Genomic DNA, 72089 nt, shown 5'->3' with positions numbered 1-72089 from the left:
GATGAATTTATCTTTGTTTCAAATAAAGAAATACTTGGCATGAGTAAAGTTCAATCCTGTCCAGTACCATAGATAAAATTTCACATAACATTTCATTGCATATAAGAAAATAACAATCACTGGAAATTAGCCAATCATATTTTACATGTGTACAAGCTTTATGTAACCTCTACTTTCAAAAATAATCAATAGAAACACCAAATAAAACAAATAATGGTGCTTTGAAACACACAAGATATATGTTTATGACTCAGAAATTTTTTACTGCAATGAAAATTAAGATTAATTTCCTACAACTGTCAAATCCAAGGTAATAATTATTGTTAACCCTTTTTAAGATGCAACCGGATGTGACGTAGTATGATTTGGTGGTATTTCACATAAAGAAGACTTTTTTATTGAATAAACTGAATGTGATTGTTTCCCTTTGAAATACTGGTTATTTTATGTCAAGTTTTATCATAATCAGTTCATTAGTTTGAGAAAAATCTAGTATAATGTAAGACGACATCGACAGTGATCAAGCAAAATTTCTTCGAAAAATTCAAATCAAGCCTCATCATGGTAGATGTAGTGTTATCTCATCTGCCTACACACAGTTGAATATGATACACTAGATGACTTTAGGATGATAAATACCACTGAAACCCCTTTATATTCATTATAAGGTCTCTTTTGTTTCATTTATACCTCTCATTTTCTCAAAATTTTAGTATTTGTTGATGTTACTTTCACTCATTTATGAAAGAAATGTGATTGAGTATTTGAAGTATTCAAGCCGAATGAACTATCCATATAAATGTTTACTGACTCCATGGAGGTTTCAATAAGTCCTTCCGAAAAATTCAAATTTACGCCGCGTTCCAGAGAGGGACATACAAAGCTTCCCTTTCGTAAATAATTTGTTGTTACTGCTTAAAAAAAAATCATTTACTAATATCTATATATTTATTAAAGTGTTTCTTAGGAAAAAGTTTTCTATTATAGCAAAATATCAGAAATAAGGAAAAAAAGTGAGAACAAGCTCCCCAAAAGACTGAGTATGGCTGCTCTGTCTACTAACATTCAAGGTAGAGTCCTATTTCAAGGCAGTTTTCTCATAAAATGAGTTTTTGAGACTCAATCCACTCAGAATATTTCATTTTTGTAATATTTCACTTAAATAGCATGACATTTTAACAAATGTGAGTACTCACAAGTTAAAGGTGCATGTGCAGCTTCCCATAATAGGTGTTATACCACCATTGACATTCCCTCATAAGTCTTTGTTAAATTTGCACTTTTTAAAAAATGTGCAGAATTTATCTTTGTTTCAAATAAAGTTTTATCCTGTCCAGTTCTATAGACAAAATTTCACATACATTTCATTGCATATAAGAAACTGAACAACACTGGAAATTAACCAACAAATTATCATCCCTTTTTTTCCCTGTGTATAAGCTTTGCTTTCCAAAATATTCTATAGAAACACCAAATAAAAAAAAATAATGGGCGTTGAAACACCCAAGATATATGTTTATGACTCAGTAAATTTTTACTGCAATGAAATGTAAGATTAATTTCCTACAACTGTCAAATTCAAGGGAATATTTCTTCGACCCTTTTACGTATGCAACCTGATGATTTGTGGCATTACACCTTCACCAATAAAAACTAACCACCACAAGATATCACAAAAGTGTCGAAAGTGGCGTTAAACACAAATCAATCAATCAATAAAAGGAGGAAAATGTGGTTTTCTTGCAAATTAGACAACTCTTTGTATAGAACAAAATAACATGAAAGTGATATTCAATATTAACATTCCCTTATTCGTTATTTCTCCCGAAATCTTTGTGTAATGTCACCCCCAAGGGTGACTGGGGTATAGAAATATGGTCAATTGGTCTTATCCCGACCGGCAGTAAAACGCTCGCCGAAGTGGGGCGTCCGTTTGACTGTGCGGGATGTATCAAGTTCGCAGTCACGTCCGGTCAGAAGGGGGACGTTAAATCCGATGTCTCGTGTAAAGAGAGTGCCACGCTCTTTGAACGTTAAGAACCCTTGCAACAACTCTTTGAGGGGTCCGTAGGTGGCCTGTTGCAAGGCAAAAATTCTGTCCCTATCCAATATACCCTCCTTTTCCGGTGGCAGTCCAAATTTCTCCGACCATCATCCATATGGCCTCTATTGTATCAACCTACCTATAGTATTTATTGTGAACTTGTTCTCGTCCTGAATATGCATGAAATATTTGCCACTGGACGTTAAGCAAACAACAATCAATCAATCAATCTTTGTGTAATGTCGAGTTATTTTGAATAGAAAAAAACGTGTTCACACATGCCTTTAATTTGATATGCAATAGACATGATAGACAAATAATAAATGAAATTGATTTTCTTAAGCTATGGAAAAAAATAATCGATTGTTAGTACTGCATTACTGGAGTACACTTTATTATTTTTTTAGTACCAGGAATTGTATTATTCAACAATTTTTTTGTATAGAATTCAGCATTATTTCAAAAAAATACTTAGATGTCTTTTAATCAAAAAACACTTTGCGAAAAACTGGTTGAAAATATTGTCCGAAGGATCATATTTGTGATGTTCATAAATCAAGAAGAAAAGCAAAGACCGTTATAAATTATACACATGATGTTTTTTTCTGTTCTAAAGAATTTTATTATGTTATTCATTCATTCATTCTGGTAAAGAAGGTTTTTTTAAAATTAAATAAAGTGAGAAGATCATAAGAGATCAATAAAAAAAACAATGTACATCAAAGAGATAAACACCAACATTTGTCACGCAAAGCGAAAAATCAAAATACTACAAAGAACATAAAACCAATGAGACAACTCATCATCCAAGTCACAATGTATACAAAGTTAACAATTATAGTCAAGGTACGGCCTTTCATGTGTAGCATTGGCTCACACCGACTGACTTCTGACTTAGGAAGGGGTGCATAAAAATGATGCGGGTTTAAACCTTTAAACATGAGCCAATTTTCAACCTAACCTGAGACAGTAGTGTAGAATTACAAAATAAAAGACACACTATAAAATATCAATTGAAATGGCTTAACTCGCTCAAAAAGACATTTAAACAAAAACAGGTAAACACAATATTAGAACGTAAGTTCACTTTCATTCTCTTTACTTTGGTGCATTAAAAAGCTTTCAAATAATAACAATATGTTAATTTCATGACTGTGGCTGGATTTTTAATGTGACTATATTTAAAAAAAATCAACTTTATAAAAAATAAAAATTTGACGACACAAAAAAGTCTTTTAACTACAAATCAAAACTCAAGGGTTGTATAGAAATGTAAACAGTAATTGCTTATGATAGGCAAAGTTTTGAAAGATAGATCGAAATGACCAATCATTTAATGTGCCAACTAAAGTGTAGGATCGTGCCATTTTATCTTCTGTTTACTGAAAGTATCTGATTGTAAGAGCTTTGTCTTTTGCTATTATTTTGTGTAATATTATTGTATATGTCTATGCTTTACTATTAATAAGATTAAGGTTTCAATTGTCATGATAATTTTCACATTGTTTTTTTATTTATTCAGGATATTCATAGTATGAGAGTTCTTGGTCAATCATCAGTATTCACAAATATAGCTACACACATTGTCATTTTTAGGGACTGCCCATCCGTTGTGTGCAAACCGAAACATCATGATGACGTTCGATAATCCTTTTGGTTCATCTTGAATCCATCTGTTAAACCTTATTGGAGAACCATCATTGTACATCCACCCTGCTCCTGTGTTTTGCCTTGTATGCAAATTGCAGCATCATACACTAACCCTATGTGAGCTGCAATGAATGTATTTCTATAATAATTATAAAAGGTAAACAGACAATTTTGCAACAACGTTTAAATGTGAATTCCTTAAAATGAAATGAACTATATTTGACATAAATACAAATTCTATCTTTTATTCACAACTCCCATTAAACCTTTTAGTCAAGTAGAAGTAGTTTGTCTTTTATCCTGCTTACTTTTTTTATTTAGTTATCTGAAAGATCCAATACAAATATTTAAAACATTGAAATATGTCAAAAACACTTTATCTTTTTTAACTCATGAAGAAATTGAAGGCACAAATGTATGGTTAAAGCCTATATTTTGCAGGTTTTTAATATATAACCAAGAAAAGTGTCATTTTTTTTATTTTGTGGCCAATCAATCGGGATAAATATGTTTAAAAATGTGCCTTCAGCTTTTCAAGATTATGATTCTTCATTACCTGTTACAAGTCGAATGTACTGGTGTCTTTCTATTGTGTCAATACGAATTAGATTACTTTTTAGGCACATTGTATCATTCTGTTGAACTATAGGACCAAACTGATAACAAAGGTCAAGCTCTCTGAAGTAAACAAAATCAACCAAACAGCGACCACTACCTGCAAAATATGATTTACAATTTGTCAAAAATATGGAGAACAAACGTTGTATTTTTAGATCAAAAGGTCCATTTAGGGAGATAACTCTTATAAAAGAAATGCGTATGTAAAAACAGAGCATCATGGCTTGTCATGCACTATGTAAAAATCGAGTTGCAAAAACCTCTACATGTGTTTCTTAGAAGATACTGATAATGGCTGACATAAACGTGCTTGTAGAAAGTGAAGCGTATTTTAACCCAAGAACCGCCTCCACATATTTTAGTTCTGCCAAAAATTTATCATAAAAGCGCAGATTCTTTATTTCCTACTTTTGACTGACCGTTTCAACATCATATTTCTAAACCCCTTCATAGTTTCTATGAGAATACTTAAAACATTGAAAAGAGATATGGTACTTGAATTCCTTTGTTAGTTAAAATTTGAATTCATATTTCCGTGTTAGGTAAAATTTGAACTTAAATTCCCGTGTTGGGTAAAATTTGAACTTTAACTCAAGTGTTAGGTAAAATTCAAACTTCAATTCCCGTTTTAGGTAAAATATGAACTTACGATCCCGTGTAAGGTAAAACTTAAACTTACGATCCCGTGTTAGGTAAAACTTAAACTTACGATCCCGTGTTAGGTAAAACTTAAACTTACGATCCCTTGTGAGGTAAAACTTCCATCCATTCTCTCTCAATGACATGACAGTATAAGTAAATGGATCTTGGTGAAGGATGCATACTCTTGTCAGATTATTGTGAAAAAACGACAAACAACGCTCATCTGAAGAACATTTCATAGCGCATTCCAAGAAGGAACTTTCTTGGTATATTCCAACGGAATTCATTTCTTCATAGTTGTTATCATGCTCAGGTATATAGTCTGCAGAGATCGGCTTGATTCTAGATTCTCCAATCGCCGGTGTGGATGTCGTTTGGATGTAGAGAATACAAAATAGTAAATACTTTTTCATCATGTAATGCTGAATGTGTACATTATCTGTTATTTTATCTCTATCGTTCTTTGGGCGTGAAGTGAGGCATGGACTTATCACGTGTTTTTGTCAATACTGATAGGTCAGAAGTGAGACATTCACTTACAGAATCACGTGCTTGAGTCAATACTGATTGGTCAGTCGTGACACATGGACTTGTCACGTGTTTGTGTCAATACTGATTGGTCAGTCGTGTGACATTGATCAATTAATGTTGAATTTGTTTTCAAGCGTTATGTGTTGCTTTACTCGTTCGATCATTGTCTCGTCCTTTTTTTCTCATCAAACATTAAAACTTATAGAATAATATTTCAAATATAGTAACAATAGGACACTTTTAAGAAGAAAAACATATTTACTGTGCAAATTTTAAAAGTTTTCTATTGTAATTCGATACTTAAATTGTGACTTTTTTAGTTATTTTCTTGACAATAATACACCTCAAATTATCCATTCCTTGATATGTTAGCTTTCTAGCTCATATCGTTTTACATTTGTCCTGTCGGTGTTTTTTTCATAGCCTATAATATTGTATGAGTTTTTGTTTAAAATTGAAGGACGAACGTTGGTATATCGTTGCTAACGTACACTTTCTGTTATCAAAATGGCTATCATGTCGCATTTCTTTATCTTATGGCGTTGGCATAATGTATGCCGAAATCTAATACGTGTATTATCAGGGAAAACACGAAAGAAAATTACACGTTTTGATGGGGTCTACAAAGTTTTGTCAAGAGGGATGAAGGGGATAGTTATATTTTATTACTTGAAAGAAAGTTAAACAATAGACAACTCCTTTTTGTTCAACAGTTTGAGTTTAGTGAAAATGCTACATGTTTTTTGTGGGTTTTGCCTATGGATACCCCATATTCTTTGTTTGTTCTATCATACAAGTTTTTATTGGTACCACTCTATATATGAGATTGTCATACAAGTAAAAGGTTTAGCTAGCTATAAAACCATTTTTAATCCACCATTTTTTGCATCAGAAAATGTCTGTACCGAGTCAGAAATATGACAGTTGTTAACCATTAGTTTGATGTGTTTTATGTTTTGATTTTGCCATTTGATAACAGATTTTCTGTTTTGAAATTTCCTCGGGGTTCGGTATTTTTTTTATCTTTTTTTCTACTTTTTAGACGATAAAGCAAATGACACAAAGGTATGTACCTATAGAAGTTATCAAAGGTACCAAGATTATAATTTAGTGCGCCAGACGCACGTTTCGTCTAAATAAGACTCACCAGTGACGCTCATATCAAAGGAGTTATAAAGCCAAATATTAAAGTACAAAGTTGAAGAGCATTGAATAGCCAAAATTCATGAAGTTGTGTCAAATACGGCTTAGGTAATCTATGCCTGGGATAAGAAAATCCTTAGTTTTTCGAAAAATTCATATCCTCAAATATCAGTATCATACATAAGAATTACATTTTCAGTTTGATATCTAATATAAAGACTGGCATTTTCTTCTGTTTCAAATGAGCTAGTTTTATACCTACACGACGAGAGTCAACTTTTGGTTACAACTATTCGTTCTTGGTCATTAACATCTACAGGTACACAGTCAACACATTTTAGTTAAAGACAAACGGTAGTCTCTAGTTGATAATTGTCTAATTTTGCAGTAATGCTACATTTCATAATTTTATAAAGACCCTCGTAGTTATATAGAATATTCAAGTATAGTTCATTAAAGGCAGGTGAGTGAAAGACATTTGTGTATAAAGTGTTATATTTCTAATTGTTCTATCATCTTTGTTAAGGAATGTTTTCTTAATAAATGGTTTGGCATGCTACAAAACCAGGTTCAACCCACCATTTTTTTCTTAAAATGTCCTGTACCAAGTCAGGAAAATGGCAATTCTTATATTATAGTTCGTTTCTGTGTGTGTTTCATTTTAATGTTGTGTTTCTGTTGTGTCGTAGTTCTCCTCTTATTTTTGATTCGTTTCCCTCAGTTTTAGTTTGTAACCCGGATTTGGGTTTTTTCTCAATCGATTTATGAATTTCGAACAGCGGTATACTACTGTTGCCTTTATTCTTCATCTTGTCATTTCTCATCAGCCTTAGATGTACAACGTGATGGATATTGGACAAAGCATAACTAACTGTATGATTTTTACGTGACTTGGTTATTTTGATTTTCAAGTATGATTCATTCCATGCATGTGAGTCAAGACTCTTTGTACCAATATTCGTAAACTATGTGTTTAATTTCTAATTGTGCTATCCTGTTTCCTAAGATAAGCATTATTCATTGTGTTCATTTTGCCCCAATGCGAATTGTTATTTCTCATTAGCCTTAGATGTACATAGTGATGGCTATTGGACAAAGAGGCATAACTAACTGTATGAGTTTTACGTGCCTTGATTATTTTGATTTTTCTTACCACACAAAAAAAAATGGATATGCTGAAAAAGATGGGGTTTTTTTTAAATATTGAAAGCAATGGAAAAGTTTGGTTGCTTTCATATGTCAGATAACTGCTCTTAAAATTACTCAGATTTAGATTGTGTATATACCATACACAAATATGCCACTTTTTGGCTTCAATTACAAGAAAAAGTATCTTATCTAAGAAAACATTCATCAGACCATATGGGAATTAAGCTGGCTATTTAACCTTATTAAACCCACCCTTAACTTTAGAAGATATCTGTACCTAGTCAATAGTATAGCAGTCTTGTTTCGCTTGTTCCTTTGTTGAGGGGGGTTCGGAGGGTCCTGGTCCCGAAATCTCGGGATTAAAAACCCCGATGTCCCGAATTTTAAAACATTCAATACCGACATCCCGAAGTTCAAAAAAAAAGAATTACCGGATCCCGAAAGGATCAATCCCGAAATCCCGAGCTTAAAAATACCCGATCCCGAAGTCCCGATAAAGGCCCTATCCCCCCTCTTTGATAGATAACGAAAAAAATATATATGAACTAATCCTTTTTGAATTTGCCTTTGAGTTCAGTATATTGTTATACGTTTATGCGATTTAACGTTTTAGATAGTCCGTTAACAACGAAGCTGGAAAATTTTGGTTAATCATAAGATGATTTTGAAAAATATTTTACACATCATCTTATATCATGTATCTATTAATACGCTACTAAATAGTTTATTTTTTAACAGTGTTTTTGGACTTCATACAGGAGCTTCTTATGAAGAAAGATAAAAAGTTAGCAATCTATTTTAAATATACCTTCCTCTATATAGATGATGTTCTTTCACTAAATAATTCAAAATTAGGTGATTATGTTGAACGCATCTATCCCATCGAACTAGAGGTAAAGGATAAAACAGATACAGTTAAGTCGGCCTCATATCTTGACTTACATCTAGAAATTGACAATGAGGGTCGGTTGAAACCAAAACTTTACGACAAAAGAGATTTCAGCTTTCCAATTGTGAACTTTCCATTTCTAAGTAGCAACATTCCAGCAGCACCTGCATACGGTGTATATTTCTCCCAATTGATACGATATTCCCATGCTTGCATTTCCTATCATGATTTTCTTGAGAGTTGTTGCTCACAAGGAAACTATTAAATCAAGAGTTCCAAATGGAAAAGTTGAAATCATCACTTCGTTAATTTTACGGACGCCATCACGCGCTGGTTGACCGTTATGGAATAACCGTTTCACAAATGATATTGGATATGTTCCTTACGTCGTAACTACAATCCGCTTCCCTTTCATGAATTTGACCTATACCGAATTTGTTATCACATAAGCAACACGACGGGTGCCACATGTGGAGCAGGATCTGCTTACCCTTTCGGAGCACCTTAGATCACCCCGATTTGTTGGTGCTGTTCGTGTTGTTTATTCTTTAGTTTTCTATGTTGTGTCATGTGTACTATTATTTGTCTGTTTGTCTTTTTCCTTTTTAGCCATGGTGTTGTCAGTTTATTTTCGATTTATGAGTTTGACTGTCCATTGGTATCTTTCGTCCCTCTTTTGAATCGACCATACTTTTTTTAAATTTCTTTTATCTTCGTATAGGGTGTTGTTTTTAAATAGTATGCGCTTGGAACCAGACCACGACCTAGTTGAGGCCTCAGCCCTATTGCATATGTTTATCTGACTACCGTTCTGTTACTCTTTTATCTTCATTGTGTTTACTATTACTCACTGTTCTAATTGATAACAATAAAAGTGTAATAACCTGAACTAAACTGCCCGTATTTGTATGAACTTCTCGGGAAGTTATCAATGCAGAGGGAAACACCTAAAATCTAAATGTTACATCTAGTAGAGTTCAAATAATTTATTATTGTCTGGTTTCTTTTTCTTTCTCTTATTTGCAGTAGTTGACCCTACAAATGCATAATAGTCTTTATGGCTTTAAATATAACGCTTTGAAATGTAAGAAACCTGACAAATCTAAACTCTTTAACGGCAAAAATCGGTTTAATAGAATTATCCGATTACGTGGAAAGAAAAACCTCTTTATGTGTTCAAATCATCGAAATGCATTACGTTTTAAGGATTCTATTCAATCATCATCAAAAATGTTCTCTAAGTTGCAAAGCGTTGTCTTAACATTTTCCATATACACCGCCTAACTTTAAATTCAGAAATGTGTGTATGTACTAATTTTTTCCCGATTATTGAACAGAGCACAAAAATGTGGTTTACAGGAAAAGTTACATAAATAAATTTATAAAAATGCGAGTTCTATTTCATGATGATCCTTCCAGTCACACATTTCGCAATAATAAAAGCTTTGCAAAAATTCTGATCAAGTTATTAGATGTTATGCGAACCCCCATAATAACTGAGTGAGTCGTTTTTTCAAAAAGAATTTATGTGTCACATTTGGGGACTTTTTTATTTTTTATTTATTCTGCTAAAATTATACTTTTGTCTTCGTTTTTTTAATGGTTTTACATGCATTTGGTAATGCTGGGGAACTGGTATAGCTCACAAAAAATTGAAACAACACGTTAAATAATTATATGCGTCCGAAGCGCTTTTCTGGATTACCTTCATAAAGAACGCTCAAAGACAAACATTTGAAATCCAAAGATGTATAAGAACCGAAACCGTTGAAGAGCTATATGACAAAAATATCTAAAATAAATAGCCAAATTCATCTAAAGTCAACTTTGCCTGAGGGAGTTGAAACCTTAGCTTCTTAATAATTTCACAATTTATAAACGGACAATTTTAGAAAAGTTTGTTAAATCATGCATGTCAGTACCGAAGTACTTACTACTGAGCTGATGATACCCTCGGGGACTGATAGGCCACCAGCAGAGGTTTCGACCCAGTGATGTAAAAAATTTCAAAACAACACAGTGTTTCGATATATGAGTTTGACTGTCCCTCTGGTATATTTCGCCCGCCCCTCTTTTATTAATAAACAGTACATTTAAACCAAAACACCTTATTTAGTTTATGTTCTTCTTTTCTGGTTTTAATATCCTTGTGTCTTTCCCTCTTCAAAATATGATTTATTCCCCAATTTAAATAAAAAGAAACAGTTAAATCAAAAAGTACTTATAGAAAGGTTAATAACACATTTTTTTAAACAGCTTTTTATTTTTATGATATATTGTATACATGTTACAATTATTTCATAGTGTTTTAAGTCAGTATGGAAGATGAAAATCAGTTCAAGAAATTTTCGTCAAACATTAATAATGTCACAGCAGTAAGGTTATTCAATTCGCAGTTTCAGAATCTAATACATTCTGGGTGATATTTACAAAAATGTACACCGAAACGTCGTGATTGGTTGAAAACGTCCAAAACAATGGAAATTCAACCAATGTCGTGATGTTATTTTCATTTTGGGGTACGAACAATGAAATTACCCATCGTCCTTTAGATTCTGAAACGGCTAATTGTGCTCACAAATATAGCTACACACGCTATCATGACTAGGTACTGCCCATTGGTAGTTTGCATACCGATGCACTATGATGACGTTAGATAGTCCAGTAGGTTGATGTCTCAACCAATCAAAATACTCCATTTGAGAACCATCGTTGTACACCCATCCTGCTCATGTGTTTTTGCCTTGTATGCAAATTCCAGTAGGATACACTAATCCAATATCAGCTGTAATTAATGTAATTGCTATTAAGAACGTCTTGCAATTCGTCGTTTCAAAATCTAATGCATCCTGGGTAATATTTTTAAAAGCATACACCAAAGCGTTTTGATTGGTTTAAAACGTTATAAGCAATGACAATTCATCCAATGACGTAATGTTATTTTCACTTTGGGGTACGAACAATGAAATTACCCATGATGCTTTAGATTCTGAAACGGCTAATTGGTTGAACATCATTTATTCTTTTAATAAATTACAGACTGCATTATATTTCAACATGGGTATTTCAATAATAATGGGAATTACGCATCACGTTTACAAAGACAGCTTCTCACATGATAGGTTTGAACAGCAGTTCCACGTGGTTTTCATAAGGTATCAGTTTATTTGAAAATTAATATGGAACAATTTCAAGAAATCTATATGTATCTAACGATAAAATAAACGTTTTCTGACAAATAAAATTAAAAACTTCGAAAGTTTATTTGATTGTGTTATCTGTGGTGGACGTAGTTAAATCTTTCTAACCGGATCAATGAGCCCAACATTAAACTTCTAGATGGAAAAAAATGGAGTAATGTCAACTTTACTTTTGTTAATTTTCGATTGCTTTGTAGCAAAGTTCAAGAAGCTTTTGTTGAAATATTATTGTGCATAAAATGTTATTCTTTGGTTGATTTGTGGTTTCGTCCCAAACTAACTATAGAATTATCAAGATTGAATTGTCCTTTTTTCATTATGATGTAATGGTCAATGTAAAGAATATTTATGTTCATTTAATAAGTTGCTAGTTTACATAAAATGTTTAAAGATCGATATTTACTTGTCCTTCTGTTAAATTATGAATATCATTTTCAATTTTTAAATCATTTTATGTTAATATATGTGTATGACCCTGCTTGCGTTTTATTTATTTTATATTTTTTAACTTTCAATTGCCGATCTGCGAATTTAATAGAAATATACATTCTGTATGAGTCTGTCCGAAGTCTAGAGGCTGTATTTACGTGGTTGTCGTTTTTCACCAGCCCAGTAGTCAACACTTCGGTGGTTGACATGAATATCAATAATGTGGTCGTTTTTAATAAATTTCCTGTTTATAAAACTTTGTATTTTTCGAAAAACTCAGGATTTTCTTATCGCAGGCATAGATTACCTTAGACGTATTTGGCACAATTTTTGAATTTTGGATTTTAAATGCTCTTCAACTTTGTTCTTGTTTGGCTTTATAAATAGTTCGATATGAGCGTCACCGATGAGTCTTATGTAGACGAAACGCGCGTCTGGCGTACAAAATTATAATCATGGTACCATTGATAGCTATTCGAGGTATGTCAGAATAGAATGAGTTCATTGTTTTATACATACATAGGAATGTCATTAGTTTTCCCATATGAATTATTTTACATTTTCCATTTCGTTGCATTTTATAGCTGACTATGCGTTATGAATTTTGCTCAGTGTTGAAAGTCGTATGGGGATCTTTATTTATTTACTTCAATGTCATTTGGTCTCTGGTAGAGATCTCTGATTGATGAAAAATTAGTCTAGTGTTGATTGATATTAATCAAATTGATCTGACCTCCAATATTTTCTGTATTAGTACAAGGTGGAGATTAATTGCTTTTTCTCTACATATTCTTTTTTTATAATATATTTTGCGTATTACTATCTAGGTCCATGCTGTACTTTTGGTTCATCCATTATTTGGTTCCAAAATCTGATTACTCTTTAAATTACTATGTTAACATAAATTTTATTTGTTTTTACTCCTATACGCCTTATTTTAAACAACTCCTTGTATTACCTGTGACAAGCTTAATGTAATTTTTCTTTTCTTCTGAATCTATGCGCATGAAGTCATTTCCTGGACAAACTGATGCATTGTGGACATCAATGGCTTGCATCGTTGGTCCAAACTGATAACAAATGTCCAATTCTCTACAGTAGTAGAAGTCGATCGGACAGCGACCCCGACCTAGTAAAAAAAATGGATTTGTACTAGTTAATCTGATACTGATAGTGAAATATGTTGGAGTTTGTTCCGATTTAAAATATTAAGTTGACATACTTTTGGATATACGCCTTCAAAGCTATTGTCATGACATTTAGTAATACACCTTATCGCTATTAAGTCCATTACTGGAAAAACCGTCATTTATACAACTTCCTGTTTGGGTCACGCGGCCGAAAATGGAGGTCATCAGAAGTGAGCTGAGGGATGGAAAACTTTAAAAAGTGATCATCAAGAAACTTTGATATAGTATGATCCACTTCTTTCGAAATTAAAATTGAAGAAGTAAAAAAATAATTTGTTTGAAGTATTTACGGTAGTTTAAACAGGTCTCATTAAAAAGTATCATGCATGGTGAATTGTTTAAACAGGGTCCCAGATAGCTTCAACTGGATGAAAAAGTTGTGTAATTTTAGAACTTATCCGGAATGGAATAAATAGCGATAAGGTGTATACGCATTTGCATTGTAATACTTTTTTGAATTTTGGGTCCTCAATGTTCTTCAACTTGGTACTTGTTTGGCTTTATAACTATTTTGATCTGAGCGTCACTGGTGAGTCTTATGTAGACCGTCGAAACTATGCTAATGTAATTTAATAAAAGAACATTAAAGATACTTTACTTAGCATAGTTGATATGAAGAGGTTGTAAAAGAAATATATATTTTTAGTCTAGAATTATAAATGAATAAATCCATGTCACTATACATGGCGTGCAAATAAAAAAAAAGACTTCAAGCAACTTTGAATATAATCGACAAGCCTCGTAGTAAAACATCTATATTTCCATATTATTTTAGGACAATTTCAGGTTGGTAGTAGCAAGGTGAAAAAGACTAAGCTTTGATTCAAAAATTCTAAAATAAAATGTCCCCAATAGATCGTTCAAAATTTTTATTAATAAATAAACCAAATGTATATTATGAAAATACAGGTTGGGAAAATTAATGCATTTAAAGTGTGATTTTACTTATTTATATTGTAAACTATCAAAGTGGCTAACTATCTTGCAAACATGTGTAAATGTGAAAATGCATTTACAAAAAAAAAGCATCCACATTTAATGAAAAAAGCGGCAATTTCGTATCTCCTTTCATTATGTAAATGTACTTGGGCTATTTGTTGTTTGCTACGGAATCGTACGGATAATACATTTTAAATTCATTGCGACTTTCTTCTCTATTTACATAACATTAGATTCATCTAATGAAACTTTTTAACGGATAGTCTTATTGCAATTGATTGTACTGTTCCGATTTTTTATATAACGTCATGTGTATATAATGTAAAAAGTAACTTCAATGCGGTGTTTAGAAATTCATTTAACAAGTCTGGTTCACATGCTCGGATGAATTTAATAACATTGAGGTTTTTTCTATTTCTTGTGTTCTTCTCTTTCTGTTTTTCGTTGTTCGTTGTTTTTGTCTTTGTTCGTGCTATTTGTGTGTCTTTTTTTAGCCGTTTTTTTGCAATTTTTCTGCATGTCTAGAAAAATCTGTTTTCGTTGTTGTTTTTTTGTCATTGTTCGTGCTGTTTGTATGTCTTTTTTTTTAAAAGTCGTCTTTTTCCAATTTTTCTGCATGTCTAGAAAATCTTTTTTGAAATGTTAGAGTTGTTTTTCTTGGTCCATAGTCCTCTCACTTTTACAGCGTGTCAATAATACGCAGTCGCACTGTATCATCTTCTTTTTCTGATGTATTTTCGACGGCAGTTAAGTACAACACGCACAAGATCGAACTGTGCATAATAGCAACGTCGCTTTTGCTACGCTACGATGCTGACTAATATAAAGTAAATATTCGCGATTAGGTTAATGTCGAACGTTGTTGATTGCTTCATATTTTCATTCATTATTTCATTTTAAGTTCAGGAAAGCAACGTTAACCATAATAAGAAGTTTAGTAACAAGTAAAAAAAACAAAAATACCGAACTCCGAGGAAAATGTTACATGAAAATTCCTAAGCAAATGGCAAGATCAAAAGCTCAAGCACACCAAACGAATGGATAACAACTGTCATATGCTTGACTTAGTACAGGCATTTTTGTATGTAGAAAATGGTTGATTTACCCTAGTTTTATAGATAGCAAAACCTCTCCCTTATATTACATTGTTGGCTGAGACAATGATAATGATGGTTGTTGTAAGTGCTGTTTATAATCATGATAGCAATACTCATAAAAAAACAAAGATAACAACCATAAATATATGTAGACTTACGTTCCCGTGTCAAATAGAATAACCATCCCTCCTCTGACAATGTCATGATAGTATAAACGAACGGATCAGAGTGTAGTGTACATTGTCCGGTCATTGTGTTGTGAAAGAACGAGATACAACGCTTATTTGACGCACATTTGACAGCGCATTCAGATACAAACTTAACGTACAGGGTCCCAACGGCGTTCGTCTCTTCGTATTTGTTGTCATATTCAGGTATATGCTGCGCTGAGATCAATTCGATTCCAGATTCACTTAGTACAGGAATTATAAACATTTGCAAAAAGAGAACACGGTTGGTTAAAAACATTTTCTGTTGCACTTGTATGATCAAGAAAATTTCCTGTCGTATGTGCATGTGCCTTTTTGAACAGACAACAGAATTGCAATACTGATGACGTATTTCAAAATTTAATATCAATTGGTCGATTTCGCTATAGCAAGAAATTGATATCAAAATTTTCATTTCAAGTAGAGTTTTGTTTTCTTTTTTTTTATTGTAAAAACACTTGAAATGTTTTCAATGTTATTTGATACGTATCTCTTGATATGTTTTACGTGAAAATGATATGATCATTTAGGAATACACAAATTCAACGCAATTTATTATTTAAAAAAAAAACCATTAGAATTTCGAAACCAAAATGCCTGTACCATGTCAGGAATGTGACACAAAAATATTGAACTCCGAAGACAATTAAAAACGGAATGTCCTATATTCAAATGGTAAAATTAAAAGCTCAAACGAATGGATAAAAACTTTCTGACTTGGTACAGGCATTTTCTAATAGCGCTAAACCTCTCTTTTGTACGACAGTCGCATCAAATTCCATTATATTTACACTTTGCTTGAAAAATACAAACAGACACAATAGGTAAAAAACGTTACAAAAAAGGGAACAACAGCAACACGAACCCCGCCAAAAGCTGGGGTGATTTCAGGTGCTCCGGAAGGTAAGCAGATTCTGTTCCACATGTGGCACCCGTCGTGTTGCTCATGATATTACAAAGCCGGTAAATAGTCTAACTCGGTAGGTCACATTCGTGAAAATGGAACAGGATTATAGTTACGACATAAGGAACATATCCGATACCATCTGTTTAACAGTTCAGTCAACCAACTCGTGATGGCTTCCGTAAACTTTACGAAGTTATGATTTCAACTTCACCATTTGGAACGGAACTATTGGTTTAAAAATGACAAAGTCACAATTGGGAAGTCGGAATCATCTCTTTTGTCGTAAAAAATTGTTTTCAACCGACTTCTAGATACAAGTCTTAAACAAATAGCAAAATCAAAAGCTGAAACACATCAAACGATTAGACAACAAATGTCATATTCCTAACTTGTTACATGCATTTTCTTATGTAGAAAATAGTGGATTGGAACTGATTTAATAGCGCTACACCATTATCTTGACGACAGTCGCATCAAATTCCATTATATTGTCAACCTCATAATGCTTCTTGTATTGTCTGCAGCTTGTATTACCGAATCTATCTTTTCAATGACTTTGAATATAGACCTAGAACTTGTTTGTCTTTTTCAAAAAGGTACTTATAATTAGTTTCTTTCTAGGACTATCCCTATTTATACTTTTTGAAACTCCTTCAAAACATAATTGTTTATATATTTCCGACAATGTTATAATCTAACTATTTTAGAGCACGTGATATCACTGTCGTTTTATGAGGGTTTTTTTTATGTTGCACTATCTTTTGCTTGCTTTGCTTTGTTTTGTAGACTTTTCGTCGTTTTTGGTCATATTCTTGTCTGTTTTTCATGGACTAATGGATTACAATACCCTAATGGTATATTCTGCAAATCATTGTCTCGTATGCTGTTATCACGTACGAAAGCACTACAGAACAAACAATTCACTAGGCCGGTTTATTGACATACATCTTATATTTCAGTAATCATTCTCCAACGGACAAAAACAATTAATAAAACAAATTAATTCATTTCTTTATTCATTTGTGCATATCTAAAAAATATAATACGCTAAATTTTGCTTCTAGCAATCCCAGACATTGAAAGAGACGCTTTTCGTATTGTCACAAATATAGACCGTTTGTCACAGACACTAAAAGATATATGTAATGACAACAGTTTTGAACTCAAAGAAAATGAAAAAGGGGCAAATCAATAAAATCTTACATGATCAAACATTCCACTTGATCAACCAACTGAACGAATGAAAAACAAACCGTCATATTACTGATTTCGATCTGGCATTTTCCGAGACAATAGCGAGTAAGACCTGGTTTTAGAGCTAGCTAAATCTTTTATAATACACTGATGTAGTTGCACCTATGTTTTGCAGGAGGGAAAAACGATCACAATTTAAATCAGGAAATCGAAAGTCTCAGGGCAATTTTGACGTCGAATGAAAACAACATTTTATAGATGTTGTGGGTAACAACGCTTTACTTGATTTGCCTTTACCAGGAACTCTTCAACTTCGTACTTTATTTGGCCTCTAACATTTTTTTTTATTCGAGCGTCATTGATGAGTCTTTTGTAGACGAAAGGCGCGTCTGTCGTAAATATAAAGTTTCCATCCTGGTATCTATGATGAGTTCATTTAAACTTATAAATTTGAAAACATAAAATGAATAAAAACCTGGTTACGTTAGAAGCCAGTTTTCCAATAGAACTTATAAGACTAGCCAAATTAATCTCATCATAACTTTATCTGAGAGAGTTGTAACGTTGATTTCTAAATAATGTCTTAATTTACGAAAATAGAATTTGAAAAAAAAGTATGTTATATATCATGTCAGTACCAAAAGCAGCGATTAATGAGTGGATTATATCCTCGGGACATGCAGTCAAATAGTTGCGATATCGACTGAATGATAGTATATAACAAAACTCTTCATAATTTGTGTGCGTCCGAAAACAATTCCTGTGCTTAGTTTCATCGGGATCCTTTAACCTTTTTTGAAATTTAAAAGTCAAGCATGAATAATTCATAAAGTCATTAATAAAATTGATTAAAAAGTTTTAATTTTAATGTACACCTAAATGTATGCACTCATGTAAATCCAATGTCAATCAGGTTGCATGATTAGCCGGTATATTTGAATTTTCAGTAAATTGATATCTCCCTTGTAAGCACATATACACATTATCATGTGATTGGCGCATAACCCTATGGAAAAGGAGGCATATTTTGTCTTACATTATAATTTTTTCTTGTTCTATGCATTCGGCTTGCTACATGGAAGATTAAAGTGCTTTCAATTATTGACTGTGTGTTGCAGACAGTCGGATAACTATGGATTAATTAATATTCGTTGGATATCATCAACTTTCGTTGATTTCATGGGTACAGGGGGACCACAAATTTAAATGTTTAACGAGATACAAATATTCCATAGGAATGTATGCAATCTTTGCCAAAACCACGGATTAAAATATCCACGAATATGCACGTTTCCCTCAATCCACGAAAATTGTTACCAACGAATATAAATGAATCCACAGTATATGAAGCTGACATTCAAAACTCAGGTCTGACAAAGCCAATCTAATAACGTTATGACAAAAAAATGACGAAAAGACAAACTAGTCCAAAAAATCTCTCAATAGAACAATACAGATTGAGCAATACGAACCACTACTAAAACTAATGTGAACACTGATGCTCCTGAAGGCTAAGCATTTCTTGCTCCACATGTGGCACCCGTAGTGTTGTTTATGATAGTAAAAACCTGGTAATAAGTTTAATTCGATGATGTGACAATTGAGGAAAAGAGAAAAGGATTGCTTCTACGTATTTGGTAATTATCAGCTGTCGTTAGTCAAGCAGAGGTCCAATAACGTTCTTTCAACTTTTCATGGTTTCATTAAACATACAATTATCAAACATGACAAACTCCATTGTTATAGATGAAATGCATTCAGTTATAACGCTTATCTACGATAAAAGTGCATTACTAGTATTAGTTTTGAGGTCGGTTTTAGCCTCATAAAATATGCCAATTTCACAATTTTTATGTATTCTGGTGGAGCAATACTATTTAATAAAATAATGAAAACATGTTTAATGTAAATATAAATAAAAGGACTAGAAAAATTAATAGTTTAAAATGACGCACGTTTACTACGTTGCCACAATAAGAACGAATCAGTTTCAGAGTTATTGTCCTCCTTAGTTGTCGTGACATTGTTTGACATGAAAGATTTTGTACGTGTTGGGTTGTTGGTTGCACCATAAATTTTATCTCTGGCTGACCTCCATTTATAACAAGAGCATGAACATACTGATAAAGTCTCTTGAAAATCAGGTCGCTCTTGTGCATTACCCACAACACCTGCGTTTCCGGTTATGACGTCGCCTTCAAGATGAACTGCATTCTGGGCAGCTATTGCTGCCTCAAGTTCGTCTCGTCTTTCATCTTCAGAATTTAGAGTAAGGAAACGCAACACCAACAAATTCATTGCAGCTGATATAACTGTCAATCCAAACAAAATAAAAAGTAAGCTGAATGCATAGTAATGCGTCTGTACTTTATCTTTCTTTTGTAAAGCTACATAATCGCCAAACCCAATCGTTGTCAAGGTGATAAAACAATAGTACAGAGAATCAATGTACTCCCAACCTTCATAGTGAGAAAATATTAAAGCTCCAACGGCTACGATAATTGTAGAAAGATTCATTGTCACGAATATCAAGTCCGTTTGGGACACCTCTGTTTTCTTCAGTCGAAAACATTTTTTAATTTGTTTCAATCCATATGACATGAATGTGTTAAGTCTTTCGCCCACGCTTTGGAACATAATTATACATAGTGGAATGCCAGCTAATGCGTATCCCATGCAGAACAACTTGCCACTAACCGTTTTAGGGGTACTATGTCCATAACCTGAAAAATATTTCAAATATAATTATGTTCACACCGGGCAAAAATAAATTACCTTTACACGGGTTTTCTAATGTACAAAACATTTGCTCATCATATGCTGTGAAACCGTTTTGGAAGTGGAGGGGGAAAATTGATGGAAACGAGTTTTGTTTTTAAATTAACATTATTTTTTTATAAGGGTATCATTCATTATTAGCCTTTGAAATATAGATGGCGAGCTGGAATATATATGCAACGATTACATCAATGTGTCCCTATTTTCAACTTTTGATTGTATTTGAGTTTAGCTGTATTTCATTCTTAATTACATTTCCATTTTAAATTCATAATTTATTGTTCCTAGAGAATACGCACATACGAATGTGTCTGTAGTAAAAGGTGGAAATGTTGAGAATTGGAATCGATTGCAGTGCAGTGAACATTTGTGTCGTGAATAGCCTTAAATAACCTATATTAAGCTCGAGACAAAACGTTCGGGAAAGCCAAATATAGAAATTGTTTGGAACACCAAGATATAATTTGTCTGAGAAAGAAACCATTAACTTTTCAAAGTTGTCAGAAACGTGTTAATAAAATTTTTTGAAAACAGAAGTATTGGAGTCAAAATAATTTATTTTAAATATGCGACAATAAAACTTGACTTTAATACCAAGCCACTTGGGGAAAAGTAAAAACGACACGACGGTTTCAAAATATTGTCTTAGTAAAACCTATTCATCTCGTAAAAACGGATTTTTAAACTAATTATTTAAAAAAAAAAAAAACACTTTAAAAAGTATAACGTAGAGAATAATTTCCACTTGGTACCAACTGTCTTACCTATAACGGCTACAACAACTAAAGAAAAGGAAAAGGAACAACTAAATGTCCTCCGGGTCCTGGCTTTCTTACCTATAATGGCTACAACAACTAACAAAAAAGAAAAGGAACAACTAAATGTCCTCCGGGTCCTGGCTTACTTACCTATAACGGCTACAACAACTAAAGAGAAGTATAAGGCACCAGAAAATTTCCACTGGGTACCGGCTTGATATGGTTTCGATTTTATAACATTGATTCTGATTTTTTCAAAATGTTCATCAGTGATATTATATTTTTCTCTGATTTTTCGTTCTCTTTCTCGTAGATTTCGTCTATTTTCTATTTCAAAGTCGGATTCCAGTGAATCAAAGACTGCAGCTCCAATGAGAAGATAAGTGAAAGTACATATAATCAATGACAAGGTTCGCACGTTCTGTCTTTTCATTCTTTTATAGTCGGCTTTGCAGAAACCTGCAATAAACAAACATAGCATGAACATTTAAAACATGTGACATGACATGACATTAAAAACATAAGATAAGATAAGATAATTTTTTATTAACCAATCATGGTGCCCAAAATTTGAGCTATACAATCAAATGAATGAATTACAAAATAAAGCACAGAAAATGATTAGAATGATTAAAGTACATTTAGACAACAAAAAACAAAAACAACACATGAATACACATTTACACTAATTAACCTGATATAAACCAAGTTATTGACAAAACATAGTTGTTATGGGTGCCACTGTGACCTGGAGAAATAACATAATTCTTTATAGTACTAGGTTTATGGGAGACAACTCCTGATCAATTTTATTTCCTATAATTATATATCTATCTATATTTTTCCTCCGTTTATTTTTTTTTTTTTTTTTTTTAAACAACAATATTTTCTATAATTTTCTTTCGTTCTTCAAAAAGGGAGTGCAATAAATTAGATAAGTTTGAAGTTACAAACAAATCTTCAGATGAAAGAATCCAAACAAATTTCATTTCATCAGATAATCTTGAAAAATTTTTGAATTTGGAATTTAGATTAGATAGATGTTGAGATCGAGTATCTTTTAGAACAGGACATTTTAAAAGAAAATGAAATGTCATGAATATCTAAAACATGTGACCTGAAATGAACATCTAAAACATGTGATATGTCATGAACATCTAAAACATGTGACCTGAAATGAATATCTAAAACATGTGATATGTCATGAACATCTAAAACATGTGACCTGAAATGAATATCTAAAACATGTGATATGTCATGAACATCAAAAACATGTGACCTGAAATGAATATCTAAAACATGTGATATGTCATGAACATCTAAAACATGTGACCTGAAATGAACATCTAAAACATGTGATATGTCATGAACATCAAAAACATGTGACCTGAAATGAATATCTAAAACATGTGATATGTCATGAATATCCAAAACATGTGACCTGAAATGAATATCCAAAACATGTGACCTGAAATGAACATCTAAAACATGTGATATGTCATGAATATCCAAAACATGTGACCTGAAATGAATATCTAAAACATGTGATATGTCATGAACATCTAAAACATGTGACCTGAAATGAACATCTAAAACATGTGATATGTCATGAACATCAAAAACATGTGACCTGAAATGAATATCTAAAACATGTGATATGTCATGAATATCCAAAACATGTGACCTGAAATGAATATCCAAAACATGTGACCTGAAATGAACATCTAAAACATGTGATATGTCATGAATATCCAAAACATGTGACCTGAAATGAATATCTAAAACATGTGATATGTCATGAATATCCAAAACATGTGACCTGAAATGAATATCTAAAACATGTGATATGTCATGAATATCCAAAACATGTGACCTGAAATGAACATCTAAAACATGTGATATGTCATGAATATCCAAAACATGTGACCTGAAATGAATATCTAAAACATGTGATATGTCATGAACATCTAAAACATGTGACCTGAAATGAACATCTAAAACATGTGATATGTCATGAATATCCAAAACATGTGACCTGAAATGAATATCTAAAACATGTGATATGTCATGAACATCTTAAACAGGTGACCTGAAAGAACATCTTAAATATGTTACATGACATGAATTTCTAAAACATGTGACATGTCATGAATATTAACATTTAAAATATGTAAAATGATCTTGCAAATAAGTTGATTCCCATGAAAAACCACTAATTGAAACAGAAAAACTGACGAATCGTGTTGTTGGCTTGCTGTTTTGTTGATGTTTAATCAAAATAATTATTCCAAATACAACAACTAGTGTAATTATTATTAAAAAGTTATTTTATTTCATATCAATGTATTTTCAGAAAGATCACGTTCGGACACTACAGCAAAATATGCATAAATCATAGTGAAAATTTGACAATGCATTATTGACAGAAGAGGGGCAGTCGAACTATAGGTCTAAAATAAACTGAAAACGCCATGGCTAAAAAAGAAAAAGACAAACAGACAAATAATAGTACACAAGACACAACATATAGAAAACTAAAGAATAAACAACACGAACCACATCAAAAACTAGGGGTGATCTCAAGTGCTCCGGAAGGGTAAGCAGATCCTGCTCCACCTGTGGCACCCGTCGTGATGCTAATGTTACTACAAACCCAATAAATAGTATACTTCGGTAGGTCGCATAACATAAACTTACCTTACTTAAAAGTTCTATTAATCAAAGAGTAATCCAAAAATTTCAATCTCAATATTTGTTTATACCGTTTCTATATTCAACCAGGCAAAAAACACTTTCTTAGTTTAATCATTTATATAAACTTTACAATAAATTATCCATTTGAATATGAAACTCTTTAAATCCTTATAAATACAGCAAAAGTGGTATATTGATGATAATTATTTTCCTTTTCTCTGTAATTCCACTATACATAAATCTTTTCCTGCAAGAATGCTCATTAAATAAGATACTGCTTTGTGATTTATGAACCGTCAGGGGTTTCCTTTCTCTCGCTAGTGTTTCACTGATTTTAAAATCAATAGGATGATGGAATTAGCAATACTACCACCACAAATATCTATGAACACTTAATGCTTTATACAAACATAGAAATACCAAGATGAAATGTCAGCGTAAGACTGTTCGTTATGTCGATAAAAAAGGCTTTGGAATAAAACTATAACGCTTATAGCAGAGAACTACGGGGGTCTTAACTTTTCTCTAAACTTACCATTCTTAAGGTGGTACCTAGCACTTTCACCAAAATTAATTTGGCTCGTTTAATTTTCATAAAATTTTAACAAAGTATTAACTTTGACCCTTTAACAAAAATATCAAAATTTCAAAAAAATTGAACCAACCAATTAATCAGAAAAATTACGCAGTTTGACAAACACTAATTTTGATCATTGAGAAGCTTGTTATTCCCTTGATAACACAATGTAATTAAAACGTGTTAGGTGTGTAGTGTTAGGTACCACCTTAAGTTTAACTTTGAATATTGCTTTTGCATATTAATAGAGGATTTGCAAATTTAGAAATGAGAAGATGTTGTAGAATTGCCAGGCATTGAGACAACTCTCCACAAGATACCAAATGACACAGAAATTAATGACTAGAGGTAATCGTACGGCCTGCATGTTTAGTTCTGTTTTGGGGAAAAGATTTTTAAACTCAACTTTGAAAATTGATTGCAGTTCTGTTATAAATAATATATGATAGAGAATTTGAAAATGTTATTAATAAGTTATTTTTTAAGGCATCAAACGGTAATTTCCGCCTGATACAAAAACTACGTTGCATACAAGACTGTACTGTAGTCCTTGGAATAGCAGTCAATCGCAACATTAAGCAAAAAAAATGTTTATATTAATGAAAATACCATTGAGTATACCTAACCTGATAATCATTAGTGAATTAAACATCAGTTGCTATAGGCCTAAGATTAAAATCCTAATATGATAGTATTAGCGTGCCGTTCTAGATTAATTTCCGTTATAGTCTTGATGATATTAATTCAATTACTGACAACAGACTGTAGGCTTCTGTTTCAGTACAGTTCCTTTGCTTATTTTATTTGTTTTGGTTGCTGTCTTATTGACGTGTACCTTGCATCACCATGGCTACGAAAGAGGGCCATTAAGTCCTATACCTCAACCTTTTTGAAATATTTTATAAATTATCTACTCATGATCCTTTGATGTGAAGGTCTATGCGATCATCAAGGTTTCTGAAAGTGAATGCAAAAAGACAAATTTAACCATTTATACACTTAAATCATTCATTTAAGATATAATGAGGTAATTCTAGCCAGAAATTTAAACAAATGCTTAAATTTCACAAACAGATTTGCACACTGCGAATGAAAAAGACATTCCAAAAGTCTTATTCAAAAAATGAATAATAATTGTCTGGTTATAGGTCAAGGATATAGTTAGTATCCAACAAACGTTCAAAAAGCAACTCGAATTATGCGGTTGTCGTTGATTTAAGAATGAATTTTATTCCATTCATGATATATATATATATATATACTCGTCTAAACATCAAACCAACAATGTTCGATCTGTAAATTTGCTTTCGCAAATTTTTGGTTCTTCCCTCGCCGGGATTCGAACCCATGCTACTGTGATATCGTGACACCAAATCGCATGCACTGCAACCGTCCCGCTAGACCACACGACCACCTGGGCTCTCAAAAAAAGAGCTTTCGGTGGGCATGTGTTACCTTTCCACGTCAGTTATATATATATATATATGTTCCAGACCATATGAGTATTTGGACCGTACGCGTACGGTCCGGACCGTATACGTATACTCGTACGGTCCGACCATACGCGTACGGTCCGGCACGAGCTTGATATACATGTGATTTGATCATATGGGTAATAAATTAAATTGAATCAAGCATTTATCACAATCTTTACTAGTGATTTTAAGTTTTACAAATTGTTATTGATAATGTATTACAACTAGATAAAATGAACAAACGAATCTTGAATTATAGTATTTTGGTACACGCCCAAGGTGACACAATTCAAGTAACGTAATATTTTTTAGATTTTCATGTATGCAGTTCATGCATGTTCTTTGCATTTGCATTTGGTGGTAAAGTTGCTAAATATTCCAATCAATTGACCTTCCACATGATATTTACTTCCGATATCTTCAATTTCAGTGATCATAATTTAATTAATGTATTACTGATCGACATGCTAGATACAAGAGATTAACAGATTTAACTAGCGTGAATTTTAAAAAAAGTTTAAAATGTAAAGTTTTTGTTTTAATTTCAATTGAACTTTTTTTATATTTTTGATAGTTAAGTTATGTTGATCTGCTGTATAAGCATTTGTATCTAATAAACCCGACCATCTTTTATATTATTAGTCGGACCGTACGCGTACGGTCCGACCGTATGAGTATTTTGAAAAAGTACGCATACGGTCGAGACCGTACGCCTACGGTCCAAAATACTCATACGGTCTGGAACATAAATATATCAGAAGAAAAGATTCAATCAAATTATCGATCATAGATCCAAAAATATCTTAAATTCAATTTTGAAAATGTATTGCATTTCTCTTATATAAGCCGAGCGAATCAAATTACTCTGCTTTGCATTTCTTGTTTGAACGATTTCAAATAAAGCAATTTCATTGTCAAAAACAGTTACAATAAAATCCAATTACAGAGACGGTGTAAACAGGGAATATTCCGTAGACATTTTATTGGTTAATCGACATATTGAATCAATCACTTGATATTAAGGTTGTCTATTGTTCCACTGATTTCATCTCAATATTATATGGAAATTGACATTGAAACGTAAAACCCGTATAAATCATATTTCAATTTTCCAGTAAAATAGAGGTGATTTTGATATTCTAGCCATATCCAATGTGTGGTATTGTTAATCGTTTGGATTACAAATCGATATTTTTCTCTTTGATTTCTAATTGGACGAGTTCTTATTCTTTCATCCGTTAGTCTTGATTTTGAACATTTTTGTATTTTCCCACATTATTTCATAATAGGAATTGCTTTATGAGAAAATGTAGGATTTATCATAAAACTGAATTGCACGCAATTACAGTTTCGTGTAATTAACTTTCAAATTCTTACGGAAAAGACGATTCATAAAATAATTCCAAACTTTTTTCGGGAAATTATAAAAGTTTAGATTTTCAGTATATAGTATCTAAATAATTTAATCCTTTTTTGTTCTTATGCTGTTAGCTCTGCAAATGTTTTCCAGAAAAGTGCTTCGGACGCAATAAAATTATAAACTGTTTTTTTCATTTTTTACTACCAAAAAAAACCTGGATAATATTTAAAAAAAAAAAAAAAAAAGGTCTTTCCATGAAAGCGACGTATAATCCTGTCAGTTTTTAAGCACATGAAGGAAGTGGGGGGGGGGGGGGGGGATTTGGCGATTTATCTTCCTGTCGCGAATTAGATTTTTTTTTTTTAAAGTACATATACTAGCTATAATTGTACGTTCTTTGCAAATATTTATATCTTTTTTATTCTTTTAAAAGCTAATAGCTTTATACAATTCAGCATTTATTTTTTTATAATCATACCTATATCACACATTTTAAGGCGGGGAAAAAGAATGCAAATAATTCTGGAGAAACCTTTAGACCCTGCCAAATTACATTTATATAACACCCATGGAATAGTTATATATATCTACATTTTTGTAAATTTATACACATTAAATGTAAGAAAATATCTTCATCAAATCTGGGTTGGGAAGATTTCCTCTAGAACTTAACAGCATACTTATCAATCTATATTGTATCTAGTTAGATGATATTCTCAAGACATTAATCATCTTGTTAATGAATCCGTTGTATTGATCCAAAACATTGGCATTTATGCATGTATTTTTCTGTTACTCAAATTGAGCCTTTAAACATTTCTAAATAAATCTAATATTATAAGCACTAAGTATACCCGTTTTGAGTAACATGCAAAATATATTTTTTTCAAAATCAAATTTTATAATTATTTTCAGATGATTAAATTGAAATCTTGATTTAATGCTACAATTCAGTGTATCGTCGATCTCGATATATTTTCCTGTTAATTCCTACTTTATCTTTACCATTTCCAAACTAATGTCATATAAAAAAAATACAATCAGCAATTGACAAACTCTCGCTGACATTTAAATGTACTTTGAATTCCCCTAGGAAATGTTTTCCGCTTTATTTAATCAAGTACAACGCCCACTGCTATATTTTTAACTGTCACTGACTGCCATGATGTGTTAACGCTCTTGTATGCATGGATTTGTGATCAGATCAGCCAATTGTCCATGTATAATATTTACTTTGGCAAGTCGTTTTACAATTTATTGGACCTTGAAAATATTTTATATAATATATAAGATATTTTCTAGTTTTATAAGATATCTTATATATTATATTACAAATTAGACATCTCCATTGGTTTAGTATACATCTCATATAATTAGTTTATAAGAAAATTATATGAGATATCGTAAAAACTATATACGATATCTTTAAAACTAAATAAGATATCGTATAAGCTATGTTAGATATCGTATACAGGTAATATATATCTTGCAGTTAGAATAACTAGAAATAGACACTTAATTAAGTGTTTAATGAATGTCAAAACTCTTTCATCAGATTTACTTTGAATTTATGATCTTAAAGCACATTTGAGGACTACATGAGTCACAAGATGTGTACCCATTCCACTCACAAGATATGTACCCACTCCACTCACAAGATATGTACCCATTCCACTAACAAGATTCGAACCCATTCCACTCATAAGATATGTACCCATACCACTCACAAGCTGCGTACTCATTCCACTCTCATGCTGCGTACCCATTCCACTCACATGCTGCGTACCCATTCCACTTACAAGATGTGTACCCATTCCACTCACAAGATGTGTACCCATTCCAGTCACAAGATGTGTTACCATTCCACTCACAAGATTCGTACCCATTCCACTAACAAGATTCGTACCCATTCTACTCATAAGATGCGTACCCATTCCACTCACAAGATGCGTACCTATACCACTCACAAGATGCGTACCTATTCCACTCACAAGATGCGTACCCATTTCACTAACAAGATGCGTACCGATTCCACTCATAAGATGTGTACCCATTCCACTCACAAGATGCGTACCCATTCCACTAACAAGATGCGTACCCATTCCACTCATAAGATGCGTACCCATTCCACTCACAAGATGCGTACCTATTCCACTCACAAGATGCGTACCCATTCCACTCACAAGATGCGTACCCGTTCCACTCACAAGATATGTACCCATTCCACTCACAAGACGTGTACCCATTCCACTCACAAACTGCGTACCCATTCCTCTTACAAGATGTGTACCCATTCCACTCACCAGATATGTACCCATTCCACTCACAAGATGTGTACCCATTCCACTCACAAGATGTGTACCCATTCTACTCACAAGATGTGTACCCATTCCACTCACAAGATATGTACCCATTCCACTCACAAGATATGTACCAATTCCACTTACAAGATATGTACCCATTCCATTCATAAGATGCGTACCCATTCCACTCACAAGATGCGTACCCATTCCACTAACAAGATGCGTACCCATTCCACTCATAAGATGCGTACCCATTCCACTCACAAGATGCGTACCTATTCCCCTCACAAGACGCGTACCCATTCCACTAACAAGATGCGTATCCAATCCACTCACAAGATATGTACCCATTCCACTCACAAGATGTGTACCCATTCCACTCACAAGATGCGTTCTCATTCCACTCACAAGGTGCGTCCCCAGTCGACCAGAAGATGCATATCCCGCCAAGTGACAAGATGTGTACTCATTCGACTCATAAAATGCGTCTATAAGATAAGCCTCTTGTCGTATACTAAGGAGAGCAAATAATAGGATTTTTACAATTAGTTATCAAAGATACCAGGATTATAAATTAACACGCCAGACGCTCGTTTCGTCTACATACGACTCATCAGTGTCGCTCAGTTCAAAATAGTTATAAACGGCTAAACAAGTACGGAGTTGAAGGGCATTGATGACCCAAAATTCCCAAAAGATGTGCCAACTTCACTATGTCTTATTCCTTTAACTTTTTAGGCAATAACTTTCGCCTACTTCTGTTTGTTTTAATCAAGGACTGATAAAAAAAAAAGTAACATAACAAGACTGTTTTCAAGGTTAACCATGAAACAAATGGTTTTACACTAGAATTTTTTGGACCCTTTATAGCTTGCTGTACGGTGTGAGCCAAGGCTCCATGTTGAAGACCATACCTTGACCTACAATGGTTTACTTTTATAAATTGTGACTTGGACGGATCGTTGTCTCATCGCCACTAATACCAAATCTTCATATATCTATAAATCGTATAAACTGATAAATGACCGTGGAAAAATCTGCTAGATGAACATTTATGAAATGTGCTTAACAAACTATACACAAGAGGATATAATATTGACAAACAAATAAATTATAATTAAAGACTTTAATTTGTTACAACTTCTGACATGATACAGTAATTTGTTATATTTTTTTACTAATTTGCAAGCAATAAACTATACTTTATCGCACAACTCTGGTTCATTCGTCTGAATTCCAATTAATGCAAATATTTAATTACGCGATGATATTTGCTTTGATAAAAGCCAATATTGTTTTATTACTTTGTTGAAATTTACCTGAGGGAAATGACTTTACATATTAAATCCTATATTAACAACAATAAAATACTCATTGCTGATATGTTTTGATATATCAGTTTTATACAAGACGACATTTTCGACAAGAGAGACGAATTTTTTACTTTTGAAATTTTCCTTGTTTTACGGTAATGTTCTTTTTTGATCCTTTTCATGATGTGGTTATATTTCCATGATCTTCTTATTTTCATGTTATACATTTGAAAAGTTAAAAACAACAAAAACTCATCAAATCATGAAAGCGGGCCAGACGCATGCTTCGTCTACAAGACTCATTGAAACGCTCGAACCAAAAATGGAAAGAGATATGTCAGAATTTGCATAGGTGTCAGACCACCAATTAAAAAATCCTATTTTGCAATTTCACAGCTTTCTTAATATTTTAACTTCATAGAAACCAGGTATATCCTGAATTGTACATGTATCACTTTTCTACGTGCCAATTTTCAACATACCTTTAAAGTCTTATAAGAATTACATGACCTTGTGAACACGTGAATTACCAAAATAAATAACCCCTGCTCTTCTGGAAATCTTAATTAGTATACTATGGAGCGCATTAACCCTGAATGTTTAATGCATACTCATATAAAAGTAAATTTTGGCTCAAAATGCTGTGGATTCATTTATGTTCGTGGGTACCAACTTTCGTGGTTTAAGGAAAAGTTGCATGTTGGTGGACATTTAATTTTGTGGTTTTGCTGAAGACTGTGTTAAAACATATAGGACATTTGTGATTCGTTGAACATTTAATTTCGTGGTTAATCCCTACCCACGAAATTCACAAAAATTGGTATCCAACGAATATTAATGAATCCACAGTGGTCTAAATTTATTTCTCCAAAAGTTTCGTTTCTGCAGATTTGTTGGTTAGTTAGAGTAATCAATGATATCAAAGTGAAACGCACTAGTTTGTCTAAGAGTAGGGCTACTTTCTAAATTGGAGAGAATAATTGGTGTTCTGACACCTAAGGAAACCTCTATTTCATGAATCGTTTACTCTCGTTGGTCAAGAGAAAGGGATACTAATAGATGAGGTATTATTGCCATTGAGATAACTATCAATCAGAAACGTATCAATGTACATATGATATACCTTCAACAATGAGCAAATCAATACCGTAGCGACAGCTATATAAGGCCTACACATAACAAAACTGTATCGTCAGGTAAATTTTTCAGCAGTGCGTTTTTACCTTTTGCTATAATATTGAGATTGTATAGGTTTCATTTCATTCATCTATTTTTGCATCTAAGTAATTATTTATTCTCTTAACATTAAAAGCTATGCATTGGTATTTACAAGTTTTATCCTTCACATAAATCTACAAATGCGTAAACATAACAGTTTTTGTCATGTTTTGTTAAAATCGCTAGAGACAAAAAATTGACTTCACTGTCATTAAAAGTAAAGGTTACTAATGACTTAGCTTAAAATCCTTTTCCTGTCACTCAAACCTCGCGTGTAACTTACAAACCATTAGTTGTATGTAATTAGTCAACAGTGATGAACATCATTTCTACTCTGATATCAATAATGTACGTAGAGTAAAGAATCACTTCTAACATACAAATTATCCATTACATTGTATCTAGAAAATGAATCATTTCTGTATACTTTAATTCTTTAAGCTGGGGTCACACATTCACGATTTTTACTACCGTTCTTGACAGGACCATTCCCGATAAAATTTATTAAAAGTCTGATCAAGATCCTGTGAATCGTGGATGGAAATTCAAACTTAAATTAAAATTTGTAAAAAAAATAATTTGATCACGACAACAATCAGATAGTGTTCAGGAAGCACCGATATCCAACCGTTTCTAAGCGAATAAGTCCCGATAATCCCGTTCTGAATCTGCTTCTAATCCGATTTGTATTTTTCGCCAGGTAAAATTCGACCGAGTCTGTCACGACTGCGTCCCGACTCTACCGAATGTAATCCGACAGAGATCAGACAGTGACCAGACTGTGAACCGATGCTGACGGAAGTTATTTGTTCGAAAACTGTCGGCATATTCGGGATGATCAGGTACTGTCGGAACTTAAGCCTATCACGGTCCGCTCTATCGCATTGCAAACGGCTTTGTCTGGTCTCAGTCGTATTGTATTCTGTAGTTGTCGGGACTCTGACGGGGGTGTCGTTGACGAATTTCGTATTAATAACCGGACTGTTTCGGAACGGTTTCGGCAAAAAACGGTTCGCAATCGACAAGATCTGGATTCAATCTGGACTCAATCGGCAGAAAAACAGCTATGAAAAATTACTCCGGATCATTCCCGTTCCACAGGACACCGTCCAGAATACACAAGACATTGTTCGGAATTCGATCCGATACAGCAGAATCTGTCACGACATAGCCACGATTGTAATCCGATTAGACAAAATCGGCTGAGTTGCCCCGAATGTTACGGGACGCACCTAACTGTCGGGATACTTTGCCGAACTATTCGGACCCTTCCCGATCCGTAGGAATCTGTTACGAACTAAAACGAATGCGTTCAGACAAAGATAGGACATTCCAGATAATTGAGGATACCAATCCGACTTTTTCACTTTTCATATCGTATTGCTGTCTGATCTCAAACGGGAGCAATAATCGGCAATGTGTGAACCCCGCATTACCATTTTCTCAATTCTTATACTTTTTGACCATTATTCATGCTATTTGCAATTTTGATTATTTAGGACCTCAATATTCTCAACACTAATGAACATCATTTCTACTCTGATATCAATAACGTATGTAGAGTGAATAATCACTTACATTGTGTCTAGAAAATGAACTCACAAATCATCATGTTTGTTTTCGATCTATTTACGGGAGTCTTGGTTAGGAAAAAGGGGGTCGTCATTGCTGTATTCGATCAGTAGTTGTATTGCATTTAATAGTTTTGTTTGTGTATACGGTTATGGGTGTAATCTTGCAAAAAAACAAACTTTTTCTGTTTGTTTTCTACTTTTTGTCCATTACTCTCAAATTTCATATTTTAGAACCTCATAGTTTTGATACGTCATAATATTTAGCATTCTATGTAACGATTTTAAAAGCATACAATAAACAATGTGCTATACGAATGGAAATATAACCAATGACCTCATGTTATTTCAATTTTGGATTAGGAACACTGAAATTACCTTGTAGATTTTGAAACGGCGAATATTTCATAATTACTCAGATTAACCTAAATTGAAATGTATCATGTCATGCCACCAATCATGCTAATAATATCATTTTCTTTTCTTTCTTTTCCTTTATTAGCAAAAACTAATTTACCAAACAATGAAGACAAAGCACTTCATTAGCTTAAAAAGGAAGAGACGTATGTAAATTAACATTCTCAAGTGTTCGTTTTACTGATGGTCAAGCAGATTGTTCTTTTAGTATCCATAATTGATTTTTCTTGCAAATTGAAAAGATTGCAAAGAAGGCAGAACCTAGAATAATGCGACAACAAGAAATATGTCGCTCTTGCATGGTTTAAAAGGTTTGTTCCCAAAGAACGTATCTGTAAAACACTTATTTCACGCGAGAATAAAACACGTATTCCAAGCAAGAATAAAACACGAACTCGACGCGAGGAATGCACTGGGTATTTTTTTTCCAATTCATGTACTTAGTATGCGCCTGTTCCAAGTCAGAAGCCTCTGGCCTTTGTTAGTGTCGTATGATTATCAATTTTTATATGTTTTGAAGTTTATTGTGACGTCCACGTTCATTAAACTAGTACACATTTTGCAAAGGGGTCATTCAGCTGAAGCTGCCTACGGGTATGGGATTTTTTTAAGACCCATTGGTGGCTCTGGGCTGTTTTGTTTTTTTGCACTTTACCTTTGGTCGGGTTGACAAATTTCACATTTCCATTCTCAATTTTATATATTTATCACAGACAATATAAAAACGCTTTAATGTTACCTCTATAATGAACAGCGAAAAGTGAACAAAAAACTCAATGAACTATAATTTTAAATAATAACTTTAAATAATAATCCCGGCAAATGTATAAATTTAAATACAATTTACATGTTTAGCATATTAAAGCATTTTTTTCTCCGATGCTATAATTGTTGCTGATTATTGAAAGTAAAACATAATTTGTAGTATAAAGAAGTGGAGGTGATGAATACATATATCAATGCAACAGTAATTCGATCAACAACAAAAGTATCACTCACACCACATCTTCCTATATCTATCAATAAGATTTATTATTTTAATGGCACTGGTCTTCGCTGTTGTCGAATAATTAGTATACGAGCTTTCCACATTAATTAATTGAGGAACTCCAAATAATTTAAAATGAAAAATTTGGTATGATTTTGGATTAAAAAATGAGCAAAACCCGGCATGATATATAGCAAACTATTTTGTGGATAGTTGTCTCATTGGCAATCATACCACATCTTCTTTTTTTATATTAAGGGCCCCGATATGACAATGATTTACTATTGAAACGAGAGAACTGGTTTATGTATCAAACAATAAAGGAACACCAAATATAGCAACAAACGACAATCTGAACATCGCATGAAGCTGTATGCAATTTTAACTACAATATCGCAATGATTAATCTCGTATTTTTACACCCGCCCCATCCTTGTCCAAAAGTGTTTTTTTATTTTTATTATAGTAATCAAAATGTCCATAATTGATACATACTCTCGCAAGGGTTTCTATCTAGCTATGTTTATAAATACTGTAAAATTTCCCCGATAGCTTTAAATTCACTAACCTTAATTTGATTTCAGCTCCCTTGATCCATTTCAATCAAATTCCTAACAGCTGACATTCCGTAATTAAAAATCAAAGATACCAAATTGCTATCATATCATATCTGCAATGTGACAAAAAAAAAAGTATCTTCTGCAAGTATTCACGGCTCTCCAATTGTTCAGGAGTCCTCTTACAGAGATTATATGAAATCAATATACACCGTCGATTTCCCCGCTTTCTTGAATAAAAATAGTGGTAACAGACGGTTGGTGTTTACAATATATAAATAGAATGTCAATTTCAAATAGTGCATGAATATTACTTTACATTATCGATTTTATCTACAGTGTCAATATTTATGCATAGAAAACTGTCGTAGCGCATTCACAATGGCTTGCATTCATTTGTATTCCCATGGTAATGCGTTCATTACCATATACGATTGTTAATGATTATTAGAAAAGTTTATTGGGTATGAAATGACAAAAGATATATAAAATCAAAGCAAAACTGTGCCTTAACAGAAAATCTATATATTAGCTAAGTCTGACTTTGCTTGAAACTGTAAGCACTTTACAAAATATTATAAAATGGTAACAAGATACTGAGCTTACACTATGTACAGAATAAAGCCTATATGTCGAAGAAAGTTTAAAATACACCAAGACCATGCAAACCATTTATATATTACTCGACGTGAACCCTACAAAATCATAGGTGAATTAAACATTGTTAAAGTAACACAGTCTAAACTTGTTCCCTGTTGGCATCCGTCGTGATTCCGCAGATAAAGGTAGTCACGGACTTGGTAGTACATGGAAGTAGTCATAAACTAAGTATCAGATAATGGAAGTCACAAACTTAGTATCAGATGGTGGTAGTCATAAACTTTAATCAGATAGGGGTAGTCATAAACTTTTATCAGATAGGGGTAGTCATAAACTTTAATCAGATAGGGATAGTCATAAACTTTTATCAGATAGGGGTAGTCATAAAATTTTATCAGATAGGGGTAGTCATAAACTTTTATCAGATAGGGATAGTCATAAACTTTTATCAGATAGGGGTAGTTATAAACTAAGTATCAGATAGGGGTAGTCATAAACTTAGTATCAGATAGGGTAGTCATGAACTTAGTATCATATAGGGTAGTCATAAACTTAGTATCAGATAGAAGTAGTCACAAACTTAGTATCAGATAGGGATATTCACTAACTTAGTATCAGATAGTGGTAGTCACAAACTTAGAACAGAAAGTGGTTGTCACAATCTTAGTATCAGATAGAGGTAGTCATAAACTTAGTATCAGATAGTGGTAGTTACAGACTTTGTATCAGATAGAGGTAGTCATAAACTTAGTATCGGATAGTGATAGTCACACACTTAGTATCAGATAGAGGTAGTCACAAACTAAATATAAGATAGAGGTAGACACAAACTTAGTATCAGATGGTGGTAGTCACAAACTAAGTATCAGATAGAGGTAGTCACAAACTTAATATAAGATAGAGGTAGACACAAACTTAGTATCAGATAGAGGTTGTCACAAACTTAGTATCAGATAGAGGTAGTCACAAACTAAGTATCATATAGTGGTAGTCACAAACTTAGTATCAGATAAAGGTTGTCACAAACTTAGTATTAGATAGAGGTAGTCATAAACTTAGTATCAGATAGTGGTTGTTACAGTCTTTGTATCAGATAGAGGTAGTCATCAACTTAGTATCGGACAGTGATAGTCACACACTTAGTATCAGATAGAGGTAGTCACAAACTAAGTATTATATAGAGGTAATCACAAACTTAGTATCATATAGAGGTAGTCACAATTTTAGTATTAGATAGATCACAAACTTAGTATCAGATAGAGGTAGTCACAAACTTAGTATCAGATAGAGGTTGTCACAAACTTAGTATCAGATAGAGGTAGTCACAAACTAAGTATCATATAGTGGTAGTCACAAACTTAGTATCAGATAAAGGTTGTCACAAACTTAGTATCAGATGGTGGTAGTCACAAACTTATTATCAGATAGTGATAGTCACAAACTAAGTATCATATAGAGGTAGTCACAAACTTGTTATTAGATAGTGGTAGTCACAAACTTAGTTTCAGATAGAGGTAGTCACAAGCTGAGTATCAGATACAGGTAGTCACAAACTTAGTATCAGATAGAGGAAGTTACAAACGTAGTATCAGATAGTGGTAGTCACACACTTAGTATCAGATAAAGGTCGTCACAAATTTGGTATCAGAAAGAGGTAGTCACAAACTGAGTATCAGAAAGAGGTAGTCACAAACTTAGTATCAGAAAGAGGTAGTCACAAACTTAATATCAGATACAGGTAGTCACAAACTTAGTATCAGAAAGAGGTAGTCACACACTTAGTATCAGATAGAGTTTGTCCCAAACTTAGTATCAGATAGAGGTAGTCACAAACTTAGTATCAGATAGAGGTAGTCATCAACTTAGAATCAGATAGAGGTAGTCACAAACTTAGTATCAGATAGAGGTAGTCATCAACTTAGTATCAGATAGTGGTAGTCACAAACTTAGTATCAGACAGTGGTAGTCACAAACTTAGTATCAGATGGTGGTAGTCATAAACTTAGTATCAGATAGAGGTAGTCACAAACTTAGTATCAGACAGTGGTAGTCACAAACTTAGTATCAGATGGTCGTAGTCACAAACTTAGTATCAGATAGAGGTAGTCACAAACTAAATATCTGATAGACGTAGTCACAAACTTAGTATCAGATGGTGGTAGTCACAAACTAAGTATCAGATAGAGGTAGTCACAAAATTAATATAAGATAGAGGTAGACACAAACTTAGTATCAGACAGTGGTAGTCACAAACTTAGTATCAGACAGTGGTAGTCACAAACTTAGTATCAGATGGTGGTAGTCACAAACTTAGTATCAGATAGAGGTAGTCACAAACTTAGTATCAGATAGAGGTAGTCACAAACTTAGTATCAGACAGTGGTAGTCACAAACTAAGTATCAGATGGTGGTAGTCACAAACTTAGTATTAGATAGAGGTAGTCACAAACTTAGTATCTGATAGAAGTAGTCACAAACTAAATATAAGATAGAGTTAGTCACATACTAAGTATTAGATAGAGGTAGTCACAAACTGAGTATCAGATAGAGGTAGTCACAAACTTAGTATCAGATGGTGGTAGTCACACACTTAGTATCATATAGTGGTAGTCACAAACTTAGTATCAGATAGAGGTCGTTACACACTTAGTATCAGATAGAGCTAGTCACAACTTTGTATCAGAAAGAGGTAGTCACAAACTAAGTATCAGATAGAGGTTGTCACAATCTAAGTATCATATAGAGGTAGTCACAAACTTAGTATCAGAAAGAGGTCGTTTCACTAACTTAGTATCAGATAGAGGTAGTCACAAACTTAGTATCAGACAGTGGTAGTCACAAACTTAGTATCAGATGGTGGTAGTCACAAACTTAGTATCAGATAGAGGTAGTCACAAACTTAATATAAGATAGAGGTAGACACAAACTTAGTATCAGATGGTGGTAGTCACAAACTTAGTATCAGATAGAGGTAGTCACAAACTTAATATAAGATAGAGGTAGACACAAACTTAGTATCATATAGTGGTAGTCACAAACTTAGTATCAGATGGTGGTAGTCACAAACTTAATATAAGATAGAGGTAGACACAAACTTAGTATCAGATAGAGGTAGTCACAAACTTAGTATCAGACAGTGGTAGTCACAAACTTAGTATCAGATGGTGGTAGTCACAAACTTAGTATCAGATAGAGGTAGTCACAAACTTAGTATCTGATAGACGTAGTCACAAACTTAGTATCTGATAGAGGTAGTCACAAACTAAATATAAGATAGAGTTAGTCACAAACTAAGTATCAGATGGTGGTAGTCACACACTTAGTATCATATAGTGGTAGTCACAAACTTAGTATCTGATAGAGGTAGTCACAAACTAAATATAAGATAGAGTTAGTCACAAACTAAGTATCAGATGGTGGTAGTCACACACTTTGTATCATATAGCGGTAGTCACAAACTTAGTATCAGATAGAGGAAGTCACAAACTTAGTATCAGATGGTGGTAGTCACACACTTAGTATCATATAGTGGTAGTCACAAACTTAGTATCAGATAGAGGTCGTTACACACTAAGTATCAGATAAAGCTAGTCACAACTTTGTATCAGAAAGAGGTAGTCACAAACTAAGTATCAGATAGAGGTTGTCACAATCTAAGTATTAGATAGAGGTAGTCACAAACTTAGTATCAGATAGAGGTAGTCACAAACTTAGTATCAGATAGAGGTAGTTACACACTTAGTATCAGATAGAGGTAGTCACAACTTTGTATCAGATAGTGGTAGTCACAAACTAAGCATCAGATAGAGGTCGTTACACACTTAGTATCAGATAGTGGTAATCACTTACTGAGTATCAGATAATGGTAGTCACAAACTTAGTATCATATAGCGGTAGTCACAAACTTAGTATCAGATAGAGGAAGTCACAAACTTAGTATCAGATGGTGGTAGTCACACACTTAGTATCATATAGTGGTAGTCACAAACTTAGTATCAGATAGAGGTCGTTACACACTAAGTATCAGATAAAGCTAGTCACAACTTTGTATCAGAAAGAGGTAGTCACAAACTAAGTATCAGATAGAGGTTGTCACAATCTAAGTATTAGATAGAGGTAGTCACAAACTTAGTATCAGATAGAGGTAGTCACAAACTTAGTATCAGATAGAGGTAGTTACACACTTAGTATCAGATAGAGGTAGTCACAACTTTGTATCAGATAGTGGTAGTCACAAACTAAGCATCAGATAGAGGTCGTTACACACTTAGTATCAGATAGTGGTAATCACTTACTGAGTATCAGATAATGGTAGTCACAAACTTAGTATCATATAGAGGTAGTCATAAACTTAGTATCAGACAATAGTCACATACTCACTATTAGATTTGATTGATTGAAGAATGATGAAACTTACAAGTGCACAATAAAAAAAATCATTTCATATGTCTTTATTCTAAAGATATCAGTTGGTTTTTTTTTGGCTTGGTCTGTAACTTGTTATGATATAGATATATACCAATTACCAATATCTTCAAGTAGGACGAAAAAGAGTCTGAAAAATAATTTCTTAAATGAATACTCTCAGTCAACAGACCATTACTCTGCCTAAAATCTTCAGACCAGAACAAAAACTGATTTTGATCTGTAACTTGTCATGATAAAATAATATACCAAATATCAAATCAATATCTTTAATCATGAAGAACAAGAATGTGTCCCTAGTATACAGATGCCCCATCTGCACTATCATTTTCTATGTTCAATGGACCATGAAAATGGGGGAAAATCTCTAATTTTTAATCATTAGAATAAGAAAGATCATATCAAAAGGAACATGTGTGCTAAGTTTCAAGTTGATTGGACTTCAACTTCATAAAAAACTACCTGGACCAAAAACTTTCACCTGAAGCAGGACAGACAGACGAACAAATAGACGAACGAACGGACGAACTGACAGACGAACAATTAGACAAACAAAGGGACGAACTGACAGACGAAAGAATGGACGAATGGACAAACGAACGAATGCAGACCAGAAACAAATGCCCATAAATAGGCCATAAAAATTTACTGGATTGACAGATGGATTCCTAACCGAAGTCCCCTTTGACTTCATTGACTAACCAAATGTTATATTCAACTAAGATTATCTGGGTTTACTTTCATAAAAAAAACACTCAAATCCAACATTTGAAAGCCAGGGATGTAAAAATACATAGAAATATTAGAAGATTATAGGATACACTTTTTAAACCACAATTCTTTTGGGAAGATATATATTATTAATAGATTTTGTTTCGCTAACCAACAAATTCCCAGATATAATCTCTATGTTTTATCTAGAAGAAACATAACTTGGTAATTTTACCAGTAAATATACATGTGAATAGGCGTCAATTTGAAATCTGTGGAAGTGAAGTGAGGAGGAAGTACAGAGTTTAAGAATAAGTTTAGTCTTATAACTTTATTCCTTATAAATGTTGAAAATACACAGCACAGCCCTATATTTATACCCCCGCTTTAAAAAAAGGGGGTATACTGTTTTACCTCTGTCTGTCCTTCCGTCAGTCCGTCCGTCCCAAGAATATTTATCGTCGCATTTTTCTCAGGAACTACAATACAAGGATTTCTGAAATTTGATTTCAGGGTTTATCTAAGTCAGCTATACCGTGTGATGCATTTTCAGATTGATCACTTGACAACTTCCTGTTTACCGAACACTTGTATATTTTTACACTATTAATATTATTCACGGGGGCATCATCAGTGAGCAGTAGCTCGCAGTTTCACTTGTTTGACCTTTGTTAAATTAGCAGTTCATGTGAGCTGTCCAACTAGGAAACGTGGTACAGTTTAGCTGTCAAATGGAGTTCCTATGAGAAATTGCATTGTTTATTTATCAGAATTACAACCTATAACCAAGAGAATAGCGAACTTGATCTCAGGGCAACTTCAATTCAGTAAAAGAGTTTCTTAAAAACATACAACTGTATTCTTTTTAATTTTGCGGCAAAAGATAAAGGGGAAAGAAAACAATTCTTGTCTTTGAAAATAAATGTGATTTGAAGATTTTATCATATACTTTACAAAGTTTATTTACAATTTAATTCATTATAAAAATGACATTCCATTACATGAATATGTACATAATTTCATATATCATGCCACTACCGTACAATAATTATAAACACAATACACAACTTTTACTTGTTGTGTACAAAATGAGTAAAAATAACAAACATGTACACTCATGATTATAGGTTCAAAAGAAAAAGCAAACATGCATACTCATGTTTATAGGTTTAAAAGGATTAAGGTACAGAAGATGGCATGATAAGGGCACTTGTTGGCCCCTTAATAACAAAATCAAAAAGTATTATCAATTTATAAATAAACAAAACCATCCATCAGATATTTACATGGCTTACATACATTGCAGTAGATGAATATTTTAATTTTGGATGTAATACGTCTTCTGATTGGCTGAAAGTAATTTGTATGACAGATTGAAATCAGGCTTTAAACTTCTGGTACTTAATATGCAAAAAATGCTATTAACTTTCTAAGGTAAGCTTATTGTGAAAAGCACTATAACAACTTATTTTTGCAGATACTTTATTTCATGTTATCCTCTTTCTTTTGAAATTATCAGAAATTTAATTTATTTTGCAATGCATTTATTTATTGCTGCATTTATATACAATAAGATTAAAGTTTTGCATTTTCACAACAAAATATTTGCGCTATTTTTTGGGGGGCTGTTTCTGAAAGTAATGTTGATTGGATTTTCCTATGGTCAAAATAGTTAACCTTTACATGTAATTATCTCTGTAATTAGTGGACCAAATTGCCTCAGGTTTTTGCATTCTTGATCAATTATTTTAGACCTTTTAGATGAGAATTACTTGTTATGAGTGTTTTAGTACCTGTTTAAAAGTATATTAATTCATTTATTCAAAAACATCAGATATCTATTTTTAGAAAATCTTTAATTCCAATAAGCAGTAGCGAATCCAGGGGGAGGGTTCTGGGGGTCAGAACCCCCCCCTTTTTTGGACGATCAATGCATTTGAATGGCGACATATAGTTGGAACACCCCTTTTTAAAATGGCTGGATCCGCGCCTGATAAGCATGATAATAACAGACCAAAATGTGCATATAGCTTTTGTTTACTACATATCATTCATTTTTACATTTAAACTGTGATATTCATTCTTACAATTAATACAACATTCAATCAAATTCATAATATGGTATGATTAGCAGTGATACATAAATATTTAAATTCCATAATAAAAACATAATATGTGGTTTATGAATATTCATAACCTACAATGCAAATGTTTATGCATATATAAAAAGAGTTGAGAACAAATACAAGTCTGTGTAAACAATAATGCAAATCAGTTAACAGAAACAAATCAGCACTCAACTTTGTTATAAATAGCACTTCTTTCACCAATAGAAACAAAAATAACTTTCCTCTCATACATGCAACAAGTAAAAAGATTAAAGTTACTGTAAATCAACCTATTTTCGCAAAAGAATTATTTTCATGATTTTTGCGAGTAGAAAAATAACACCAATGTAAATTATCAGGAAAATGTAATCCTTATTCAACTACTTCAGGTTAATTTTCAAAGCGCAAAATTAAAGCGCTGTGAAAAGGAATAGGAAGGGTTTTATGTGAAATAAAGTATCCGCAAAAATAAGTTTGGTTCCAGGATAGAAATCTGTGATACTCAAAAGGAAATGATATGATACGGTCACTTTTATTTTCCGCCGCTTTTAAAAGACTTGCTCAGAATATTTTGCTTCAAGATGTGTAATTTTCATACATGCAAAGGTGTTTAAAATGTCTTTTTAGCTTCTACTATCATTTTAAATATAGAGATGTGGTATGTTGCTAATGATCAAATGATAAGAATATGAACAACAACAGGATACTTTAGGACTTCAACAATGAACAAAGACAAAAATGTAAACAACTATCATACACAGCAGAAACTAGCATTTTAATACTTAAAAAAATCATTTAAAATTAAAAAGATCAAAATAAATTTACTTAAAAATGCAATTATCTCTTTTTGTGAGTAGGAAGGCATGACAAATTAAGGCTTCTCCAAATTCCTTCACACACAAACAAAATGGAAAATTGATGAACTTTTTCCCGACATTTCAAACTTTCCCATATCATGTTTATCATATATATTTGAGGTTTGTTTTTCAGGTTTTTGAATGCACAAGTTACAAAATCACAAATACATTTCCCTTGTCACGATATAGGTCTCTTCTTGATGTTGTGGTATTAAACAAATGCCATGAAACAATATATCAAAATATAATCTTGACATTGTTTATAATAAGGTGAGTATGAAAAATTCTGACATTGTACATTATAATTTAATAGTTAAGGGGGCTCGCAGGTCTAAATCATTTTTTTTTCCTAATATATATATACGATTTCTCTTTTTTTTTTCATAAATGAACTTTATCATATACTTAATAGAAAAATGAAGAAAAAATGGGGTTAACGTTCATTTTAGCTCACAATCTGCCTCCAAAAGAAGCAAACATTTTTGTAAATGTCCTTTTTTTCTGTTGAACTAATAGGAGTAATAAAAGTAATAGCGAAATAAAAAAAGAATTTAATTACAGAAATCACTAAAATTTTACAATTATTTAGTTTATGTGATGTATATAAAGCTTATTTGAAAACAATAATAAAAAATATAGGTCACCGATGAGTTAATGAAGATATTTCAAATTTAATGCCAAAAAAATGGCATTTTTGCACCAAAGGGAGATAGTTTGGAGCTTTTTAATAATAAAAACATTTTCAAAGTCATCTGGGGGCAAACCGAATTGATTTTTTTGGATGATTTTTGTATCATATCATATTTGTAATAACTAATAGTGTAATAAATAAATTTTGTAATGAGAAAACAAATTTTAATTTTTTGCTGAAATTTTTGTACCCGCGAGCCTCCTTAAGACTTTCTAAAAAATTGCACCTCAAAACTAAGTTAAAGTGGTGTTATCAACTTTCCACAATACATATAACATCCTGTTTGTGTTATCTCTCTCTGCAAATATCAGGAGTCTGTTTCACAATAAAACTTAGGGCTAAGATTGATTTTAAGTATACTGAATTGATAATGACTAAGGATCACTCTTAATCTTAAGATTTTTTATGAAAACGCCTCCTGTTGAGCATGTTGAGGTGTCTTGTCATTGAAATAAAATCCTACACACTTATATACATTGTCATTTAATGATTCCATTTGGCTGCTGGGTAAATTCACCTGAAGATATTAATTGTCCTCTCTGTCTCACCTCAAATACCTCCTGTATAGCTTGTCTGAAGCATAGGAAATTGTAGTCTATCACACCTGCAAAAACAAGTTTAAAGGTTAAGGGCTATTCCATTTAAATGTATGTGGAAGGGTAGAAAGGGAAGTTTAATTATTGAATGTGGTTCATGGGTCATTTTCAGTATAAGACTAGTACCATTATGCACAATTATCTAAAAAATGGTACCTCTTGAACATGCATGAAATATTTGCCACTGGACGTTAAGCAACTAACAATCAATCAATCTAAAAATAGTTTTTGATTGTAGAGATGTTTTGAAAGTCCTTTCCTACCCTCCCATAAACATTTAATGGAAAAGCCCTAATTATAAAAAAAAATGGCCAACAAATTGTGAAAAGATTACAACCCAATGTTTCTTAATCCCAATTAACTTAACTTAATTAATTGTACAATAAAATAATCATATTGTCAAATCTTTATTTAGGAATATCCCTGTTAATGACTATGATTGCTAAACACCTTGTTTTGGTGCACACTTGTAAAAAAATAGTTCCCCCAATTCATTAAATTAATACAACAATAAAGCAGGGTTATCTCCCATTTCAGTTTCAATTTCTGTTTTTACATCTTTTTTTTTAAGTTATTACAGCAAATACTGTGAGCTAGCCAATCTTACTTGATCATTAAAACATGATCTATATGAAACAAATGAATACAAATATTTTATTAAAAGCAGTATTCTTTACAAGTGCTGAAAGGGACATACATGTAATTGGAATAAAAAGGCTCCTTCTTTTGAAGAGCAGAATTATAACATTGAAAAATAAATTTTGAATGAGGCATAATAAACATGTAACAACATTGTTGTCCCATTGGCATTCAAACCACATCTCTTTTTTTTTAATTTTTAAAATAAGGAAATTGTTCATAATTTGGATAATAAATAATGAACTGTCTCCCTTTAAACTCAAATTTACTGCAGTACCAATACATTGATTGATTGTTGGTTGCTTAACATCCAGTGGCAAATATTTCATGCATATTCAAGACGATAGGTAGTGTGTGTTCTAAATTTTCATGGGGAAAACATCACATCAAATCTTTGTTTTTTTTAAAACTAAGGACTAATGCCCTTTAAACACATAACAAAGGTTTCAGGAAAATGATGTTTATTGTTTGTTGATGTGGCTGAAAAGTGTTTCATGTGTTTATATAGTTTAGACTATTGGTTTTCACGTTTGAACGGTTTTACACTAGTCATTGTTGGGTCAATTTATAGCTTGCTGTTTAGTGTGTGCCAAAGCTCTGTGTTGAAGACCATACCTTCACCTATTATTGTTTACTTTTATAAATATTGTGACTTGAATGGAGAGTTGTCTCATTGGCACTCATCATGCTCTGATAGTGATATTGTTTGCCTTAAATTAATGGAGAATAAAGGCTTTTTCCCCTGGAGGAGAATCCCAATTTTAAAAATAAATGGCTTAAAATTATTCCCAAAAAGACAACTTTTTTCCCTAACACTGCAGTTTCAGTAGTGATTGTGCATAAATTTGAACTAAAAAACACTAATTTATACGTTTTTCATGCCTAAAATTATTATATGTGCAGATCATTGAGGGTCTATTTATGTATCATCACTGACAAAAGGGGTCTTATTTCAAAGCAGGGTTTGACTTTTGAAATGGGGTCTGAAAATTGAAGTTTCAGTCAAATTCATGGTTTATTCTAAAATTCCCAATTTGATGAAAATTAAGCATATTTTCCCAATGAAAAAGGGTAGAGGTAGTTTTGAAAAAAGCCAACAATATCACTGACTGCTCATACCACATCTTCTAAATCTATTAAATAACCACTCACCTTGTTTATCAAAACTATCTTCCCGTAAAATACAAACTAACGCTAAATATCTGTTGACTTCACGTAGATATAAAATTGTACCATTATTTAATTTTATTGTTGATGCTGATTGACTATCAAAGGCTCCATCTTCTTTTGTCCTAAAATAAGACAGAAATTCAAAACTTAACATTTCTGAATTACTTACAACTCCCGTTAGCCCCATGTGTCGCATAGGGTGCAAATGGTCATTTCCAAATTACTAGAACCAAATGCTCTACATTTGACAAAATCTTCAGCTGTTTATGTTTTTAATAAATGTGTTGTTAATCCTCAACAAAAATATGTAATGATCCTTACAGAGATTTTTGAGTGGATATTTAAATAGACTGATTTACCTATCCCATTTCAGCATACTGCCATGTTGGTTATATCAAAATAAATTGGAAAAAAATCTGTATTCATATACATATTCATTAACAGAAATGGAAATAAGTTATATTTTCATTGTCTTAAGCTATAGTATTGAAAGTTAAAATGCAGAAATGTTTGAAATACATTTAATGACCCCCCTCTCTTTTAGCATGTAGTGCAGTATCTTAATCTGTTTACACTTCAATCTGTGTACACATTATTGCGCCTGTCCCAAGTCAGGAGCCTCTGGTCTTTGTTAGTCTTGAATTATTTTAATTTTAGTTTCTTGTGTACAATTTGGAAATTAGTATAGCGTTCATTATCATTGAACTAGTATATATTTGTTTAGGGGACAGCTGAAGGATGCCTCCGGGTGTGGGAATTTCTCGTTACATTGAAAACCTGTTGGTGACCTTCTGCTGTTGTTTTTTCTATGGTCCGGTTGTTGTCTCTTTGATACATTCCCCATTTCCATTCTCAATTTTACATATATATTTATGTTTTTCAAGTAAATATTTTATTATTTTGTGCAAATCACTCACAAAATTTGCAATGTAAAGAATGTATTTATAAAGCATCCATAATTAATCTCTAGGCAACAGACGCTCAGACAGAAAAACATGATGCCCATAGGTAGGGCATAAAAAAATCACAAAAAAATCTGTATTTACTGGACTCTTGTGGAATAGAGGAATATAATGAATTCAGTAATTATATATACATATATAGTGAATATTTTCATTAAGCATATATATCTTTTAAAAAAAAATATAAGCAACTAGAGGCTCTAAAGAGCCTGTGTCGCTCACCTTGGTATATGTGAATATTCAACAAAGGAAACAGATGGATTCGTGACAAAATTGTGTTTTGGTGATGGTGATGTGCTTGTAGATCTAACTTTACTGAACATTCTTGCTGCGTACATATATCACCATCTATAATGATTGGCCCAGTAGTTTCAGTTGAAAGTGTTAGTAAAAATTTACAAATTTTATGAAAATTGTTAAAAATTGACTATCGATTTGTCTGAAATTTTCAGGGCAGATAGATCTTGACATGATAAACAATTTAACCCCATGCCAGTTTTGCTCTTAATGCTTTTGTTTTTGAGTTATAAGCCAAAAACTGCATTTTACCCCATGTTCTATTTTTAGCCATGGTCGCCATCTTGGTTGGTTTGACGGGTCAACGGACACAATTTTTAAACTAGATACCCCAATGATGATTGTGGCCATGTTTGGTTAAATTTGGCCCAGTAGTTTCAGAGGAGAAGATTTTTGTAAAAGATTAATCAGATTTACGAAAAATGGTTAAAAATTGACTATAAAGGGCAATAACTCCTAAAGGGGTCATTTGACCATTTCGGTCATGTTGACTTATTTGTAAATCTTATTTTGCTGAACATTATTGCTGTTTACAGTTTATTTCTATCTATAATATTATTCAAGATAATAACCAAAAACAGCAAAATTTCCTTAAAATTACCAATTTAGGGGTAGCAACCCAACAACAGGTTGTTCGATTCATCTGAAATTTTCAGAGCAGATAGATCTTGACCTTATAAACAATTTTACCCCATGTCAGAATTGCTCTAAATGCTTTGGTTTTTGAGTTATAAGCCAAAAACTGCATTTTACCCCTATGTTCTATTTTTAGCCATGGCGGCCATCTTGGTTGATTGACCGGGTCACCGGACACAATTTTTAAACTAGATACCCCAATGATGATTGTGGCCAAGTTTGGTTTAATTTGGCCCAGTAGTTTCAGAGGAGAAGATTTTTGTAAAAGTTAACGCCGGACGACGACGGACGACGACGGACGACGCCGGACGCCGGACGCAAAGTGATGAGAAAAGCTCACTTGGCCCTTCGGGCCAGGTGAGCTAAAAAAGAATTGATGAAATAATACTCTTTATAAAATGGATGAAAAAGGAAAAATAATATAACATATCATATAATATAATAAGCATGTTATTTTATTGCATATTCATGCAAAAAGATAGATTCAATTACAGAACATATACTTTTCATGTACACTGAGAAACATTTGGCAATACATTATTGTTAAACCTTTTTTTTTTAAGTTGTTTAATGTCGAAGATGATAAACTCATGCCAAGGAAAACATTTAATGAGAATCAAAATGGGTAAAAATTGTCACATTATGTTTATTTCTACTTATAATTTGAACAGCATCGTGGTTCTAAACTACACTCCTTCTTCTAAGTAAATTACAATTCTAACATTTTTCTAAAAAAAAATATGACGTGTACAAACGTAACTCAAGTTGGTTTGTTTTTTAGTTCATTTATTAAGTGAAAAAGAGGTAGTGTATATTTTATTCCAAAACTATTTTATATTATTTTTTCATGTTTAGAAACTTATTCAGTTTCAGTTACTAAGACATTATAAAACTACGTGAGCCCTTACATAATTCTGCACAAATTCATCCAACCAGAACAAAATTTAAAATTGATTTATAACTTGTCATGATTAAACAATGCAATCTTATTTCCCCATCGACTTAGTCTGTTGGGGACTTGTGAACATTTGTTTCAAAATAATTTCAAAATGATATGTACTGAATAGCAGGTTATTTTCGTGAGTGTAAAATTTTGTATACAAAATATTTTGGCGGGTATTATCTTTTAGCAATACCTATGCATGTATACTTTTAAATTGGTGAAATTTATTTAGACGATTTTGTTCTAACCGCCAAATATACGAAAATTTACACCCTACTAAAATAACCCGTTATACAGTATATCATATGAAACTATTAAGCTTTGCACCCTGATATCAAGCAATAAGCCTTTTTATTTTTTAGAATACAATAAAATCTTTTTATTTGTAAGGGTATAATGAAGAATGTACATAATGCATGAGCATATCATGATAGAAAATGACCCCATATATTGAAAGGAAGGGTGCCATAAGTCCCAGAAAATACAATTACGCTGTTGAATCCTGCCGTGATAGTATACCACAACTGCCTTTGCTGTGGTCCTTCCTTTGAATACAAAATAAAAGCTTGTGGCTCAATCATTCTTTTCAAAATATAAAATTCCAAGAATGGAACAAAGAGAAAATATCTTTTATCTTTTAAGCTCTTACAAGGTTGATAATAGCAAACCTTGGTTTATCAAGAAAAAAATAATTTTGAAAGAACAAAAAAAGGAAATTTTTAACCTTGAAATTGACTTTTAACAAAGCTTATGATTAATTAAAATTTTCTAAATTTTTTCTAATCCTTGTTTCCGTAATCAGATGCTGTTTTATGAGTAGGGGAGATTATTCCTTAGCTCAACCTCTAACCTGGTGGACCAGGGTTATTTGTTTATGGTTTTCCTTCCAATAGATAGATGCCTTCCTTGGCTTACAAGTCTGATCTACCCGTTGATTTTGTTGTTAGTCTAGAGTTTTCTTCTCTTAGGAAAGTTGCTGTAACCAGGCTGCGACCCTTTCCTGGCCAACTATTTTACCCATAGTTGGGGCAAGGTTAATGAGTACTAGGGCATGTCCACATACCAATAATTAATGATTAATTAGTTATTCAAAAATGCAAGCTCTTGCATTTCGAATGAATTTGGTATACTTAGATATCAATTCATTATGACAACATTGTGGAATGATTAAAACTGTGTACATCTTACTTCTTGTGTGAACCTGAACATGGTGCTTTGTAAATTCGAGACCTTTGGTATTAGTTTTAACGCCCTCAAGTTTTTAGTGAATGTATTTTAACAAAATTTCAAACAATGCTCTTGCAATTATTTAACCTACCCATAAATATATGACACATCATTAACAACGTCAATCATATCACAGCAAAGTTCATAGGACTGCATATCTACCGGGGAAATATCTGTGGCGATATAGATTTTACTGACAACGTCAAACAAAAAGGCCTTTTCTATACCAGAATGCTAAAAATACAAAATATTACAAATATCTGTGGCAATTAGATTTTACTGACTACATGAACAACATAAAGCAATAAAGACTTTTTTTATACCAGAATGCTAAAAATACAAAACAGCAAATATATGTTAAATTATATTATATCTTATTTAATAGAATAATATATTAATTATAAACTGTTATCATAGAGTTATGTCTCATTTTTTTGTAATTTTGCTGCTGCAAATATTGAAATTAAAATATCAACATTTTAACATGTAAGTTTTGATAATATTCAAAATCAAAGAACCATGACTGAAAGTACTTGGTCTAAAAATCTCAATGGAAAAGAGAAATGCCAATGCTTATTATACAACCGCATACTAAAATCGGATGTTACACCAAGCCGACCACTCCATTATGTGATAAATTTTGTCTTTTCTGCAATGACAATTTTACCATGAGACAGAACAACATTTTTTAATAGACTGTAATTTTTATTCAGATATAAGAGAAGAACTTTTTAATGCTTTTAACTCTGATGAAAATTTTTATTTTATTTTGAAATGCTAATTTTAAGGAAAGTATACACAAATGCCCTTCCTGTTCAGGAGTACTTACTGTTGTGAGTATATTTAGGAGATTTTCTAACACTGAGAGCTGTGGTATTAACTTTTGTACAACTTTACTAAAGGCTTCAAATATTGAGTGGTCATATATACTGGTAAGGTAAAAACTGAAATATACAAACATTGAATGGTCATACAATATATACTGGTTAGGTAAAAATTGAAATCATCAAACATTGTATCTATATTTGTACAATTTGAATGAAGAATACACATTTATAATGTTAATACACAACCAGATATATGTTACGGAAATTCATGAAAAATAATGGTTGGTTGACAATTTTCAGTTATCAAATGTCTGTTAATTCTCTATGTGTTCATTGATGTTTTGAATCTATTGCTGGTCAAGAATTCATCTATGATGAGCAGCCAAGCTTTTCCTATCTGAAGTCGAGAAACTTGTCATTTGAAAATTTTAGTTATACCTTAATAATTTAATTTTGGATGTAACGCATCTTCTGATTGGGTGAAGTTATTTTGTTATCAGCCCATAGACATAATTTAGTCATGTGACCGTGACGTCATCAGCATTTTTTCGTGGTTTTCTAAGGTTTAAAATGGAATTTAGAATTAAATTATAAGAAATGACTGTAATATTTTTTCTGTCTATTCGAAACAACATAAAAAATGTGGTGCACACTGTTAAATAACCCGCTACGCACGTTATTCGGGGTGCACTAAATTTTTTATGTTATTTCTTCATAGACAGAAAAAATATTAGTCATTCCTTAAATGATACATGTATATGTATTTTAGATTAATTGTGAGTTGATATTCTAAGCTCTTCAGTAAATTGATGTAGATAATTTTTTTTTTTGTATCTTTGTGTTGCTTTCCCATTGACATATTTCACCATATCTCTTTTTATTCATATGTAACAAAATTTACTTTTTTATTTAATTTTTTAAAGTTTTGTTTGAGACGCTGATGAAGTCATGAAATAAAATATCCAGCGTCTCTTTTCACAAATATATAGATATAGGAAGATGTGGTGTGAGTGACAATGAGACAACTCTTCGTCCAAATAATAATTTTAAAAAAGTAAACCATTATAGGTCAATGTACGGCCTTCAACACAGAGCCTTCGCTCACACCGAACAACAAGCTATAAAGGGCCCCAAAATTACTAGTGTAAAACCATTCAATAAAGTGCCCCAAAATTACTAGTGTAAAACCATTCAAACAGGAAAACCAATGGAATAATTTCGGAATATCTTACAATCTATTTCAAGCATAAAATTTTTTGTGAAAAGAGTTGCAGGATAATTATTTTATTGATATCAAACAAAATAAATATCTACTCTTACAATACCTTAATCTAAGATTTTCTAATCCTTCATCTGTTAAGTTATCAGATGCCCGTTGGTGTATATCACGTTGTGCTTCTATTTTGTGGTCATCTGATAAACCATCAACTTTATGAATGAACACTTCAAATTTAATATCAGGATTTATTTTAAAGGCTTTGGCTACTGTGGTATGAAGTTTTGTCAATGCATTCATATATTCATCCTACAAAATAAAATGACAAAATAAAGTACAAAATGATTTTTTACTTATACCTTACATATATACAAGATGTAGTCCATAAATATTTTTTCATGGAAGCTCATAAAATGCTAAGTAAGCTCTCAACCCTGCTACGTATTTTGCTGTGTGCTTCTTTATTCTACATTGGTAAAAGGGGGGGGGGGGGGTTGAGATCTCACAAAACATGTTTAATCACACTGCATTTTTGCACCTGTATCAAGCAGGAGCCTCCGGTCTTTGCTAGTCTAGTTTGGTTTTTAATTTTATTTTAGTTATATGTATTGAGTCTGTTTTCCTTGAACTAGTACATATTTTTATCAAGGGGCCGGCTGTGGCTTACCCCTTGGTGTCAGATTTTCTTGCTGCGTTGAAAACCCATTGAAATAGGACTTTCAATTCAATTCAATTCAATATTTTATTGGATAGAGCCCAATAGAGGGGTGATCCAAATACTGACAATTATAATATTAAAACAAACATATAAATGAAATAAAGATGCATGTAACAAGTCATAGGCCAATTCTATGTATACCAATACATTATAAACTGATATTGATACCATAAACTTATACATCAGTATTATTCTAGATTTTCATAAATTTACTTAAAACACACAATATAAGATATATATATATGTATATGCACGAACTACTGTAAAAGATTAATATCTGATGAAACGGTATGGTGGTCTCTCAAATCTTTAAATTATTTAAATTTACTATTCTGAGAGATTGTCATAAAATGAAGTCCTTCTAAGGCTAATAATCTTTCAAAGACATTGCATAACACCTAGTATATGTATCTGCGGATCCCGGGGGGTTATGGGCCCTCTTTTTGTGGCCGATCAATGCATTTGAATGGGGACATATAGTTGGAACACCCCCCCTTTGTCCTGGGTTGGGACCCCCCAACCCTTTTTAAAATGGCTGGATCCGCCCCTGATATGTATATTAATAACTTACTTGCGCATCAATTACAAAAATAATTGCCCCACATCCACCAAATATATTTTCTGGATCAAAATTAGCATCCATTGGATTAAATTGTCCTGGTAAATCCCAGATTTGAAACTGTACAAAGGAACTGTTGGAAATATCTGTAAATAAAAAACGCACACAGAATTATGGTTTATTAAATATTACCTAAAAAATGAAAAGTGGTCAAATACATTTTTAGTGAAAAGATTAATAATTTCAAATCAAAAACAATTGTTCCTGAAATGTCCATTAAATATCCAGTACAATAATGTTTTTTTGAATTGTTGTTTTAAATATGTCACTCAGAGAAACTAATAAACGATGAATGCTTTTCAAAATAGACACATTTTTGTAAGCTTTCATTTGAAGCTGATATAACCTTTGGTGAGTAACCGACTGGTGTATACCATGAAAGACTGCAGAAAACTTCATTTAAATCCAGACTGTTATCAGTAACTGTATATATATATGTAAAACTACATTTGATTCAATCAGTATCATTAATTTATTTGGGGGTAGATTACATTATTGATGTGATGCTATAATTTAATTTCCCTGTTTACATGGTTTACTGGCTTGTATGCTTTATAAATTTTGGGGAGAAACACTGATTTTTTTTTATTATTTTGACACAAATTTAACTTTAGCCATTGAACTTTCATGTTTCTGTTAAGTACCGGTAGTTAATTTACAGATGCTTTATATCCCTTCAAACTTTAAAGAAGGTATCTAAATATGTCTGGAGCTCGTAATTGAGTGGTTGGAAGAGCCAGAGCCATTTTGCCGTGAATTCTTTTATTCGATAAGATAGGTAAATCATGTTTTAAATAGCCAAATAGATGCTAATTATAGTACATGATCATATGTCACATTATTTATTTTTATACCTTGAACAGGTATTCCTACCTAAAACAAGGCCAATACTATTGACTTTTTTATATTGCATTTGTTTAATTGTTAAACCCCTTTATGCGCATAAGGTACTTATCACGTAACTTGTCAACAAGTCAAATAATATCGAACAAATTCAAATGGGATGCTGTTTTTCTCATTTTGAATATATGTATGTGTCTTTTAATGTTTTATTGTCTATAAGATGCTATACAATAATATAATAGTTCAACCGGTGAGCATCCTACATCAGTTGGTCATATAACACCTTGTGTTACTAAAACATGTTATATGGCCTTTTATTGCATTTTAACAAATCGGCCCTTGGTTGTGATACAGATGCAATAGCTTCTTGACGCTTTACCTACAATCACGATTTGTAGTGTAGTTAATTTGTTCTGTGGTGTTGTTTTATTTTCTGATGACTTTTGTACCAGTGCAGGGACGTTGGGAAAAATGTCATTACTATAGTATCTACATGTACACAGACTGACAGTTCGTGAATTTGTGACAAAACTGCTTTAACTGCATTTGTTACACATAATACTATATTCAAAAAAGGTTTCGAATATTGTTTGTGTTGTTTTAAAACTTGTATGCAATGGCCTCATTTTAAGTTATGTATATATTACACATGCAGCATTTGGGCTTCGTTGCTATATAATCAAATATCGTGTTATTGGTTATGTACAGGCATCAGTTTGACGGCAGTTGTTTCTTGCATAAATGTAATAAATGTAAACATTGAATAGAAAGTAAGTCAAGAGTATGAACAGTCAATACGTGATACATTTTTTTTTCTTTACTAAAATGATATACTAGTATACTATAAAGTCAAAATGAACCAGAATGACTCTATGAATTAAGCCAACATCCGAAAAAACATGATAGAAACATTAAAATTTAATAAACAACACCAAAAAAGGCAAAAAGTCTCAGCGAGATTCGAACCTTATCTTCAAAACAGTCCTTGATTAGTAGTTCTATGCTCTACTGATGAAGCCACAGCGATGCTTGGTGATTCTGTCTTATTTAGAAGCTATATCAGTACAATTTAGCGATGTTACATTTTTTTTTATAAAAAAGTTGTTTTTTATGTAATAAGGACACACCAAACCAATATCAATTTTGAGGGATTAAATAGTATAAATTACAACAGTCACAAAAAACATAACTTTTTTTTGGTTTGAAATGTCCTTCTGGGGGGATTCCCTGTTTTTCACACCTAAAATCACCATAAATTCCGAATATTGGACTTTCATCCTTTTTGAGGGTTAAATCAACTATTTATCACACCGATCACAATATATGTTAATCGAGGTATTGATCAAAAAGCATTTTTATTTTTTGTTTTTAAAGTAAATTTTATTCTGTCGGCACTTTTTGAAATTGGCCCTTCTGTGAAAAAAAATCACGACAAATAGGCCCTACCTCTTTATTGCTGATTACACATGGATTATTCTTTTTTAATAAATGTATTTTACACATAATGATGTCATTAGTTTTCTCGTTTGAATTATTTTACAGTTGTCATGTTGGGGCTTTTTAAAGCTTGCTATGCTGTATAGACACCTTTCGAGTTCGATACATTTCCGTCAAAAACTTCTGTTTCACTTGTGCGTTTAGGTGAGTTGTGACTTCCTTTTCAATGTTGAGTGAGTGGTTGAAATACTATACAGCTATATTGTTCAAATTATTTGGCAAATTAAATTCTAATAATTGACAATCTGTACCGCTGTCATAAGGGAATTGTGATTAAGTACCTACTGAACAACCTTTAGTTTTAGTTTATCCTCCACAATGACGATCACTAAGACGCTTGATGAACGTTTATAGTGCAGGGATACAGGAGAGCCCCTCTTTTTGGTAAATGACATCACAAAGGCGCATATAATTGACAAGTTTTTTCCAGTGACGGATGAATTTGAAAGTGGTCTATTGGTTTTGCTCATTGTTGAAAGTTTTTTCATTGCTCACCTTCTACATGATTTAATCTCTGTTGGAAAGATAAATTGTCTCATTGTCATTGGCAATTATACCATATCTTCTTATTTTTATATTTCTAAATATCCTTATAATGATTATTGTTTGTATTGGTATGTCCTCCGTATCTGGGTTTTATTTATCTCTTTTTCATGTACATGATGTATACATATATTATCTTTATGATACATATCTTAAAATCATACCTTCTTTTACTATTTTATTTGTACTTTCCAGGAATAATGTTTCATTTGGTGAAACTTTGTGAAAGACAACTTTCTGTATAGATGATTTACCACTTCTGAAAACAGAAAAACGCATCATATAATTTTAATACAAGAAAATGTATATGAAATCTATAACTAGACAGTCATTTAAAAGTTCATACACATTGATACATGTGCTTTGTAATTCTCACCACTTGATTAAAAAAGAATATGGTGGATACAATAATATACCTGAGGTTTTTAAGTTTAAGGTGGTACCCAACACTTTCACTAAAATTGATTTGGCTTGTTTAATTTTCATAAAATTTTGGCAAAGTATTTACCTTAACCCTTAAACATGTTGAACAAAAATATAAAAAAATCAAAAAATTTTAACCAAACCGTTTTGTCAAAAAAAATACACTGGTTATATAGCAATTTGACAAACACCAATTTTGATCATTGAGAAGCTTGATATTCCTTGTACTATACAACGTAATTAAAACATTTAGCTGACTCCCTGTAGTGTAAGGTACCACCTTAAATCCCCTAAATGATCAATACTTTTGTTGTTATTATTATCACAACTTTCAGCACACTTTTCTATATCAATGGTGGATAGTTTTTCTTGGTGGAGGAAGCCAGAGTATGGAGCCTTAACAATGCTTACTTAAAAAAACCTTCGCAAGTCCGTAAAAAATTAGTTTGATTCTTTTGACATCATATGTTATCTGTAAAATTACAAATAATTTAAAAAAGCATTAGCAAAAATATTGAACTCCTCAGATAAATAAAAAAGTGCATAAAATTAACAAAAACAGATTGAAGGAAGTCTATAAAACTGGCAAAATCAAATATGAGACTATCAACCAACAAAATGAATGGAAAATTCTGACTTGTAACATACATTTTCCAAAGAAAATGATGGGTTAAACCTGCATTTACCAAAAGTGTATGGCTAGCTAATTTTCCTAAGAAAATTATTGGACCTGGTTTTATGGCTAGCTAAACCTTCTACTTATATGCTGTTACTACCTTGGTAATCCCATTAATAAAATTCTTGGTTTTTGTTCTGTAGCAACTGCTTGAATATCTGTATCATTCTCGTCTGGACCATATCCAAAACCTCGAGGAAAAGACCCCGGGTCTTCATCAGCATACGAAGACTGAAAATACACAAGTAATCATTAAATTTAATTTATGGTCCCTTTATATTGTATAGACATACATGTACTAAAATATATACATGTGTGCTTATAAAACAGCAATCCAGTTACTCAAATGACAAAAAGACGTCTACAGTTCAACATGCCATTGTACATGTCTTGTATGCAGTCTTCCATAATTATTTTTTTATCCTTGTGACAGAAATTTGTACTTCATTAAAAATAAATTTCTAAGACATACTACATGCACATGATATTCCAACTGCAACTTGTCTTTTTTTACCTAACAAGCAAATTCTTATGAATGTCACAGGTAATAATTGAAGTGAGCTGTATTGATTGACATGGACTATAGATGGACAATAGATACCTGACAAAAATTGGTAATTTAAACTGTGTGCCTTAGTGGACCATAGCAAAGGGAATCTGAAGTGGGTCTCATTGAGGTCTAAGCATGACTTGGGATTGCCAAATTTCGTAAGCGTGACACGTGAAAGTAAAGTTATTTAGCCGTGAAAATTGGAAATGAAGTCTAGCGGGACACTGGAAATTACATAAAAAATATAATTGCTTACGTAAATATAGTGTAAGCAGGATATGGGAATCTGACAAAACAGTAAGAGGGATCAAGGATCAGAACCCCCCACTCAACTGTTTGTTTATTTTATCATTTATTACCTCAAGTCCGGCAGGAACATATATAAAAGCAAATTTACAGATCTAACATTGTTGGGTTGATGTTTAGACGAGTTGTATATTAACAGTTAGATATACTGTTCCCAGAGTCGGGGAAATACTACAAACATGAGCTCTGTAGAGCTTTCTGCCGACAATAGTAACAATATCAACATGATCAACACATACAATAGTAAGACATAATAGACATTATGAACGAATACAACCTTTTGGTCCACTAAGAACTACATGTAGGTACAAATGTGCATGTTCAAATGTAAACAGAGCAAAGGATGATTTACGGGCAAGGCCAAAGGTGGTATTTCTAGCAATATCTAAAGGTAATAAAAACTCGTAAGGTATTCCGAAAAATTGTTTTTTTTGTGTCTTTCCTTATATCAAAAAATGTTCATGTTATGTTAATTATTCAAAACCCTGCGTAGAAAAATCTAAACAGTTAATTTTTTTCAGCAGCATGACACTCACCATTTTGTCAGGTCATGTGACAATGTTTGTTATAATCTCTAAAGTTTTCCAGTTACGTAATAAGTAACAAATATTGAAAATATTCTCCAAAATTATACAAATACGTTGAAAATAATAGATTTGTACTTAACTGGTTCATTATTCATAAATTTAACGGAATATCAGTTTTGTTTAGAGATTACAAAAGAAATATGGCAGCCTCCACCAAAAAAATTGACAGACAAAAATATTTTGTTTGAACACTGAATAAGGCATGATTTGTGGTAATTTATATTTTATGAACTGAATAAATTTAAGAATAGCTTTAAATTAAAGAAATCGAGCTGTTAAAATTTTATGTTATTGTTATTCAACGCTTTGAACTTGAGCACTGGCTAAAAAAAATTTTTTTTACAATTTTTGTCTTTTTTTTGGTTGATTTTTGTTATTATGTGTACAATCATAGCGATTGAAAGTATTTTCTGTTCATAGTTGAAGGTATATACAAAAACTAAAAAATCTCATTTGTGAAAAGGGACAAACCTTTTGAATAATTTACGATATCTGATCTATTGTCTGTTTTTAGAGTTTTATAGAAATGCAAAAATATTAAGGAAAAAAACAATAAATATGATAAAAGGGGTGTGAACATGTACATGTAGGGGCTGAATATGAATGGGAGCAATCATGGTTTTGGGCAAACAGACCCAGATACATTAACAGTTGAATCCTGTGAGGCTTTGTCTGTGTATCTAGTACTAGTGATAATAGTTATCAAAGGTACCAGGATTATAATTTATTACCCCAGAAGGCCCAGATGCGCGTTTTGTCCCCATTAGATTCATCAATGACGCTCATATCAAAATATTTATAAAACCAAACGAGTACAAAGTTGAAGATCATTGAGGATCCAAAATTCCAAAAAGTTGTGCCAAATACAACTTAGATTGGCTAAGATAATCTATGCCTGGGATAAGAAAATCCTTCGTTTTTCAAAAAAATCTAAGTTTTGTAAACAGGAAATTTATAAAGCGCATTAGCATGATTACCTGATTTCGACAATGTAACTCTAATACATTCGATATAATCCTTATTGTAATTGAATTTAGGGTCCCTTAGGGACAAATGATTATAAAATTGATGAGTTCAAGCATAAATTTATAATTGCAAAAAATTGAGAATGGAAATGGGGAATGTGTCAAAGAGACAACAACCCTACCAAAGAGCAGTAAACAGCTCAAGGCCACCAATGGGTCTATCATGTTTTGTATATATTTTAACACCGGTCCCTTTCACTTTTATTCCTTGTCTGATATACATGTGTACATGTAAACCATTGTATACAGATTTTAACAGTCTGTCGCCAAATCTACATACAATTTGTTGTTTGATGGAACAGCTAAACACAGGTATTGCACAACTTTCAATATCAATTTTACGATATTTAATTCAAATGAAAAGCATAATATATTTTTATTTCATACTTTCAGGTAAATGCATAGAACCAGAAAAGAACAAATGAATATGATTATGTATTTTGATGGTTAAGTCTAAGGCTGAGTCTAAGGAGCTGTAATGCCAGACATACGCATATCACCCAGAGGAGTTGCCTGTCCTTGGTTGTCATGGATACGATGGTCACGTTTGATTGGTCTGCTTCTATTATGCCTGTTCATGGTTGCAGTGATCAGCCATATTTACCTGACAGATATAAACAGCGACCCTACAGATGGACAGAAATTGCGTATACCTCTGCAAACAGATGAGGATGAAACACAGATAAAAAAATTGAATCTAGAAATCAAAAGTTTACGAAAAATCAAAGCCTCTGTCAACAATGAATTACGAGATATGGAGAGTAAACGACAAAAGTTACAGGTGCAGATATCAAACTACCAGAAGCAGGTAAGAAATTATGACAAATTGAATGAATGAGTAACAGAACCTTATATTCAAATAAATCACCTGGAGGTGTCCTTCAGCTTGAGTTTTTTTTAAATTACAATTTAACCTGTAATTAATCTTTTTTCTTTCAAACAGTTAGAAACAGTAATAAAGGCAGCTGTCATAAAAATTTTGTCCAGCCTCAGACATTGATTGATTCAGCAGTCATCAATGTATAAGCTTCATAAGCACAGGCCAAAAAGTTAGACTTGTACCAGTCTGCACCACAAACTTTTTCAACTATTAGTCCGAAGACCAACATTCTGACAGTTTTCTTATTTGGCAAAACAAAGTTTTGCCAAAACTTACTAGTCCGAATGAAATTTTACTAGTCAGGGGCATCCCGTGCAGACTGCTGTACCAGTACCATCAGACCTGTGACAATTTCAATGACAGGACAGTATAATCTACAATAGAGAAAAATGGGCTCCAAAAATGAAAAATACAGAATAATGGAATGCTGAAATATAGAGAACAAGCTTAAGGGTAAAATGAATAAAGAAAAATGATATAAATTGTCATTAGACATGGTAGAATAATGAATTTAAGGACCACATCCAGACCCTTTTTTGTTTTCAATGTATATATCATACTATGAGTTTTTTCTTTTGCAGATTGATATTCTAAGCGCACAGATAGAAACTTCTGAGAAGGAAATAAAATCAACACAGCTAACATTGGAACAGTTGAAGTTAGAGAAATCAGAAATGGACAAACAATATCTACCCATTTTAAAAGCACCAATCAAAATGTTAATGGGAGATAATTCTAATGTTAAACTCCCTATGCCAATCAATGGACAGCATTGTAAAATGCATTCCTGCTTTGATTTCTCACGCTGTTCTGTTTTCTCTGGATTTCCTGTCTATTTCTATGATTCAGAAAAGGATTTAAATGTTGGAGAGTTAGTTCCCTTTGTTAAGAATGGTATCGATCAGTACTTAGAAGAAAACCTTTACAGAACTTTTGATCCAAGTACGGCTTGTATTTTTGTTGTTGTAGTTGGGCAACAAATTAATGGAATTCCTTATTCTGTATTAGAGCAATCTTTACAGAAGTTACCATTTTGGAATGGTGATGGTAGAAACCACATTTTAGTCAGTCTAATGAGAGATGAGAATGCCGATATTGATATTTTTGGTGGAGCTGATACCGGCAGAGCAATAATCGTTCAGTCTCCTTTTGTAAAAACTATTTTTAGATCAGAGTTTGATATTGTGATTCCACCTAACATTGGAAAAGTATCGGGAGATGTCTGGGAGGAACTCCCACCTATTTCACCGATTCGTAGAAAATATTTTTTGTCTTTCAAAGGTAGTTTTAAGGGTAATGTGCAATTTCAAAATGGCGAACAAAGTGATGGACAAATCTCTAATGTTGAGAATTCTGTGATTTCATTTCTAAAGAATATTCAATTGAAATTAGACCCAGAAATATTTATAGAATTTTCATGTGACACAATTATTCCTGGTGCTATTAACAGTGAATATTCTATGTGCCAAAGTGATGAAAATCGTTATGAACTTTTAAAACAGTCGACATTTGCATTGATTATCTCCCCTGCAAATGAAAGTTATGTATCTACAAACATTTTTCAGCTTCGATTTTACGAGGCGTTAAAATATGGTGCTATTCCAGTGATACTGGGAGATCATGTGACATTACCTTATATGGAAATACTCGATTGGAAAAAGGCCACTGTGATTTTACCAAAGGCTAGGTTGACAGAGTTTCATTTTATTCTCCGAACTTTTACAGATACTGCCATGGCAACAATGAGACGAACAGGCAGATATTATTTTGAAACTTATTTTTCATCAACTAAAAGTATTTTAGACACAGCTTTAGCTTTAATTAGAACTAGATTAAATATTCCGCCTGCTCCAATGGTCGATATGAAATCTCCAAGTGTATTTGAAAACAATTCATATGTAGACTATAAGTACGAGGAGGTTAATCCAGAAAATGATGAGACTTTAGGACCTCTAGAAGCGGTTTTCCCATCAGTTAAATTTAGTAACAATTTTACACAAAATGTATTTTATCACAAGTTTACACAAACAGGAGATCCGTTCAGAAACTACCCATTTACACCATTTGAACATGTTTTACCATCAGAATCAAAATTTATTGGTAAGTTTTGTGTAAATTGTACATGTAAGGTAAATAAGATATTACAGGATAAACAGCCTTGAAACAGCAATGCAAAAAGATATGTACATACCATGCATACATAACATAGCAAACTGAAAAATCTTCAACAAAAATGATACAAAAATACATGGTAATTAACTTACCAGTACATTGAAAATAACAATTTTTTATAGATATACTGAAAAAGGATGATTAAGTATTCTTTGTATGAAGATTTATTTTGAGAGTACTACAACATGTACAAATGTAGTACTACCATAAACATCATGAACGTTAAAAAGGTAGATTAAAAATATATGTTTGAAAAGATTTCCGCTGGTAAATAAAATGAATAAGAACATGAAATAAGTGCAGGTTAAAAAAGTAATTTGATATACTGGTAGTATCATCTTGTTATTACTTACGTATTATATTAAGTGTAGATGTTTTACTTATATTTTAGGTTCAGGTTATGGCTTTAGACCTATAGGTAAGGGAGAAGGTGGAGCAGGGAAGGAGTTCAGTGAATCTCTTGGAGGCAACTTGCCAAGGGAACAGTTCACATGTAAGAAAAGAGTATTAAATACTGCAAACTAAGTAGATTATGCTTTAATCATGTTTTAACTTTAACTTACCAGCTGCTTGATCAATTTACCTCAAAAAAAGATTTCAAACAACAGTAATTTCCTCATGAACAGTGCCAAAGATTAAAAAAAAAGCATACGATTTTAAAAACAATTTGAAGGATAAAGGAAATAACTGAATGTTTTAGATAAAATATACAATTACCATGATTACTGCACAGCAAATCAACATTAAAAAAAATGGATGTAAAATTCAACTTTCTTTTTAATAATCGTATTAAAGCTGAAGCTATTATGAAACTGTTTTAATGGTTTACTGACAGGATGATTTTCTTTCATGATTATTAACTAGTGGTAAATGTTGTTGTTTTTTAAGAAAAAATCACTTCGATACACTTTGTACTTGTACTAAACAAATATATATAATTATGGATCAGATCATTGTAATTTGTTGATTGTATGACCAAATTTCTATATATTTTTTTATATTTTTTTTAGTGGTAATGTTGACATATGAAAGATCAAATGTGCTGATAACAGCCCTACAAAGACTGAAAGGTTTACCATTCCTCAATAAAGCAGTAGTCGTGTGGAATAACCCAGCTCCACCTACTCCTGACCTTAAGTGGCCTGATATAGGTGTTCCTATACATGTAAGCATAGGACTTTACAAGAGTATGAGCAAACATCATGAACATAGATGTGAATAATGCAGAAATAGTAACTCAACAACACAAAAACTGATTTTTTTAGGTATATGAAAAAAGGAGATGTGGGGGTAAAAAGGACAGCAAGCAACCCAATTACACAACAACCAAAATATATTAAAGTTTACACACGAAAGACACATTTTTTCCTACAATTTGTCAAACAATTTATCTTCAAGAGTCTACAAGAAAAGTGATCATTTTTTAGATCCTCATTTAACAGAGGCCACCAAAGATCTGTTATCAACACCTAGTTCGGAAAATGAGTGAAACACATTATCATGATTATGATGTACAGTAAAACCTTTTAAAAGTACATAAAACAAGATACAATGAAAAACAGAATAGGACAAGATCTTTACTCTAAAATAATGGTCCTAAAACTAGAAAGGGATGTAATACAATGTAATAAGATTATTCCAACTTGATAAAATTGACAACTTAAAATTGGCCATTTGGAGTGTTGACTATATTTAGTATTAAATATATTTTGCTGATATTTGAATTCATAATTTTGCCATAATCTGCATACAAGACTATAGATAATTTCTACTTCGTTAAAAATTTAAAACTTTTGTAACTATAATCTTTAAACATTGAAAATTGGTATCAAATGCATAATAGTTAATCCACACTACATGTTTTTGTACATTATCAGGTTATTAAAACAACAAAGAACAGTCTGAACAATCGCTTCCTGCCGTACGATGTGATAGAAACAGAAGCCATACTCAGTATAGATGATGATGCTCATTTAAGACATGATGAGATTGTTTTTGGGTTCAGGTAAGATTTTACGTAGTTTTGTGTATCTGTGTATCAGTGGTGCAGGTTGTATCCTGGAAATAGTAAAAAGAAGATGTGGTATAATTGTCAATGAGACAACTCTCCACAAGATACCAAATGACTAAGAAGTTAACAGTTATAGGTCACCATACAGCCTTCAACAATTAGCAAAGATCTTACTGTATAGTCAGCTATAAAAGGCCCTGAAATAAAAAACATAGATTCAAATGAGAAAACTAACTACCTTATTTATGTCGAAAAAATAATGCAAACCAAATATGTATCAACAAACGACAACCACTGAATCACAGGCTCCTGTCTTGGGATAGGCACATACATACAGAGCTAAACATGTAAGATTGACATTTTTGAGGGGGGATAGGAGGGGTCCTAATCCCAAAATCCCCGACTTAAAAAAAAACGAAATCCTGAGGTCCCGAATTTAAATAAAATAAATTCTTAAGTCCCGAAAGAGTCAATCCCGAAATCCCGAAAACACCCAATCCTGGAGTCCCGATAAAGGTCCTATCCCCCCCCTCATTTTTACTGCTAATAAGTTTCCACATACTGTAAATCTTATTTTTCTTGCTTATCTGATTTTGCAGAGATATTTTGGTTCAAATTTAGCATCATCCTGACAAATTGCATTCACATAATTTTTCAAACAGTAGAAAAAATAAATTCTCCCTAAAAGCATGAAATTGATTATTCAAAGCAAAATAATTAATTACAAAAATGACACACATATACATTTCTCCCTCATTTGCCTTAAACATGAACTTAAATTACATCATGTATCTATTTTATAATATGAACTACCCTTCAGTTTGTCCTAATCCTTAGCAAAGTAACTGTTCAAAATTTACCCTTACTAAAAATTAATTCATTAATTTTCATCACAGTTTAGAATTGGTCTTTACTATGACAAAAAAAAAAGAAAAAAAAAGATGGATCTCAGTATGGAAAAATGAATTGAAAGTACAAATTTAGTTCAGAGAATACTTGCTTTTAAAAAATACACTATTAATGATTCCAAAGTGACATCCAAGGAAATCCTCCACTGGACCTTAAACAACCAACAATCCAAGGAAATCCTCATCTACCCGGATAATGCTATTTTTGATTTGTGCTAATTTTAGGGTTTGGAGAGAGGAGCGAGACAGGATAGTTGGGTTTCCAGGGAGATTTCATGCCTGGGATGTGAAAAACAATGCCTGGTTATATAACTCTAATTATTCCTGTGAACTTTCTATGGTTCTCACAGGAGCAGCATTCTTCCATAAGGTAAGCTGACCCTTTGTTCAAATTTGATATGAAATATATATTTTAATGAACAGAGATATATAGATTCCACAACTGCAACAAGTGTGTTACAATATTTATCCACTCGAGACAGTTAAATTTTAATATTTAAAGCGCAAGCATTGCCAAGCTTTTTAAATACTTAAAATTTAACTGTCGAGAGTGGAGAACTATCATAATGCACGAGTTATAGTGGTGGAATCTGTTTCTCTAATGATTTTTATCCTTCTTTTTCAAAGATTTGAAGAAAGTTGTGTACTTTTTATGTGATGTCATCAGGCATGGTCGCCTTTTTTCATGACGTCACAATAGGAAAATTCAGAAGTAACAAAGAAAATTTACCGTCACAATAACATTTGACCAATCATTTGCTGAGAACAAATTTTTCACTAGAGATTAGAAATATTTTCCTCACACCGGTCAGGAAATGTGGAAATAGCATGAAAATTAGAGAAACACTTTTCCTTATTTTAACCCTTTTTTCCATTCTAGAGTTATGTCCCTTTGAAAAAAAACGCTGAAACTAATGTTGTATCACCCTAATGTTTTTATACTTATACAAATTGCTGATTACCAACAATCAACAGTTTCTATATTAAAATGGACACATTGCTGAATTCCATGTATATTTACAAATATTTTTTTTCAGTTACCATGGTAAAACAAAATCATTTACCTTAACACAATGATTTATAATTGAAAGAAGAAATAGTTCAGTGCTTTTTTTTTATATAGCTAACATGAATATAACAAAAAGAAAGATTGGGTTCATCCATTCTTATCATTTGAATGTGAAACACACATTAGGTTTTTTTTGGCCTAAAATAACAGGAATAAAGACGATGTATTTGTATTTCAGTATTATGCCTACATGTACAGCCATGTAATGGCAGCAGCTATAAGAGACAAGGTGGATGAGTATGTTAACTGTGAAGATATAGCCATGAACTTCTTAGTATCACATATCACTAGGAAACCTCCAGTCAAGGTAAGGATAAATAAGTCATAGGTCATTAATCATGTCATGAGCCTCTTGCTATCATAAGTTCATATAAGTCAAAGGTAAATGTTCATTTAATAAGCCCCTTTCTATGGTAATGTCAAATAAGTTCAGGGTAATTAATACATATATTATTAACCTCTAGTCTTTGGTATGTCAAATAAGTTCAGGGTAATTAATACTAGTATATATTTGTTTAGGGGCCAGCTGAAGGACGCCTCCGGGTGCTGGAATTTCTCGCTACATTGAAGACCTGTTGGTGACCTTCTGCTGTTGTGTTTTTTATTTGGTCGGGTTGTTGTCTCTTTGACACATTCCCCATTTCCATTCTCAATTTTATATATTATTAACCTCTAGTCAAGGTGAAATAAGTCAAGGTCATTATTCATGTCTTTAGTCTCTTTTCAAGGTGAGCACAAATAAGTCAAAGGTTATTATTGATTAAATTAGCCTCTTTTAATGGTAAGGTCAAATAAAAATTCAGAGTCATTCATAATTTTAGCCTGTAGTCAAAGTAAGGTCAAAGTTCATTTTCCATGTCATTCTCTTGTCAAGGCGAGCTCAAATAAGTTGAAGAGAATTATTCATTGAATTATCCTCTAGTCAAATAATTCAGCTGTCAGTGCAGTTGATTTTTTTGTTAACACAGGATCTTATTGTGCTATATATTGATGAAATATAAAAAAGAAGATGTGGTATGATTGCCAATGAGACAACTATCCACAAAGGACCAAAATGACACAGACATTAACGACTATAGGTCACCGTACGGCTTTCAACAATGAGCAAAGCCCATACTGCATAGTCAGCTATAAAAGGCCCCGATGAGACAATATAAAACAATTCAAATGAGAAAACTAAGTCAATATGATGCTCGCAACTTCAATTTGTTTAGAAATTTCCTTTTTAAAAATATATTCCGAAAAACACATATGTTTTAAAGCATTAATTTATCATCTCTTATAATTTCTTAATTCTATAACAAAACTTTGGTAGTTAGCCCCAAGTTCTGTTATTTGGTTTGTCTCATTAGTTGTTTCATTTTGTAGACAATGTGTAACAAAAGAACTAAATGTATGAACAATATTAATAGCAAGCATTCTTTAAAAGGAGACTTACTGCAATATTATTTTTTTTTAATTTCAGGTGACATCACGATGGACATTCCGCTGCCCTGGCTGCCCTCAGACATTATCCAATGACAGATCACATTTTGAGGAAAGACATAAGTGTATAAACTTTTTTGCAAAAGTGTATGGTTATATGCCGTTATTGTACACACAATACAGGGTCGACTCAGTTCTGTTTAAAACACGACTACCCCATGACAAACAAAAATGTTTCAAGTTTATATAGTATTCTGTAGATGGTTACAGCTGATTGGGTAAACTGGGGACTCATTATTATTTAACGGTTACCAATTAAGTGTTTAAAAAATAGTATTTTTATAGGTTTTAACCAAGACTTTGGCAAAACCATGAAATAAAAAAACTGATTTGCATATTAGGGAATACATTTACATGATTGATCGATATGGATTCTCCTAGTTGCTCTCAAAGTTATTTTTTTTTGTAAAAACAAGGTTAAGTGATCTACTTTTTGTAGCCAATGTATAAAACAAAATGGCAGTGATGATAACACATACTGCCCTGACATTTGTATTATCAATTTTTACTTCAAGCTCATCTTTAATTTAATAGAAAGCACAAAACATTTAACTGAATGATAATGAGATTTTTTGGTAGATTATTTTTTATAAGATAACAAATTTCATGGTGTACATTTTTTTGTGTTAACCAAAAAATATAATCATGTGCCAGGAGCATTTAATGACACAAACATACAATTTATGTGAGATATGTGAACTGGGAAATTAAATTCCATATTTCCAATTATAATGCATTTTTAAATTTATTTATTGGTTTAAAAACTGGACCAAGCTTCTCACAAATATATCATAAAAGTCCTTCTTGCGTCTGTGAGAAAATTTGTTTTGCTTCATTTTGATGTTTTTTTTACTGTTTTCATCAGCACAAATGATAGTCTGAAATCATGCTAACGCAAAATTGTAACAATATCACTATAGATTCTTTACTGATTAAACCAATAAAAACATGTATTGAAAATGTAACCAATTCAATATAGATATGTCATATAAAACCTTTATAACTATGTATTTAAATTATTTTGTACGTAGTATGTTATATTTTAAAAGCTAATTATCTAAATTAGAAATTGTAATTATCAGGTTGTACTGAATCGTTTTATATATGAGTGATGGATTTTTTTGTAAAAGTGGGATTTTTTGCTGAGGACTGAGGGCTTTTCCATATATTTATGTGTATATTTTACTTAATCCATGAAAAACTGGTACCCAAGAGAAAAGAAAATCCAATATTTACTAGGAAAGTTACTCATTACTAAAAAAGTAATAAAAGTTGTGAATTTTAATTTTTCAAAATTTTTAATTTTAATATCAAAACTCCTGTCCTACTTTTGTAAAATTACGTGGTGGAATAATCCTAATTTGTGGTTCAGTCCAAGTTAAACATTAGTGTGTACAGGGTTTGTTTGTTCATGTGAATTCCATTTGTGTTCAGATAAATGTAAAGTGCTATGCATTTGTATGTGTGCTAAGTAATTGTTTTATTCTGATTTTATGTTGATAAACATTATAGCTTTACTTGCCTACAGCATAATTATGTGCCAGTTTGTTTTTTTAAAAGATTTTATTGTAATTGTTTTTTAACATGTAGATCTGTTTGTGAATTTTTGTTTATTATTTTCTTTTCTTTCTTCGAAAAATATGCATGAAACTTTATGAAATGTGGAAAAAATGAATACATTACTCTTATGTCAGTATATAAGAAGTGAAATGAATAATTAGTCATGAATATTTTTTACATATTTTGTTTTAATATTTTTTCTCTGATGAAAGTTGTTTTTATTTTAGAAATAGATTTGTTTTTCATTTACTACATATTGATCAATTGATAATGATGATAGGTATAAAATTGACATTCAATTGAAACTAATACCTGATTCATATCATATGACCAACAAAAAAAATAGAGATATTATTTTTTTCCAGTTCAAAAGTAATTGAGAACTTTAAACATAATATGTTTTATTTCAAGTCTATATTTGGTTCAAGAACAAGAAATGCTTCTCAGTGTGGGTTTTTTCTCTCTACCTCGA

The 72089-nt window shown here is 32.2% G+C and overlaps 4 protein-coding genes across 6 annotated transcripts; 1 reads left to right on the top strand and 3 right to left on the bottom strand.

The window, feature by feature from the left end:
- Positions 1–19425: 19425 nt before the first annotated feature.
- LOC134691137 (two pore potassium channel protein sup-9-like) lies at positions 19426–36227 on the bottom strand. Its single transcript, XM_063551417.1, has 3 exons — positions 35852–36227; positions 21518–21826; positions 19426–20554 (listed from the first exon to the last, which is right to left on the bottom strand). Exons 2-3 carry the CDS (start codon positions 21798–21800, stop codon positions 19773–19775), a joined length of 1065 nt encoding a protein of 354 aa, XP_063407487.1. The 5' UTR covers positions 21801–21826; positions 35852–36227; the 3' UTR covers positions 19426–19772.
- On the bottom strand, positions 29042–30151 carry LOC134690058 (putative per-hexamer repeat protein 5). Its single transcript, XM_063550031.1, has one exon. The coding sequence runs from the start codon at positions 30149–30151 to the stop codon at positions 29042–29044; it is 1110 nt and encodes a 369-aa protein (XP_063406101.1).
- Positions 36228–44233: 8006 nt separating the features above from the next.
- LOC134691135 (ras-related GTP-binding protein C-like) lies at positions 44234–60486 on the bottom strand. 3 transcript variants are annotated; one of them, XM_063551414.1, is made up of 10 exons: positions 60457–60486; positions 59165–59295; positions 58130–58224; positions 55035–55168; positions 53855–54054; positions 52532–52646; positions 51794–51936; positions 50967–51020; positions 47620–47759; positions 44234–45836 (listed from the first exon to the last, which is right to left on the bottom strand). In XM_063551414.1, exons 1-10 carry the CDS (start codon positions 60457–60459, stop codon positions 45712–45714), a joined length of 1140 nt encoding a protein of 379 aa, XP_063407484.1. In that variant the 5' UTR covers positions 60460–60486; the 3' UTR covers positions 44234–45711. The 3 variants fall into 3 exon arrangements, with proteins under 3 accessions (XP_063407484.1, XP_063407486.1, XP_063407485.1); XM_063551416.1 differs by lacking the exon at positions 60457–60486 and adding an exon at positions 60198–60218; XM_063551415.1 differs by lacking the exon at positions 50967–51020.
- A 145-nt stretch (positions 60487–60631) lies between these two features.
- LOC134691134 (exostosin-like 3) lies at positions 60632–71356 on the top strand. The gene is made up of 9 exons (XM_063551413.1): positions 60632–60719; positions 61926–62340; positions 62994–64512; positions 64976–65077; positions 65595–65749; positions 66462–66589; positions 67729–67873; positions 68751–68879; positions 70038–71356. Exons 2-9 carry the CDS (start codon positions 62011–62013, stop codon positions 70245–70247), a joined length of 2718 nt encoding a protein of 905 aa, XP_063407483.1. The 5' UTR covers positions 60632–60719; positions 61926–62010; the 3' UTR covers positions 70248–71356.
- The last annotated feature ends 733 nt before the right edge of the window (positions 71357–72089 follow it).

This window comes from Mytilus trossulus, chromosome 11, assembly GCF_036588685.1.
Source record: "Mytilus trossulus isolate FHL-02 chromosome 11, PNRI_Mtr1.1.1.hap1, whole genome shotgun sequence".
Classification (NCBI taxonomy): Eukaryota; Metazoa; Mollusca; class Bivalvia; order Mytilida; family Mytilidae; genus Mytilus; species Mytilus trossulus.
The sequence above is the reverse complement of the archived record's forward strand: the minus strand, read 5'-3'. Positions and strand labels throughout refer to the sequence as shown.

Bases quoted from the DNA above. Each gene is read 5' to 3' on its own strand.
- LOC134691134 (XM_063551413.1), top strand. From the start codon at position 62,011: ATGCCAGACATACGCATATCACCCAGAGGAGTTGCCTGTCCTTGGTTG. The intron at 62,341-62,993 runs GTAAGAAATTAT...TTTCTTTTGCAG, and splicing joins TATCAAACTACCAGAAGCAG to ATTGATATTCTAAGCGCACA. The intron at 66,590-67,728 runs GTAAGATTTTAC...TGCTAATTTTAG, and splicing joins GAGATTGTTTTTGGGTTCAG to GGTTTGGAGAGAGGAGCGAG.
- LOC134691135 (XM_063551414.1), bottom strand. The intron at 51,021-51,793 runs GTAGGTTAAATA...TTGTATTCAAAG, and splicing joins GATGTGTCATATATTTATGG to GAAGGACCACAGCAAAGGCA. The intron at 47,760-50,966 runs GTAATTGTATTT...GTCTTATTTTAG, and splicing joins TCACGGCAGGATTCAACAGC to GACAAAAGAAGATGGAGCCT.
- LOC134690058 (XM_063550031.1), bottom strand. From the start codon at position 30,151: ATGGGTACACATCTTGTGAGTGGAATGGGTACATATCTTGTGAGTGGA.
- LOC134691137 (XM_063551417.1), bottom strand. From the start codon at position 21,800: ATGAAAAGACAGAACGTGCGAACCTTGTCATTGATTATATGTACTTTC. The intron at 20,555-21,517 runs GTAAGTAAGCCA...AATATTTTTCAG, and splicing joins AGTTGTTGTAGCCGTTATAG to GTTATGGACATAGTACCCCT.